Source organism: Salvelinus fontinalis, chromosome 14 (assembly GCF_029448725.1).
Source record: "Salvelinus fontinalis isolate EN_2023a chromosome 14, ASM2944872v1, whole genome shotgun sequence".
NCBI lineage: Eukaryota > Metazoa > Chordata > Actinopteri > Salmoniformes > Salmonidae > Salvelinus > Salvelinus fontinalis.
This window is the reverse complement of record NC_074678.1, coordinates 34,682,483-34,734,449: the sequence shown is the minus strand read 5'-3', so window position 1 is coordinate 34,734,449 and position 51,967 is coordinate 34,682,483. Positions and strand designations below refer to the sequence as shown.

Below are 51,967 nucleotides of genomic sequence, written 5' to 3'. Positions count from 1 at the left end.
GAACCAAAACATACACAGCCTCTACTCAACAAACTCCAACTCGAGAGCAAATCGTTTGGGGGCTGCAGTTTACGAATGATATTGAGCTTATCACCCTCACAGCAGTCAAGCAATGCATTCCTCCATGAGTCGTTCACAATCCTGTCCTGTTGCGGCCACAACTTCACTTCAAATGGAACAAAACATGATCTTATTTGTATGCCTAGCAATCAACAAATGTAACAAGTTTCAGTCGCAAATGACAGCTCCAATAAGCCCCCTATGGTGAACGAATGTAGAATCATGACTCTTGAGTTTTTAGTTCATCGTTCACCAGTAGGGGGTCCTGGTGCTCTGGGCATTACTGACTCAAATAAAATGAGTTGAAAGATTTGTTATTTTGACTGAACGAGTCAAAAAGATTAGAGTCAGTAAAATAAGCTGAACTTCCCATTGCTATTGTATACTGTCTGTCCTGGGATTGATCTATTTTCCTCTGGATGTAAGCCTGACAATACATTTAGTTATTTCTTCTCTGAAACACTTTTGGTTGGACATTGTTAGTACTAAGTTAATAGTCTTACCTGTCTTACCTTTATTTATATTTAACCCTTACTTTACCAGGTAAGTTGACTGAGAACACATTGTCATTTACAGCAATGACCTGGGGAATAGTTAGTAGGGGAGAGGAGGGGGGATGAAGTAGCCAATTGGAAGCTGGGGATGATTAGGTGGCCATGATGGTATGAGGGCCAGATTGGGAATTTACCCAGGATACCGGGGTTAACACCCCTACTCTTATGATAAGTGGCATGGGATCTTTAGTGACCACAGACAGTCAGGACACCCGTTTAACATCCCATCTGAAAGTCGACACCCTACACGGGGCAATGTCCCCAATTACTGCCCTGGGGAAAGAGTGCCTCCTACTGGCCCTCCAACACCTCTCCCAGCAGCATCTCTCTTACTGCTAACCATCACAACAATCACATATGGATGAGGTGTTTGTATTTGGGTGGGTTAGCCACTGATGCTTCTCTGCTGTCGCTCCCAGACTGTGCAAGTAAGAAGTGGGGTGCCGACTGTGACAAGGACTGTCCAGAGTGTCTCAATGGAGGGGTGTGTCACGACAGGGACGGGGACTGTATCTGTCCACCAGGGTTCATGGGGATGCGCTGTGAGACAGGTGAGTGTGGGTGTGTCTGGGTGTGAGTGTGGGTGTGTGTGTGTGTGTGTGTGTGTGTGTGTGGGGGGGGGGGGTTACAGGCAATATGTTAAAGAATAACATTGTTCATACACACAATTGCTAATTTGTAGTGTGTGTGTGTGTGTGTGTGTGTGTGTGTGTGTGTGTGTGTGTGTGTGTGTGTGTGTGTGTGTGTGTGTGTGTGTGTGTGTGTGTGTGTGTGAAATACAGTATATTCTATTGACAAACTGTCTGAAATAACTGTGCCTGTCCTGTACTAAATCTAGGACTAATGTCTTCCCTTCCAGCCTGCAGAGAGGGGATGTTTGGCCGTAACTGCCAGGAGGGGTGCAGGTCAGAGCTGGACTGTGTAGGGCTGAGGTTCTGCCTGGCCGACCCTTACGGATGCTCCTGTGCCAGCGGATGGTTTGGGAACCACTGTAACAAATGTGAGTTAATTTGTTATAAATAGGGTTATGGCGTATTTTCAGCCTTTGATTGACAAATAAATATTGATTGTACTGTACAACCAACCAATCGACATTACTGCATGTGTTAAAATAGATACGTACATAACATGCATAGCCAGATTAGGTAGCAATTCATGACACACTTATTAGAACCTCAACACCTTGGCATTCCCATCCTAATGTCTTCCCTCCCCCAGCCTGCCACAGGGACATGTACGGGGCAGACTGCAGCCTGAGCTGTAGGTGTAAGAACGGGGGAGTGTGTAACCGTTTCAGTGGATGTCAGTGTCCCACTGGCTGGAGAGGACAGCACTGTGAGAAATCAGGTAGGTAAACATGACTTCCTCTTCCTCATCTTCCTCCTCATCATCACCACTGGTGCCTCTACCAAGCATCTTCTTCCTCATCTTCATCTGTTTCTCCCCCATCAGACCGCGCCCCTCAGATCTTGGACATGGCCAGTAGCCTGGAGTGGAACCTTGACTCCAGCCCTGAGATCCTGTGTTCTGCCACAGGCAACCCCCTGCCCAGCCACACCAGCATCGAGCTGCGCAAACTGGACAGTTCTGTGCTCAAGGTAGAGGCAATGGAGGGATGGCCAGGGTGTTTATTTTATATTGGATTATTCCGTTACTGGGAATCAAACGGTGATGGTGTAGTCAGTGAGATTTGGGAAATTCTGTGTTTTTGTAACAGTGAAAATAGGTGAATATTTTTTATGCTAATGTCAGTTGGCTCAACATACAGACTTACCCATATCTATTTGGACCTCTCTCAGGCATCTCGCACCACCATGGACTCCCATAAGAGCACAGCCCAGTTTGAGATCCCCCGTCTGTCCTTCGAGCATGCTGGATTATGGGAGTGCAGGGTCTCCACCAATGGGGGACAAGACTCCCGCAAGTTCAACCTCACTGTCAAAGGTCAGAAGAGAAAAGTCTTTAACTGGTCCAGATCAGTCAGTGTGAGGTGCTTAACATCGAGGGCAGCATTCCTAGACACAGAGGAACCCTAGTCCTGGTCTTGGACATACGTCTTAGTGCAGGACTTGATTTGAGTGGGAAACCTGTCCTAAATACACACTGAGAAAAAGGGTAGATAAAAAGGTTTTAATGTTCTGGTTGAAACTTGTCATATCACCCATCTCACCCACACCCTCACCCCCACCCGCTCTCTCGCCAGAGCCGCCGTGCCCCAGCACCCCTCCCAAGCTGTTGGAGAAGAGGAGTAAGCAGCTGGTGGTGATGCCTGTGGACTCCTACAGAGGAGACGGACCCATCGACTCCACCAAGCTCCTCTACAAGCCCATGGAGACTGGAGACTCCTGGTCCTCCATCATAGGTATGTCAGGTGGAGTTTGATCTCATGTAAAGTCATGGGAGTTACAACTACACATCTTGGCAAGTGGCAACATGCGTTATTATCCATTTGACAGGAAAGATCGCTGTGGTATATCAGAGCGTATACCACGGGTATGACAAAACATGTATTTTTACTGCTCTAATTACATTGGTAACCAGTTTCTAATAGCAATAAGGCACCTCGGGGTTTGTGGTATATGGCCAATATACCACGGCTAAGGGCTGTGTCCAGGCACTCCGTGTTGCCCGGCTCGGCCCTCGTTGCTTAATTATACAGTATACACTTTAGATCCCTATGCTACATTGATAATGGTCTCTGATGCTCTCTCTCTCTGTTCATGTTCTTCAGTATACAGTAGAGAGCCTATAACTCTGATGAATCTGAAGCCGTCTACACGCTACCACGTCCGTGTCCAGCTGACCCGTCCTGGGGAGGGAGGGGAGGGAACTCTGGGGCCTGAGGCCATCATGGAGACTGACTGTCCAGGTGAGAAACAACATAGCGGCCATTTTAGTTTTGTAGTATCGTAATGGAAGAAAGTCAGAGCAGAGGTTTGATGAAGCTGCAGAGGGGGAGTGTGTGTGTGTGTGTGTGTGTGTGTGTGTGTGTGTGTGTGTGTGTGTGTGTGTGTGTGTGTGTGTGTGTGTGAGAGAGAGAGAGTTGAAGTTAGTCGTAGTTTGTCCTAGTGGACAGCTAGTGCTGGTTCTGAATCTGGGAATGGTTCTTTAATTCTGAGGTCTATAAGTGACCAGATCAGAATGTTCTTTGTCCGTCTGTAAGCCCGAGGCTAAGTAAACAGTAGAATGAGAAAGTATCCCAGGCTGGTGGACCTCTCCCTGACTGCGTGTTCTGTGTCGCTACTGTAGAGCCAACGGTTCGACCGGAGATTGACTTCAGTTCGCTGGAGGGCCGCAACGCCACCGTACGCTGGCTGTTGCCTGGCAACGCGGGCGGGGCCGTGGGTGCGGCCAGCGGGTTCTTAGTGCAGCTCTTTGGGCCCTCCCCCTCAGGAGAGAAGCTGAGAGAGGAGACCACCCTGCTCAATGTGCTCTCCACCAAGTTCTACAACCTGCAGTACCACCAAGACTACACAGTGGTCGTCAGGCTACTCAACTGTGGCAGTCTGGGGCCTGCCTCTAAGCCTTACCACTTCCGCATCAACAGCCAGGGTAACTAACAAAATCTCTTTCTATTGGCTTAGCGGTGAGTGTTGACGAGCGTGATTGGTGGATGTATGGTGTATGGTGCCTGGCTCCCCCCTGCCCTCGTAGTGTGTCATGATTAAAGAAAGGAAATCAGAATGAAAGCATTGTGCAGCATTGGGCAATAGCCATGTAGCCATGTAGCATAAGATAACACCTTCTGACCAATACTAACCCTGATGTATCCTCTCTTTTCCCCTCTCTCCCCCTCTCCCTCAGGTCCCTCCTCTCCTCGTAATGTCCAGGCCCTGCCCCTGTCTGTGTCTGCGGTGCAGGTGAAGTGGCAGCCCCCTGAGGACCCTAACGGGGGCATAGTGAAGTACATCATAGAGTACCAGCCAGTGGGTCAGGGCAGCCTGCACCCCTGGGTAGATACTGACGATGGCAACAAGACGGTTAAAGACGTGACTGCACTTAACGGGAGTACTCTCTACCAGTTCAGAGTGAGAGCCTTCTCTAAAGTACCGGGAGAGTGGAGCAAGATGGTCCATGCCAGGACCCAGGGAGATGGTGAGAGATCGATTACACCACTCTGCCAAATGAATGAGAGAGAGAGAGAGAGAGAGAGAGAGAGAGAGAGAGAGAGAGAGAGAGAGAGAGAGAGAGAGAGAGAGAGAGAGAGAGAGAGAGAGAGAGAGAGAGAGAGAGAGAGAGAGAGAGAGAGAGAGAGAGAGAGAGAGAGAGAGAGAGAGAGAGAGAGAGAGAGAGAGAGAGAGAGAGATACTTAGCCTAATACTAAGGATACTTAGCCTAATACTAAGGATACTTAGCCTATTGTACATAAGAAATAGGAGATGCCCAGGTGATTCTCACTGCACACCTCCTCATCTCCTCCTCGCCTCCTCATCACCTCCTCATCTTCTCCTCACCTCCTCTCCTCATCTCCTCCTCACCTCCTCTCCTCATCTCATCTCTCCTCCTCCTCACCTCCTCATCTCCTCCTCTCCTCCTCCCCTTTCAGGCTTCCAGGACTTCACTCCAACCACCCAGGGTGTGGGCAGGCGTCCAGGCAGCGAGGGCTACCAGCTGGTGGTGGCGGTAGTGGGGTCTGTGACGGTCACCTGTGTCACCATCCTGCTGGCCCTGCTGGCCCTCTTCTGCATCCGCAAGACCCTGCTCAACCGCAGACGCAGCTTCACCTACCAGTCTGGATCGGTGAGAGACAGAGTGAGAGAGAGAGACACGGCACACCACAGTCATTAACTAGTTCACTAAATATACACTGAGTGTACCAAACATTAAGAACACCTTCCTAATATTGAGTTGCACCCCCTCTTGCCCTCAGAACAGACTCCATTCATTGGGGTATGGATTCTTCAAAGTGTCAAAAGCGTTTCACAGGGATGCTGGACAATGTTGGCATTGCTTCCCACAGTTGTGTCAAGTTTGCTGGAAGTCCTTTGGGTGGTGGACCATTCTTGATACACAGGAAACTGTTGAGTGTGAAAACCCAGCAGTGTTGCAGTTCTTGACACACTCAAACCAGTGCGCCTGGCACCTACTAACATATCCCGTTCAAAAGCACTTAAATCTTTTGTCTTGCCCATTCACCCTCTGAATGCCACACATACACCAACCATGTCTCAATTGTTTCAAGGCTTGAAAATCCTTCTTTTTAACCTGTCTCCTCCCCTTCATATACACTGATTGAAGTGGATTTAACAGGTGACATCAATAAGGGATCATATAGTTCACCTGGACTCACCCGGCCATTATACTGTGGAAAGCAGGTGTTCTTAATGTTTTGTACAGTTTATATATCCACTTTTTACACTATATTATACATCGCAACATATTATTAGAAACCTCTCTATATATACAATTTTTATACTTTGACTGGTTAAAAATGAATGAAATGAATCATTGCAACCCGTAGGGAGAGGAGACCATCCTGCAGTTTAACTCTGGGACCCTGACCCTGACGAGGAGACCAAAGCCTGCCGCCGAGTCCCTCACCTACCCCATCCTGGAGTGGGATGACATCAAGTTCGAGGACGTCATCGGAGAGGGCAACTTCGGCCAGGTCATCAAGGCCATGATCAAGAAGGATGGGGCCAAGATGAGCGCTGCTATCAAGATGCTGAAAGGTAGTAGGTACCACACAAACACACACAGGCACACACACCAAAACAGACACACACAAACACACACAGGCACACACACCAAAACAGACACACACAAACACACACAGGCACACACACCAAAACAGACACACACAGACACACACAGGCACACACACCAAAACAGACACACACAGACACACACAGGCACACACACCAAAACAGACACACACAAACACACACAGGCACACACACTAAAACAGACACACACAGACACACAAAGACACACACACACTAAAACCTCTGACAACAAGCCAGGGGTCAAATTGAACAAGCTTCTTTCTCTGTACCTGTTTGTAACTTGCTATGTTTGCTGTGTTTCGTTTTGAGCAGAGTTTGCCTCTGAGAATGACCACCGGGACTTTGCAGGAGAGCTGGAGGTATTGTGTAAACTGGGCCAGCATCCCAACATCATCAACCTCATAGGAGCCTGTGAAAACAGGGGTGAGTCTCCCACCTACTGGTCAGGGTGGGGGAATTACATGCTTTTAATTGACGCTATAATAATACTGCTGGCCGTAATATAACACGTCCCTCTTCAAGTAAATACTTTTAAATATGAGTTTTGAAGAAAGTTGAAAGAAATAAGTCTGTATTATTTTATGTTTTGCTATAGCATGTGTATAGGGATTTTAAGATGTCAAGCTGTGTAAACTGTAAATGGTTTACAGGTCAACTTTGTATTTGTTCAGTACTGATTGCATACTGCTTAGTTGCCTGAGCCCAACATGCAGGGCATGAAGTGGTTTTAATATCCTGAGTTATCCGGATGCATACAGATCCTCTGATGTGCACCTGGACATGACTGTGTGTCGTCCAACCCAAAGAAACCCTGTCTATCTGCAAGAAGCATTTGCACTATCAGATTTGTTTTGCTTGTCCATATGCCACATCAGCAAACGGTTCCGCTGCTGCATATCTATCTGTGTGATACAGAATCTTGGGACCAAGCTCTGAGCATGACATTTCAATTTCCATACCACATCTGATGGTTTTGGGACATAATTGAATTGCCTGTTACTCTTTGTACTTTAGAGGGAGATTACAAAAACAACTCAACCACGAGAAAAATACATCCTACCAAACCACTGTGTTTCACAATCCTACTGGTTCTCAAGTAGCCCTGAGAGAGAAACCAGAATGGCTGGTTAATGCTGGTTCTCTTTCTCTCTCTCTCTCTCTCTCTCTCTCTGACTCTCACTCTCTGACTCTCACTCTCTCTCTCTTGATATAATGATGATTACAACACAGAACTAGAATTAAATTTATATGGCTACATTATGATACTCAGTTAATGCCTTCCTACCTTTCCATGGCTAACTTTTATGCATATGGTATCTCCCTTAGCAACCTTCTCCATAAAGTGTACAAGTAAATCATAAAATTCCTTCACTTTCCCCTAACTGCCTCTCTCTACCTGTGTAGGGTACCTGTACATTGCCATTGAGTACGCCCCCTATGGTAACCTGCTTGACTTTCTGCGTAAGAGCAGAGTCCTGGAGACAGACCCTGCCTTTGCCAAGGAGCATGGCACCGCATCCACCCTCACCTCACAACAACTGCTGCAGTTCGCCGTCGACGTGGCAACTGGCATGCACTACCTTAGTGACAAACAGGTATGGTATATACACAGATGTCTCTGTGAACTCTAAAGATGTGTCCCTGTGTTGGGAGGGGAGTTGCCAGTTCTATGTGGTTCGTATCCAAGTTTGACAGCATACTTTTAGTTCATTGTTTTACAGCTGTGCTTCAATACACAAATGATGATTGATAAATGTGACAGAGAATCTTCGTTTATGTAGTTTTCCTCTCAACATACATTTTCAATTATATAATTCCCAGATGTTATCTTCATCCTCTCTCTCTCGCTCTCGCTCTCTCTCTCTCTCTCTCTCTCTCTCTCTCTCTCTCTCTCTCTCTCTCTCTCTCTCTCTCTCTCTCTCGCTCTCGCTCTCGCTCTCGCTCTCGCTCTCTCTAGTTCATCCACAGAGATCTGGCAGCGAGGAACGTTCTAGTGGGAGACAACCTGGTCGCTAAGATAGCAGACTTCGGTCTGTCCAGAGGAGAGGAGGTCTATGTCAAGAAGACCATGGTGGGTGCTCAGTCGCAAACAGCAATGTGCATTATCAAACAATAGCCAGTGTACTAGTCTGTAATGATTCCCCAAAATGAGTACAGATGATAAATAAGACTGTGAAATTAGTGGAAGGAACTGAAGAGGGAAGTAACTGCATAGGAGGACTGAACTGTACGATGTCTTGACCTTTTCTCTTTGCATTACAGGGGAGGTTGCCTGTGCGTTGGATGGCGATAGAGTCCCTAAACTACAGTGTGTACACCACCAAGAGTGACGTGTGAGTATCTGTCTGGGAAATTCATAGTTCAACTAGAACAAATCGTGGCTTTATTTAGACAATTATACCATGTCTTCCAGTAACGGGTGGAAGATAATACGATGCCAGCAGTCACATGATCCCGGTCTATCTCTCTACCCTGCTGTCCAAAACAACAAATCATGTTCGCCCCCCACCGCCCCAGTCAATGGTGAACTGATAACTTAGGGCAGAGGAACTGATAACAACCCAGGAAGCCCTAGGGAACATAGAGCCAGTGGATGGTCTCACTACCACACAGAGCCTGTCAAACACACACTATTTATACCCACCTCAGAACTGACTGGAAGGCCCTAGGACAGCTACAGGAAGGGAAACGAAAAAGAGTTGGTTAGGTTAGCAGAGAAGAGAGACGTTTCTGTAGTAAACAAGTTGTAAATGAGCTGTGTGTGTGTGCGCGTGCGCGTGTGTGTGAGCTAAGGCACACAGAACATAAGAAAAGATAACCAGACCGTTACTCTGTCTTTACGAGAGAGAGAGAGAGAATATATAGACATAACATGACATTTGAAATTTCTTTATTCTTTTGGAACTTGTGTGAATGTAATATTTACTGTCCACTTTTATTGTTTATTTCACTTTTGTTTATCAATTTCACTTGCTTTGGCAATGTAAACATTTGTTTCCCATACCAATAAAGCCCTTTGAATTGAATTGAATTGAGAGAGAGAAAGAGAGAGAGAGATAACCTGAAGCAGAGTCATATTGTATTTCTACAGAATGACTGACAGTTAACTGTTCAACTTGCAGTGGGTAGGCTACATTATCTTGTTAGTTCACATTGGCAAGTCAAAATAAAACCTCTAATTACCCTGTTTAATGGATGGAATTATAATGTCCCTCTAACTGTTCAATGGCCTTTACTTCTCCACCTTTCCTCATCGTCCTTCTCTCTCTCTCTTTCTCAGATGGTCTTTCGGTGTACTTCTATGGGAGATAGTGAGTTTAGGTAAGTTGACGTCAAGTGAATGTAAAGTGTGAACTCTATTCATATTTTCAGGTGAGAAATACTATTGGCATATATTCCCAGCCATGTGGGCACCCAAAATAAAATAGTCAAAACCCCTCCGGTTATCCTGAGAGAGTATTTCCACCACAGCTTTCACATCATACTGTAAATGTACCACAGAGAGAATGGGGGAGGGGCTGAATAAACAACTTAAGAATACACAGAAAGAACATCGTCCATCACTCTAGGAAATATTATGTCATAAAAGTCTGAGCAAAACAACCCCTCTTGTGAGGAATGATGATGGTGATGATGATGATGGTGGTGATGATGATGATGAAGATGGTGGTGATGATGATGGTGATGGCTGGGTGATGATGGTGATGATGGTGATGATGATGATGATGATGGTGATGATGATGATGATGATGATGAAGATGGTGGGGATGATGATGATGATGATGATGATGGAATGATGATGGGGATGGTTGGGTGATGATGGTGATGATGGTGATGATGATGATGGTGATGATGATGATGATGATGAAGATGGTGGTGATGATGATGATGATGGAATGATGATGATGATGAAGATGGTGGTGATGATGATGATGATGATGATGATGATGATGATGATGATGATGATGATGATGATGATGATGATGGTGGTGGTGGTGGTGGTGGTGATGATGATGATGAGGATTTTGACCAAGACTATGACTGACAGACATCAGTCCATGCCCAGTGTCAGTGCCCTGTGTCAGTGCCCCGTGTCAGTGTATGGTTGTAAAAGTTAATCCGTCCCCCTGTTCTCTCTCTTTGTCTACCAGGTGGTACTCCTTACTGTGGGATGACCTGTGCCGAGCTTTACGAGAAGCTCCCTCAGGGCTACAGGATGGAACAGCCCAGGAATTGTGACGACGAAGTGTAAGCAATGACCTGGGCTTGGAACTGTGTGTGCGTGCATACATGTGTGTGTGAGAGTGAGTGAGTGAGTGAGTGAGTGAGTGAGTGAGTGAGTGAGTGAGTGAGTGAGTGAGTGAGAAGTGAGTGAGTGAGTGAGTGAGTGAGACACAGACAGAGAGAGACACCGACACAGACAGAGAGAGACACAGACAGAGAGAGACACCGACACAGACAGAGAGAGACACAACACAGACAGAGAGAGACACAGACACATACAGACACAGACACCGACAGAGAGAGACACAGACAGAGAGAGACACAGATGCAGACAGAGAGAGACACAGACACAGACAGAGAGAGACACAGACAAAGACAGAGAGACACAGACAGATAGAGACACAGACACAGACAGAGAGAGACACAGACAAAGACAGAGAGACACAGACAGATAGAGACACAGACACAGACAGAGAGAGACACAGACAAAGACAGAGAGAGACACAGACAGAGATAGTCACAGACACAGACAGAGAGAGACACAGACAAAGACATAGAGAGACACAGACAAAGACAGAGAGACAGAGACACAGACAGAGAGAGACACAGACACAGACAGAGAGACACAGACAGAGGCACAGGCACAGACAAAGAGAGACACAGACAGAGAGAGACACAAACATAGAGAGACACAGACATAGAGAGACACAGACACAGGCAGAGAGAGACACAGACACAGACAGAGACAGAGATGGACACAGCCATAGACAGAGACACAGACAGAGAGAGATACAGACACAGACAGAGAGAGACACAGACAGAGAAGAGACCCAGACACAGACAGAGAGAGACACCGACACAGAAAGAGAGAGACACAGAAAGAGACACAGACACGGACAGAGAGAGACACAGACAGAGACAGAGAGAGACACAGACACAGACAGAGAGAGACACAGACAGAGAGAGACACAGACACAGACAGAGAGAGACACCGACACAGACAGAGAGAGACACCGACACAGACAGAGAGAGACACAGACACAGACCGAGAGAGACACAGACAGAGAGAGACACCAACACAGACAGAGAGAGACACAGACACAGACAGACAGAGACACAGACACAGACAGAGAGAGACACAGACACAGACAGAGAGAGACACAGACACAGACAGAGAGAGACACAGACAGAGACACAGACACAGACAGAGAGAGACACAGTCACAGACAGAGAGAGACACAGACACAGACAGACACAGACACAGACAGAGATAGTCACAGACACAGAGAGACACAGACAAAGACATAGAGAGACACAGACAAAGACAGAGAGACAGAGACACAGACAGAGAGAGACACAGACACAGACAGAGAGAGAGAGACACAGACACAGACAGACACAGACACAGACAGAGAGAGACACAGACAGAGAGAGACACCAACACAGACAGAGAGAGACACAGAGACAGACACAGACAGAGAGAGACACAGACACAGACAGAGAGAGACACAGTCACAGACAGAGAGAGACACAGACACAGACAGAGACTGTGTGCACCATTATAGCTGGTTATTATAGTTTGTTGTAGGTTTTATAATTGGTTAATAGTTTTTTTTAAATCCAGGTATGAGTTGATGAGACAGTGCTGGAGAGACCGGCCCTATGAGAGACCTCCGTTCTCCCAGATCTCTGTACAGCTCAACAGAATGCAGGAGGCCAGGAAGGTAAGGAGACTGTAACTTACAGTTTCACTTAGGACTCATATTTTCAATCTGCTAGCAACCTGACCTATCCCATAAGGTACAGAGGTAGCCTGGTCCCAGACTTGTTTGTGTTGTCTTGCAGGAGTTGGCACAGAAGATCCTGGTTAGGGTTGCAAAATTCCAGGAACTTTCAATAAATTCCCTGGTTTTTCCAAATCCTGGTTGGAGGATTCAGTATTTCCTGCTTATTAACTCCTGATTTGGAGATCCCTAGTCCTGGTTACATACAATTCCTCCTCTTTACTGAATTAATTCCTCACCTGTAATTTTCTAAATCACTCTACTATCTAACTACTCCTCTCCTTACATGCCATCCCAGGCCTACGTGAACATGGCGCTCTTCGAGAACTTCACCTATGCTGGGATAGACGCCACGGCCGAGGAGGCCTGACTTCCAGCCCCCCCAGACCCCGACAGGTCTCGTAGCCCACAGGAGAGGCCCCGAGGCTGGGCACCGCGTTACTGCCGCCCCCCTGCTGCGGCCCAACGTGGGGACCGGTGGAACAACAGACGATCCACCCGGACCACTAGGCTATAGAGGGAGGACTGTGAAAGGACACTGTCGAGGTCTGATGGGGGGACTGGTTGGGATTGGTTTGGAAGTTGTAACACTGGACTTGGGACACACCTCTGTGCTTGTTTGAAGGAAAGTTTGGAAGAGGAAGGTGCTATATCACATGATACTACACTACCAGAATCACATGATACTACACTGACAGTCACATGATACTACACTGACAGTTACATGATACTACACTACCAGAATCACATGATACTACACTGACAGTCACATGATACTACACTGACAGTTACATGATACTACACTGACAGTCACATGATACTACACTGACAGTCACATGATACTACACTGACAGTCACATGATACTACACTGACAGTCACATGATACTACACTGACAGTTACATGATACTACACTGACAGAGTCACATGATACTACACTGACAGTCACATGATACTACACTGCCAGTCACATGATACTACACTGACAGTTACATGATACTACACTGACAGTTACATGATACTACACTGCCAGAGTCACATGATACTACACTGACAGTTACATGATACTACACTGCCAGAGTCACATGATACTACACTGACAGTTACATGATACTACACTGCCAGAGTCACATGATACTACACTGACAGAGTCACATGATACTACACTGCCAGAGTCACATGATACTACACTGACAGTCACATGATACTACACTGACAGTCACATGACACTACAGTGCCAGAGTCACATGATACTACAGTGACAGAGTCACATGATACTACAGTGACAGAGTCACATGATACTACACTGACAGTCACATGATACTACACTGCCAGAGTCACATGATACTACACTGCCAGAGTCACATGATACTACACTGACAGTCACATGATACTACACTGACACAGTCACATGATACTACACTGACATAGTCACATGATACTACACTGACAGAGTCACATGATACTAAACTGACAGTCACATGATACTACACTGAGAGTCACATGATACTACACTGACAGAGTCACATGATACTACACTGACAGTCACATGATACTACACTGACAGAGTCACATGATACTACACTGCCAGTCACATGATACTACACTGCCAGTCACATGATACTACACTTCCAGTCACATGATACTACACTGACAGTGTATGTGGGGTGCCCTATGACCTTTCCTCCGTCCAAATGGAGAGAATACTTTTTTATGGACACATGGACACACGTGGAGTCTGCTGTTCATTCTGAGATGGATTAAGATGGATCCGGCTGGGGAGAAAACATACAATGTAGCACTTGAACCAGAAACATGTATATTCATGTGTATATTCACTTATTTCCCGTCTTTCGGATGGGACGTTAAACGGGTGTCCTGACTCTCTGTGGTCACTAAAGATCCCATGGCACTTTTTGTAAGAGTAGGGGTGTTAACCCCGGTGTTCTGGCTAAATTCCCAATCAGGCCCTCAAACCATCATGGCCTCCTAATCATCCCCAGCTTCCAATTGGCTCATTCATCTCCTCTCCCCTGTAGCTATTCCCCAGGTCGTTGCTGTAAATGAGAATGTGTTCAGTCAACGTACCTGGTAAAATAACGGTAAATAAAATGGTAGTACAGTATATCATGAGAATGTAACCGCTGTGCTTTTTACTGTCTTTCCTTCCTCTTAAAGTGTACTTACAGAATATATCCTCCTTTTGTAAAAGTTTAGTATAAATCATATACACAGACCACCTGTTTACCTTTGTGACATACTGTATGCTACCTGCATCTCTTTGAATTGTGTATCCATCTACTCTGAGAAAATAGGTTTTGTTTTCTTGATCACACAGAGGCACGTAATAAGTAACTTGAGCTGTGAATCTAAAGTAGCAAATTTTACTTTTTTCCCGTGTTATATCTAACCCAGCGATACTGCACTGCTCTGTTGCCACTGTTTTGCCACTGAGTCCTGGGAGGTGTGAGGTCAAATGAAGTGATGTTTTTTTACTCATGGTGACCTACTTTTATCCCTCTGGATGTCAGCGTGTTGGGGTGTTAGGGATTAACCGCAGCCTAGGCTCAGTGGGGCCTGAGGTTGACAGGGACCTGGCCTCTTCCCTGCTTCAGAGAGCTGCTCTGTCAACACACACGCACACGCACACGCACACGCACACACACACACACACACACACACACACACACACACACACACACACACACACACACACACACACACCCACCCTGTGGCCTGGCCTCTTCCCTGCTGCAGAAAGCTGATCTGTCAGAGGATTTCCTCCTGCTGCTGACACCAGGACACCAGCCACAGGCTAGGACTGAGGACTGGCACGCAGAGCCCTGCTGAGCTCAGCTTCCTGACACCCGAACACACACACACACACACACACACACACACACACACACACACACACACACACACACACACTACTTGTACACATCTATGTATAAACATAAAGGCATGAACCTACACGATAACAAACTGGTCCTGTCTGAACCTAAATTATAACAAACTGGTCCTGTCTGAATCTACATTATAACAAACTGGTCCTGTCTGAATCTACATTATAACAAACTGGTCCTGTCTGAACCTAAATTATAACAAACTGGTCCTGTCTGAACCTAAATTATAACAAACTGGTCCTGTCTGAACCCACAATATAACAAACTGGTCCTGTCTGAATCTACATTATAACAAACTGGTCCTGTCTGAACCTACATTATAACGAACTGGTCCTGTCTGAACCTACATTATAACAAACTGGTCCTGTCTGAACCTACAATATAACAAACTGGTCCTGTCTGAACCTACATTATAACAAACTGGTCCTGTCTGAGCCTACAATATAACACACTGGTCCTGTCTGAACCTACATTATAACGAACTGATCCTGTCTGAACCTAAATTATAACACACTGGTCCTGTCTGAATCTACAATATAACAAACTGGTCCTGTCTGAACCTACAATATAACAAACTGGTCCTGTCTGAACCTACAATATAACAAACTGGTCCTGTCTGAATCTACAATATAACAAACTGGTCCTGTCTGAACCTACAATATAACAAACTGGTCCTGTCTGAATCTACATTATAACAAACTGGCGCTGTCTGAATCTACATTATAACAAACTGGTCCTGTCTGAACCGACAATATAACACACTGGTCCTGTCTGAACCTACATTATAACAAACTGGTCCTGTCTGAATCGGCATTATAACAAACTGGTCCTGTCTGAACCTGCATTATAACAAACTGGTCCTGTCTGAACCTGCATTATAACAAACTGGTCCTGTCTGAACCTAAATTATAACACACTGGTCCTGTCTGAACCTAAATTATAACACACTGGTCCTGTCTGAACCTACAATATAACAAACTGGTCCTGTCTGAACCTAAATTATAACACACTGGTCCTGTCTGAACCGACAATATAACACACTGGTCCTGTCTGAACCTACATTATAACAAACTGGTCCTGTCTGAACCTACAATATAACAAACTGGTCCTGTCTGAACCTACAATATAACAAACTGGTCCTGTATGAACCTACATTATAACAGACTGGTCCTGTCTGAACCTACAATATAACAAACTGGTCCTGTCTGAACCTACATTATAACAAACTGGTCCTGTCTGAACCTACAATATAACAAACTGGCCATGTCTGAACCTACATTATAACAAACTGGTCCTGTCTGAACCTACAATATAACAAACTGGTCCTGTCTGAACCTACAATATAACAAACTGGTCCTGTCTGAACCTACAATATAACAAACTGGTCCTGTCTGAACCTACATTATAACAAACTGGCCATGTCGGAACCTACATTATAACAAACTGGTCCTGTATGGCTCAGTTGACAGAGCATATCGATTGCAACAGTAGAATTGTGGGTTCGATTCCCAGGTCCACCCATACGTAGAAATGTATGTTGCTTTGGAAAAGTGTCTGCTAAATGTCATACACATAATATGTTAAAACATACAGTGTGCCAAGCTGTATTCTACTATCTACCCAGATGCCCCTTTGAATTACTACACATTAGATCCCTGATAAGGGAAAGGGGGAAACCTAGTCAGTTGCACAACTGAAAGCATTCAACCGAAATGTGTCTTCTGCATTTAACCCAACCCCTCTGAATCAGAGAGGTGTGGAGGGCTGCCTTAATTGACGTCCACGGGGGCTCGGAGAGCAGTTGTTGTTGGGGGTTAACTGCCTTGCTCAAGGGAAAAACTGAAGATTTTTCCACCTTGACAGCTCGGGAATTCGGTTACTAGGCCCAATGCTCTTAACCGTTAGGCTACCTGCTCTTAACCGTTAGGCTACCTGCGCTTAACCGTTAGGCTACCTGCTCTTAACCGTTATGATACCTGCTCTTAACCGTTAGGCTACCTGCTCTTAACCGTTAGGCTACCTGCGCTTAACCGTTAGGCTACCTGCGCTTAACCGTTAGGCTACCTGCGCTTAACCGTTAGGCTACCTGCTCTTAACCGTTAGGCTACCTGCTCTTAACCGTTAGGCTACCTGCTCTTAACCGTTAGGCTACCTGCGCTTAACCGTTAGGCTACCTGCGCTTAACTGTTAGGCTACCTGCGCTTAACCGTTAGGCTACCTGCTCTTAACCGTTAGGCTACCTGCTCTTAACCGTTAGGCTACCTGCTCTTAACCGTTAGGCTACCTGCGCTTAACCGTTAGGCTACCTGCGCTTAACCGTTAGGCTACCTGCTCTTAACCGTTAGGCTACCTGCTCTTAACCGTTAGGCTACCTGCTCTTAACCGTTAGGCTACCTGCCGCCCAAGTTAAAGAGGAACTGATGAAGGATGCTTCTGTAGAAGCACCTCTATCTACAGTATCTCTGTGAGGCAATGCTCTGTCTGGCCCCAAGGGCCTGGCTGTCTCCGATCTACTGACTAGTAGATTAGTTGGAAGAGATAGTTGCTGAATTGTGGTCATAATGTGTTGCTATATGCTTCATATAACTGACTGTTACTGCAGACCCTGAATAAAGAATGACATGTTCAAAGATTTCAATTTGAACATACATTTGTTTATGTTTTTGAGAGACCAGAGAGTATCTGTGATGGCTTATAGTGTGAAAGAGGTTTGTATTGAATGTATGCACTCTCCCTTGTACCACCATGTGGGTTGGCTCAAACCACACAACACCCACTTCCTGTAGAACGAGGACCTGTCAGATAGAGCCTCCCCTCATCAGGACAATCCCCCTCCACCCCAGACCCCAATGCTATGCTGACAGACACTCACAAACACCTTGCCACTCTCAGACATAGAGCTTGGGGCAGCGATGGGGTAGATCAAACACGCCTGTCTGTGGATGGGACACACCTGCCACCTGTCTGTGGATGTCATGGATCTCCATCTCACCTCGAGGGTTCTCTGTGTCTGGCTCTGGATCATAGCAGGCTGGGTGAACGTACTGGGGCATGGGCTTGTAGATGAGGCTGTCCCTCACCTGTCAAAGAAAGGTAGGACATTGGACCACCAGTTTGTTTTTTAACACAATGAATTGACAACAATAGTCATCTGGAATAGTGTTATGCCTAGACAAAACAAGGCAACATTGTTATTCGTCTCTCAGCTGAACTTCTCTCTCGTTGTGCAGTATTGGTGATTTATGCCTGTTTTTACAACAAAAAGTAAGAAAATGTATGCACTCATTACTGTAACTCACTCTGGATTAAAGCATCTACTAAATGGCAAAATAATATTTGTTACAGTATTATAAAACAATAATAAATTACAGAATTCAAAATTTTTATTTCAAAACTGCAATAAATTATATTATTTCCCATACAGATGTGTTGTTGTTGGCTGGTGATGCAGATCCAAAGTGTTTTACCAGGACACAGTATGACTTCACCTGTTTCTGGGAGACACCAGGCAACACAGCTTATGACTTCTTCTACAGGAATGATAAGTATGTTCAATGAATTCTGGTAAATTATAAAATGTCAATATTTTCAGAAGATACACGAACATGTATTACAGTTGAAGTGAACAGTTGACATACACTCTGTACTGCCAGGCACTGACACCAGTCATGTTTCCTCTGCCCCTGATCAGTGAGGAAAAGGAGAAGCGGTGTAAACTGACTCTCCAGAGGACAGAGAAGGGGGAGGAAGAGGAGGAGGGGAAGGTTCTCCACATCTGCTTCTTCCCTTGCTCTGACGTCTTCCTGTTCACGCTCACACACATCAGAGTGGTGGAGAGCAGCTCCAACTACACACTCTTCACACGCACCATCAGCGTTGAGGACCAGGGTGAGAGAGAGAGAGAGAGAGCGAGAGAGAGAGAGAGAGAGAGAGGATTTTAGAAGTTTTAAATCTAAAGCTCATCCTCCCCGTCTCTCTCTCTCTCTCTCTCTCTCTCTCTCTCTCTCTCTCTCTCTCTCTCTCTCTCTCTCTCTCTCTCTCTCTCTCTCTCTCTCTCTCTCTCTCAGGTCTCCTGGAACCCCCTGTGAATGTATCCCTTCACCCGACAGGGCAGGCTGGGCAGTTCCAGGTGGCTTGGCACGCACCAAGAGATTGGGAGAACAACGTGCATTATGGGATGCGTTATTCTTCCCAGGGACTGAGGGAGAGGACAGAACTGGTACTGAAACTCAGAAACACAAAATCAACACTAATTCATCCAGTCAGACTCACTGCAAGGGGAAAAAGACAGATAAAGTGTTTGGTAAAAAATCTACCATGACTGGGACATTCACTATTAGTACCCACCTTGATGGAAGGCTACAGGGCGTCCATTTTGTGCAAGAACGTCGTCACTCAAATTCCATTCACTGTGCTGCTGCTGTAGACTTCCTGTGATATTTCTTCCCTCTCTGTCTCCAGATAAAGTCCATGAGGTCCCCCATTCACAGCCTGGTTTCTCTGCTGCCAGGGGAGGTGGTCAGCGTCCAGCTAAGGGTCAAACCCAATGGCTACAGTGAGACAGAGACCAGCGGTCACTGGAGCGACTGGTCGCTCCCCATCACTGCCATGGTACCTCAGAGCGCAGGTGGGTGAACTACTGAGTATAGGCTAAAGACGTATAAAGACAACAGTGCACATGTGTGGCGGCAGGTAGCCCGGCGGGTAGGAGTGTTGGGCCAGTATCCGAAAGGTTGCTGGATTGAATCCCCGAGCTGACAAGGTAAACATCTGACGTTCTGCCCCTGAGGAAGGCAGTTAGCCCACTATTCGACCGTGCTTCAAAGACGTGGATGTAGATTAAGGCGGCCCCCTGCACCTCTCTGATTCAGAGGGTTGGCTTAAATGCGGAAGACACATTTCAGTTGAATACATTCAGATGATGTTGTTTACTGACAGCACTGTCAGAGTGATGGAGTTTACTACCACTGTCTTCCAGCTGATATCTCATTGTTGTGCCATACCTCTGACCTGCAAAACATCACCTGCCAATGGAATGGGCAGTCCTACAGAGATGCTACCTACACCTTAAACTACAAGCTGCGACCCAGGTAGCTGTTAACATACAAATGACCTCAACAAACACGCTACTCTACATGATTACAGCAAAACGTTGCACAGTGAGACATAAATGAAGGCAAAGCTCATACTGCATTGTAAAACATACTTGATGATTATGTATCATTAAACCTTTGGTTGTGTAATCTCTGCAGTAAACGGGAGGGCTGGAGAAAGTGTCTGCAGAATGAGAAGGCCTCCTACCACTGCCGTTTCCATGGAGCGGAGTCCAGCGAGATACTGGTTAAACTCAGTACTGGTCCTGGTTCTCTCAAACGGACCTTCTACACTGAACCCTTCAGACTCAACAACAGCAGTGAGTCACACTGATAATAGATGCCTTGACAGCTGTGAACGATTCCTTTCAGTCAAAAAAGGAGACTACCGGTATACTACATTGCCATTAAGAGTTAAACAAATGGAAAGAGGTGGAGCCTAGCATGCATTTTTCTTAATCTTTGAAGAATCCTTGTTGACATACACTACCGTTCAAAAGTTTGGGGTCACTTAGAAATGTCCTTGTTTTTGAAAGAAAATCACCCTTTTTCCCCCATTAAAATAACATCAAATTGATCAGAAATATAGTGTAGACATTGTTAATGTTGTAAATGACTATTGTAGCTGGAAACGGCTGCATTTTAGTGGAATATCTACATAGGCGTACAGCCCATTGTCAGCAACCATCACTCCTGTGTTCCAATGGCACGTTGTGTTATCTAATCGAAGTTTATAATTTTAAAAGGCTAATCAATCATTAGAAAACCCTTTTGTAATTATGTTAGCACAGCTGAAAACTGTTGTCCTGATTAAAGAAGCAATAAAACGGGCCTTCTTTAGACTAGTTGAGTATCTGGATCATCAGCATTTGCGGGTTCGATTACAGGCTCAAAATGGCCAGAAACAAAGAACTTTCTTCTGAAACTCGTCAGTCTATTCTTGTTCGGAAAAATGAAGTCTATTCCATGCGAGAAATTGCCAAGAAACGGAAGATCTCATACAATGCTGTGTACTACTCCCTTCACAGAACAGCTCAAACTGGTTCTAACAAGAATAGAAAGAGGAGTGGGAGGACCCGGTGCACAACTGAGCAAGAGGACAAGTACATTAGAGTGTCTAGTTTGAGAAACAGATGCCTCACAAGTCCTCAACTGGCAGCTTCTTTAAATAGTACCCACAAACACCAGTCTCAACGTCAACAGTGAAGAGGCGACTCCGGGATGCTGGCCTTCTAGGCAGAGTTCCTCTGTCCAGTGTCTGTTTTCTTTTGCCCATCTAAATCTTTTCTTTTGATTGGCCCGTCTGAGATATGGCTTTTTCTTTGTAACTCTGCAACTCGTTTCCAGCTACAATAGTCATTTACAACATTAACAATGTCTACACTGTATTTCTGATCAATTTGATGTTATTTCAACAGACAAAAAAAAAAGCTTTTCTTTCAAAAACAAGGACATTTGTAAGTGACACCAAACTTTTGAACGGTTGTGTAAATCTGTAACAATACAATCTGTATTATGTACATCAAATAAATCAAATCAAACTTTATTTGTCACATGCACCGAATACAACTTGTACAACTACAACTACAACCGTGAAATGCTTACTTACAAGCCCTTAACCAACAGTGCAGTTCAAGAAGAGTTTAAATAATATTGACCAAATGAACTAAAGTAAAAAAATAAATAAAAAGTAACACAATAAAATATCAATAACGCTATATACAGGGGTTACCGGTACCGAGTCAATGTGCGGGGGTACAGGTTAGTTGAGGTAATTTGTACACACACCTAGTATATAGGTCCTGGATGTCAGGAAGCTTGGCCCCAGTGACGTACTGGCCTGTACGCACTACCCTCTGTAGTGCCTTACGGTCAGATGCTGAACAGTTACCATACCAGGTGGTGATGCAACCGGTCAGGATGCTCTCGATGGTACACTAATCATCTCTGTAAAACTCATGTTATGTCTCTCTCTCCTCTCTCTATGTTGCGGTCAGTTCAAACAGGCCCTCCAGGGAGGCTGAGGGGGCAGTGGGAGGGGGGCAGGCTGCGTCTGAGATGGGGCACACCCCTACTAGCTCTGTCTCTCCACCTGATGTACCAGCTCCGCTACCAGCCTCAAGGGGAGGCCGTCTGGAAGGTACAGTACAGAGCCTACCTACAGAGCCTACCTGTTCTGTGGTAAAACCATAAGCCTGGCTCTGTCCTTATTGCATATGTAAACAGGGAACTACATGTTTTGTCATGAGTTTGTATTTTGCAGTACAAACCAATAACTGGGTGCAATTCAGTGGAGGCTGAACTGAGCCGTCCTCCACAAAGCAGCCTCCACTGGTGTTATTGTTTGTTGTCCTCTCTCTTCAGCTGGTGACCTTGCAGGTCCCTGAGAACAGTACTTGTCTAGACGTTCAGACTGGCAGTCAGTACTTTATCCAGGTCAGAGCCAGGCCCAACGGGTCAGTCTACGCTGGCTACTGGAGCGACTGGTCACCCCCACTCACTGTGGACACACCTTCAGATATAGGTAAAGTAACACTAGTATGGAGATAATTTTCCATATCTGATTACATAAAATGTCTGCTGTATATGGGAAGGTGGATACTGGTTGATAGTTCAAACCTTTTTGTATTCTGTGACCTTCAGGTAGGCCCAGAGAGGTGCAACCCATGAATAGTAGATATTAGTCACTGCGCTTCTAATCAGGCAGGCTATTGTCATTCTCAAACTCTGGTTCTTTATTTGAACTCAACAGGGGCCCTCTTCATCCTCTGCATTCCTCTCATGATGCTCATCCTATCAGTTGTGTTCCTCTCAATGTTCTCCAGGTATCTCAGGTAAGATGCTTTTTCAGTCTGCTTCACACTGCTGCAGTGGGTACCACCTACCGTAAACACACATATCTTTTACACCCTATTCATGGACATGTTGTGTACTGAATGCTTTTTCCACCAGTAAGCTCAAACGGTATCTGTGGCCACCAGTCCCAAATCTTGACAAAGTATTGCACGGCTTCCTGACAGACATCAGCGGCCAGACTTGGGTAAAAACGTAATTGATTGCAGTACACAGTAGATTAACATTATGGAACTATAATTAACAAAAATATAAACGCAGCATGTTTCATGGGCTGAAATAAAAGATCTCAGAAATGTTCCTTATGCACAAAAAGCTTATTTCTCTCAAATGTTGTGGACAAATTTGTTTACATCCCTGTTAGTGAGCATTTCTATGCCCTCCCATGGCTGCGCCCCTGCCCACCCATTGCTGCGCCTCTGCCCCTTCATGTCAAATCCATAGATTAGGCCCTAATTTATTTATTTCTATTGACTGATTTCCTTAAATGAACTGTAACTCAGTAAAATCTTTGAAATTGTTGCATGTTGCGTTCATATTTTTGTGTAGGGTAGATCAATTGAAGGGGTCACATTTTAACTGTGTGTTCAATGTGGTTTATCTTTATGTGTATGTGTTGGAAACCATTGGATCTGAGTCTCTGTATGTACATGCATTACCTCCATAGGACCCTCCCTTCATTATCAAGCAATATTCTGCGGAGACCCCAGCCTGTGTGGTGGAGATTATGTCTGAGAGGGAGGCTCCAGATGGAGGGAAGCTTCCCAGTGAGTCCTCCTTACTACTCTCCCCAGAGCGAGGCTCCGCTGGTGGGGAGGAGGAAAGGCTCCCCACCCTGGCCCTGGAGCTCAGCCAGGACTACGTGACCCTGGCCACGGATGACGTCATCCCCTGTCTCCGAGGGAACAAGTATGTGTATGACGGGGAGGTGGGGGCAGAGTCTCGAAGCCTGGGGGAAGATGAGGTTCTCCAGATGAGGTGTCACTGCTCCTCCAACTTCCCATCATCCTCCAGTACCACAGACATCCTCAACCGCTCCTACATGCTGCTGGCCGAGCAGCCTATAGAGAGACTGGACTGTCAGGACAGCAGCAGGGCCGGCAAGCTCTATGCCAACCTGGAGGGAACAAACTCAGCTAATGTAAACACCTGATTGGGACAGCTCAACAAGGGCACACAAACTGGACAGTTACAAAACAATATCCATTACATCACTACTAAAACAGGTCCTTGCATACAGCTTATTAAAGATGTATTTTATGATTAATTGGATAATATATCAAGTGCAGCCAAATCTGGATGAACAGATATGGATTGATATGTTGCACAGTTATACTATATACTGTAAATATATATATTTAACTTGTCACATATCTGTCTGTAAGGTATATACTGTATTGTGCATTCGGAAAGTATTTAGACCCCTTGATTTTCCCACATTTTGTTACGTTTCAGACTTATTCTAAAATGGATTACAACTTCTTCAGAATCGGTGTTGAGCTAACGTAGGCTAATGTGATTAGCATGAGGTTGTAAGAAACAAAAAAAAATCCCAGGACATAGACATGTCTGATATGGGCGAAGTTTAAAATGTTGTTAATCTAACAGCACTGTCCAATTTACAGTAGTTATTAGAGTGAAAAAATAACATAACTATTGTTTGAGGATAGTGCACAATTATGAACTTGAAAATGTATGAATAAAACAATTAGGCACATTTGGGCAGTCTTGATACATTTTGAATAGATATGCAATATTTCACTGGATCACTCTAAAACCTTGTAAATACCGTGCTTCCATCTAGTGGCCAGAGTCTAAATAACACCTGGGCTGGAATAATACATTATGCCCTTTCTCTTGCATTTCAAAGACAGTACAAAAAAAATAAAAAAAATATGTATTATCTTTTACCAGATCTAATGTGTTATATTCTCCTACATTCATTTCACATTTCCACAAACTTCAAAGTGTTTCCTTTCAAATGGTATCACGAATGTGCACATCCTTGCTTCAGGGCCTGAGCTACAGGCAGTTAGATTTTGGTATGTAATTTTAGGTTTTGTTTTTTAAATAAAAAATATCCTCAATTTACAATCCGTACCCCATAATGACAAAGCAAAAACAGGTTTTTAGAAATGTTTGCAAATGTATTAAAATAAAAAAATGGAAATATCACATTTACATAAGTATTCAGATCCTTTACTCAGTACTTTGTTGAAGCAACTTTGGCAGTGATTACAGCCTCGAGTCTTCTTGGGTATGACGCTACAAGCTTGGCACACCTGTATTTGGGGAGGTCCTCCCATTCTTCTCTGCAGATCCTCTCAAGCTCTAAGGTTGGATGGGGAGCGTCACTGCACAGCTATTCTCAGGTCTCTCCAGAGATGTTCGATCAGGTTCAAGTCCGGGCTCTGGCTGGGCAACTCAAAGATATTGAGACATGTCCCGAAGCTCCTCCTGCATTGTCTTGGCCGTGTGCTTAGGGTCGTTGTCCTGTTGTTAGGTGAACCTTCGACCCAGTCTGAGGTCCTCAGCGCTCTGGAGCAGGTTTTCATCAAGGATCTCGCTGTACTTTGTCCATTCATCTTTCCCTTGATCCTGACTAGTCTCCCAGTCCCTGCCGCTGAAAAACATCCCCACAGCATGATGCCGACAACACCATGCTTCACCGTAGGGTTGGTATTGGCCAGGTGATGAGCGGTGCCTGGTTTTCTCCAGACGTGACGCTTGACAGAGGTGGAAGAGTTCACTCTTGGTTTCATCAGACCAGAGAATATTTTTGAGTCCTTTAGGTGCCTTTTGGCAAACTCCAAGCGGGCTGTCATGTGCCTTTTACTGAAGTGTGGCTTCGTCTGGCCACTCTACCACAAAGGCCTGATTGGTGGAGTGCTGCAGAGATGGTTAGCCTTCTGGAAGGTTCTCCCATCTCCACAGAGAAACTCTGGAGCTCTGTCAGTGACCATCGGGTTCTTGGTCACCTCCCTGACCCCGATTGCTCAGTTTGGTCAGGCAGCCAGCTCTAGGAAGAGCCTTGGTGGATCCAAACTTCCATTTAAGAATGATGGGAGGCCACTGTGTCGGTAGGCCACTTGGAGTTGATGGGAGGCCACTTGGAGACCTTCAAAGCTGCAGACATGTTTTGGTACCCTTCCCCAGATCATTACCTCAAAACACAATCCTGTCTCGGAGCTCTACGGACAATTCCTTCGACCTCATGGCTTGGTTTTTGCTCTGGCATGCACTGTCAACTGTGGGACATAAACTGTGGGACCTAGACAGGTGTGTGCCTTTCCAAATCATGTTTAATCTATTGAATTTACCACAGGTGGCCTCCAATCCAGTTGTAGAAACATCAAGGAGGATCAATGAAAATAGAAGACCCCCGAGCTCAATTTACAGTCATAGCAAATGGTCTAAATAAGACATTTCAGTTTTAATAAATTAGCAAACATTTCTAAAAACCTGATTTACTTTTTCATTATGGGGTCTGAATACTTTCCAAATGTCCATCATTAGCTTATCCCTACAAAATATGCTTTCTTCATTCTAACCTCTGGAAAACAATACCGGTGCAGGTAATTTGTTCAAGTAATGTAATCAGGACTACATGAAGAATGGAAAACTAGGCCTTCATATACAAGCATTGTTATTAAATATCTTTATTACTTTTGTAGATACAATAATCACATAATAATGAAGAACATCCTAAAACCAACAAGAGCAACATTAAAATGCTTGAATAAGGATAAAGAGGAAAGTCAAATTGCTAACTGATGGGAGGTTAGCTCTCCTCCCATCAACACAATGAGTTAAAACCAGATCTAAATATCCTTACAAAAGTTTGTAACAAGGGCAATTTTCAGTAAACAAACATAAAACCAATATAATAGAAATCATGATTTGTGTTCTTGAATTATGACAGAACTCCATCAAATGTTCATGTGCACTGCAGTTTCCCCTTCAAGAGCTTCCAAAAATGCTGTGCTGACAACAATGACAATGAAAAGCATTTGTAAAAGAATACTAAAACAGAAGAATTCCTAAAACCTCTCAGAAGATGGCATCAAACCAAACTGAGCCTCTAAAAAGACCCACCGTGGACACAGACAAGGTGTCAGTGGGATTCCCATTCCCAGTCCTGAGTGGTACAGTAGTATTGGCTGTGGTTGAGGCGTGGGACTGAGTGGTCCAACGGTGGTCCTGATGAGTTGTAGTTAGAGAGGGATCTTGGTTGTTGAAATTCAAACTGACCAAGTTGACTGGTAGTGATGGAGCAGGTTCTCTTCTGGGCCACAATAAGACCCTCATCCTCCCCCTTGTACCCTAAGACCCCCGGTGGTCCTCAGTCTCTGACAGCTTTGAGTGCGTAGAGCACGTCATCCTGGCTGACGTTGAGTCTGACCCGCTGTAGCACGTCTAGACGGCTGGCCTCCAGCAGCAGCAGACGACACGCACCCAGACGCTGACACACGGCCAGACCCTCGGACACACTGATGGGCTGCAGGCCCTCCACACGACTCAGAGCCTGGTGCTGCACAAAGACCTGGGAGGAGGGGACAGTGGACTTTAGATAAGGGAACTCCACAACACAGGTAAAAGAGGGAAAGATGTGTTGAGAAAGAGCTGTAGTAAGTCAATGTTGTACTCATTAGGTCCTATACCTGTTGGAAGATGGCCTCCTCCAGTCCCAGCCGCCGGAACTCAGCAATGACCGCCCTCAGGAAGAGCTGCTCCTGCAACGATGCACACCTAACAGAGATTTCACATAGATTGACAGCGCTCTGGGCCATTGGGAATAGACTGACAGGTCTGTGGAGCAATGGTGTGTCTCTTACCTGATGGCCGTGATGTAGGAGGAGGAGAACATCTCATCCAGCGCCTCCATCACATGACTCATTCTCACCAATCCCGCGGAGGACGGGTGCGAGGCGGAGTGTTCGCAAATCTCAGTGGCGCGGCGACAGATGTCCAGACAGCGCCGGGCGTCTCCTGACAACGCTGCCACCTAGAGGACAAAGGGAGGACAGCGCTCAGAATCCACTGACCAAAAGGTAGTCACAGAACACTTCACAGTATCATTCCAATAGATGGCATTAACTGATCAATTAAGAGGCAGGGAGAAAAGAAAACAGCAGGACTGTGGAAGACCTGAGTCGTGCACCCCTGGGCTGAATAATAGAGGGACAATATGGCCTACCTTTCTGGAGACCAGCTGCATAGCGTCCTCCTCGAAGGCCTTGACCTTGTTCAGTCTGGACGTGAGGATCTGCTGCAGCTGCTTGAAGCTGTACGGCTGGAACGACATCCTGGTCAGGCCCTGGACAGAGAGACGCACAGGGAGTTAGTTCAAAACAAACACTTCCATATGGACACTGGTTTGATCTGCACTTCAAGAGGCCCGCAAACATGCTGAAGGAATTTCACAGCAATTCAGACTATATAGAGTAAAAGCCAGCCTGGCCCAACAATCTAACAGCTCCATCGTGTGGTGGGGAGTGGACTTCAATAGAACACTGATGCAGTGGTCCTCAAACCGCTCGTCTGGGAACCCCAGCAGGCCGTTCCATACATGGGTTGGTTGTTTAACAACAAAATCGACACGAACGCAACTATGGGGCAAAACAGACGGGTTGGCTTAGACTGTTGACAACATATAAACTATGTTTTGTCTAAATCTTTATTGAAAACAAACACATTTACACAAATGAGCAGCTTTACAGTTGTTAGTTAGCGAGCACATTTTTTCCGTATTAGCATTGACATTAGTCAAAACAAGACATGGTATGAAGAACAAGATGAAACTAGCCACCTATGATGCCCACATGGCAGCTTCTTGTCATTGCTGCCAGCGATCCGACTGTTCAGAATCAGAAAGCTTGGCTTCCGGCCACATCCATGTTCGTACATCATTTTCCTAACGTTGCCAGCCAACCCGTCTGTGTGTTTGATCCATTCCAGAGCTAACAAACCGGATTCAACTGGTCATCAAGCCCTTGACTAGGAGAATCAGGTGAGCTAGTTCAGGGCTAGAACTAAATTGTGAAACGTCTGGGTCCAAGGAGATGTTTGAGTAAGGACCAGTGCACCGAAGTATCTCCACGGTCCTTACCAGTCTGCTGGCCACCCTGTTGATCATGATCCGCTCAGGCAGGTCCATGGTGTTGGCGATGGTCAGCACCACCAGGCGGGCGTGGCGCCTTGTCGGCCAATCAAACAGGTTGTACATGACATTCTGCTTCCTGGTCCATAGAAGGTCCAGCTGGGGTGCGAGTGTGAAACACAGGGTCAGTCATAGAAACAGAATGACTAGACTGGGCATCTACATTCAAGTCAATAAATATGTACCGTAATTGCTGGACTATTAAGCGCACCTGAATATAAGCCGCACCCACTGAATAAAAAAAAAAAAAATGTATTTTGTACATAAATAAGCCGCACGTGTCTATAAGCCGCAGGTGCCTACCGGTACATTGAAACAAATGAACTTTACACAGCCTTTAAACGAAACACGGCTTGTAACAAAAATAAATAGGCTTTAACGAAACAGGCTTGTAACATTTTTTATTTTTTTTAATAGCAGTAAACAGTAGCCTACCAAGAAAGTCCTTGGTCACTATCTTCCTCCTGTGCACTGAAACCACTGAAGTCATCTCCTTTGGTGTCGGAGTTGAATAGCCTCAGAATTGCTTCATCCGATGTTGGATCGTTTTCATTGTTGCTCTCCTCACTTTCATCCGGAGGCAAATTCCCCGCTGAGCTCATGCTGCCCTCTTCAATACGCAGCAGCTCCACGCTGTCAGGACCCACTGGCAGACTTGACCATAAGTCGCTCTTCGCATGCGGCCCGTTTTAGTGAAGGATTTCTCCCCACTTGTCATCCAAGCCTCATTTTCTAGTTCGGGCCATCTGCTTTTCTTTCCTCTGAAAGCTTTTGTTGTCTTTTTGCACTAAGTCAGTTTCTCACGCTGCTGTTTCCAACGTCTTATCATCGACTCATTAAGGCTCCCGTGCAGCAGCTCTATTTCCTTTTTCAACAGCCAGATCGATCGCCTTCAAATTGAAAGCTGCATCATATGCATTTCTCCGTGTCTTTGCCATGATGAGGGTGACAAAATGACTACCGTAATCAGAATGATGGAAAGTTTGAGCGCGCTCGATTTACGTCACATTATGTGACGGTGCTCAGTTTTTTGGCGGCATGAATTTGTGAAAGCGAGAAAAATCCATAAATTAGCCGCGTCATTGTATAAAGCGCAAGGTTCATAGCGTGGGAAAAAAGTAGCGGCTTATAGTCCGGAAATTACGGTAGAATAGAGCGATTGAGTATAGAACATAGACGATTCTGTCTTCAAATCCATTATCAGCATTTCCCAGTTGGCGTCAACAATGGTTACGTATTCTTCTATCCTTAGAGTCGAGACAGAGTGGATAAACATCGACCTTACCTCGTCCACCAGTAGCACGGTGGTCTCCTTCTTGGGGGCGGGGTTACTGAACCTCTTCTCCAATAGGGCTGCGGCGTGGTCAGCGGTCACCTTCTGGTTGGTCAGTTTCTGGAGGAGAACAGAGTCAGGAGTTACACTGATACTTGGAGAGTGAGTGTGTGTGTGTGTGTGTGTGTGTTTGTGTATATACACACACACCTGTAGAATCTGGACGTAGGCTTGGTGAGGGTCGGTCATTTTCATGCCGTTGATCTCGATGAATCGGAACGTGGGGATTTCATCCATATCAGAGGCGTGCTGTAGACACCGGATAACCTCGTGGATGGTGGCGGTTTTCCCAGTTCCCGGAACACCAGAGATGTACATACACCTAGACAGACAGCTACTGTAACCCTTTTTCCATAACGCTATACCAGCAAGTTAAGGAGTGTCGACATTACTTGCATCAACATAAGAAACAAAAGTCAATTTTCCATCAAAACAATCCTTCCTGCGAGCTACCGTGACGGTGTTGATATTTTTGTGATTTATGTAAACTCTACTGTTACTGACCATCACATAGAACAGCTAATCCAGGGTCTTGTTCAGAAGGGGTGAAACTAGAGAAAAACTGAGGAAGCACTACTGAACATGTCCAATGAGAAGCCAACACTCATTGTAGTGGCATTTCACAGTACTTTCTCCCCTTGGTTCCAACTGAACATGACCCAGAGTTTCCCTGACAATATCTGCCAACATTTCATGACTAAGACCAAATATATTTATTCAAAATAGCTTCAGAAGTCTTTTTTAGGGGTAAATATGGCATTTCTCAAGTTCCTGAAAATTCTGGTTTTGGTGAGACAGTTCCACAGTAACAATATTTCCTGAAACGTAGTGAGGTGTCTGTCAATCTTACCCTCCGGTTCCATCCATAACCTTGCTCTCCACAAAGTTATAGATATCCTGGAACTCCTGCTCCCTACAGGGAAGAGACTCTGGTACTGACGACACATGCAGCCTGAGGACAGGGACACACACGTTAAGAAAACAACAAAGATCACATCTAATAAAAGAACTCCTGCTCCCTACAGGGAAGAGACAGCTGCAGTCCATCATGATGAGTTACGATTTTTTTGTGGCCCCCACCCCCATTAAAGTTGCCCATCCTTGACTTAAACACAAAAGTAAATCATTGGCTGAAATCTATCGTCTGGATACGATGCCAGTTTGTTCTCACCTAGCCCTGGCCTCCTCCAGGATGTTCCCAGGCTGCCTGGCTGGAACAGTCCGGCTGGGAATACTGGGAGTGGCATGACGGGGGGTCCGGGGGGTACTTGGGTTGGCATGACGGGGGGTGGCCTGGATGAGAAAACATGGAAAACCCATAGAATTCCTCAATCCCTTCCTCAGCTCAGGTCAGAATGAAAAAAAAAAAAAAAATTACACAGGCACCTCAGCCATACATACCTTCTTGCTGGGCATTTTGCGTGGGGTCATGGCGGGGGTCTTGCAATTTCTTCCTCTGGTCTTCCTCACCACTGCCTCTTCTTCACTCTCTGTCTTCTCTTCATCGCTGCTGCTCTGTAGGACCTTCTTGTAGGGAACGAAACAGTCATCATCGCCATCAGAGATCAGCTCTTGGGTATTGTCCAACAGATTCCTATAAAAACAAATTACACAGGCACCACAGAAGCCTACCACAGCCATACATACCTTCTTGCTGGCCGTTTTGCGTGGGGTCATGGCGGAGGTCTTGCAATTTCTTCTTCTGGTCTTCATCACCACTGCCTCTTCCTCACTCTCTGTCTTCTCTTCATCGCTGCTGCTCTGTAGGACCTTCTTGTAGGGAACGAAACTCTCATCATCGCCATCAGAGATCAGCTCTTGGGTATTGTCCAACAGATTCCTATAAAAACAAATGACACATTTTAGTAAATAATACTTCAAAACGGCATTCCAAAAATACTTTGTAGAATAGGCAGATAAAAAAAAAATGCATTTCTTGAGATACAAATTGAACTGAGTTGATTACATCAATTGGTGGCAACCACCACATAGAGGTATCATTAAACAACCTTTCAATCTTGTTACATTTCTTCAAACTAATTTAAAATCACTCAGATTTAAATTACATTTAAATTACTCCTTAGATGGTCACAGTTCCTTTCAGCCAGTAGGGGCATACCAGAGATAGAATTTAGAGGACTTTTCTGTGTGTCTGTGTTTGAGCACATGGGCAGAGCCATAGTGAAAAAAGTGAAGCATGAAGGTTTACTCGCGTGTCTAATTTAGTCAACAACAAAAAAGGAATTGCTAATTTGCTACGTGAGGCTTCTTTGATCCAATAGAAGTTTCATACTGGTTAGGTTGTTCTGAATGCACTGATATGTAAGATTTCAGCAAATTCAGAAAAATAACTACATTATACCGGAGTTGTGTCTGTTGTTCATTGGCTAGAATGGTCCCACCTGGTCTCGCCTCATCCCGCCAGCCTTCCATCGGATGGGGCCACAGTGTCTCCTGACCCCTCCTGTCTCAGCCTACAGTATTTATGCTGCAGTAGTTTATGTGTCGGGGGGCTAGGGTCTGTTATAGTCTGTTATATCTGGAGTACTTCTGTCTTATCCGGTGTCCTGTGTGAATTTAAGTATGCTCTCTAATTCTCTCTCTCTGAGGACCTGAGGCCTAGGACCATGCCTCAGGACTACCTGGCATGATGACACCTTGCTGTCCCCAGTCCACCTGGCCGTGCTGCTGCTCCAGTTTCAACTGTCTGCGGCTATGGAACCCTGACCTGTTCACCGGACGTGCTACCTGTCCCAGACATGCTGTTTTCAACTCTCTAGACAGCAGGAGCGGTAGAGATACTCTTAATGATCGGCTATGAAAAGCCAACTGACATTTACTCCTGAGGTGCTGACTTGCTACACCCTCGATAACTACTGTGATTATTATTATTTGACCATGCTGGTCATCTATGAACATTTGAACATCTTGACCATGTTCTGTTATAATCTCGACCCAGCACAGCCAGAAGAGGACTGGCCACCCCTCATAGCCTGGTTCCTCTAGGTTTCTTCCTAGGTTTTGGCCTTTCTAGGGAGTTTTTCCTAGCCACCGTGCTTCTACACCTGCATTGCTTGCTGTTTGGGGTTTTAGGCTGGGTTTCTGTACAGCACTTCGAGATATTAGCTGATTTAAGAAGGGCTATATAAATACATTTGATTCCATCAAAGACAGTACTGCGCTTTCATCTTTGAGGACATGCATTTCCATTGTTAGAGTGGTCACTCGACTATCTTGTCAATATAATAAATCATCTTTGGCAGCGCCATTGAGGACATCTCCATTTTGAAGTAGTCCATTTTCTTCTAGTACTTCTATGAGTTGGTATACACACTGCAAGGGTGCATACTGCCACTTGGAGTGTGTTTGAACAGGTATAAAGCCACAGTTGGTGATTTACTGCAACTTGCAGTTATGGAATGCTTGCTCTCAAGTAGAATTCATTGGCTGATTCCTCCCAATGACCTGGATGGAATCCCGATGACCTGAATGATCCTTCCTTAACCCATAGTTGCCTACTTTAAAATGGTGGAAGCCCTCAATGGTAATGTCCAAAAACAGGTTTTATCCATCTGGAGACCTCCATCATTCTCTATGGGGCATACCTATAAGTCACATGACAGCCAGCACTTACAACTGCTTCCTGATGCGTAACGACACCAGCTGGGCTGACTTCCTCTTGGAGCGAGGAGTCATGGCAATCGGCTGCATGGGAGAGTCCTCAGAGTCCTCCTCCGCCCTGAGACACACAGACGATAATAAGAAATATAAATAACTGAATGGGATCATAAGAACAGAGTAATCAATAATGTGACTGATCAATCAGACTGTTAGATACTAACAGCACCCCCAGAGCAGGCTCTCTAATGGCCATGGCAGACTCTTTCCTCCTGGAGGGGGTGGTAGCTCTTTGGGAAGACAGAAAAGTATATGAGTCAAGACACTCAATTTGCAATGTACTATTACTACAAATATGTGACTTGTCTATTGGTTAAGGTGATTTAGCTGCCCGTAGTAAACACACTGCTTATCAACATCGGCTAAGTGACGTCTCTCATTAGCTGTGGATTTTTAACCCATCTCAAATGAAGCCAGTGGAAGTATGTACCATCTGCTGCGAAGCCATGTCTGAAGACAGACAGGCAAGCTCCCACCAAGTGCTCTAATCTGACCGCTATACCCCGCCTACACCACCACACCCGTGCTCCTGTCACCGGACCTGGGGTGGCACACTCACTTCTGTCCCCTAACATAGTTCCTCCTGGGGGTGGCCTGTCTCTTCTTGGGGGTCTTGGCAGAGCCAGAGTCTGTAGGTAACCCTGCCTCAAATACCTCATCCTCTAGTGCCAGCAACAGAACACTGTAGAGGGAAGGAAGGAGGGGACACACTGGCTTACTGATACTACTCACAGTACATTAGAGGACCCTGGGATGATGTTGGTAAAGCTTCCACAACCAGGACATTGTGCTTGGAGGACCCTGGGAAGATGTTAAAGCTTCCACAACCAGGACATTGAGCTTGGAGGACCCTGGGAAGATGTTGGTAAAGCTTCCACAACCAGGACATTGAGCTTGGAGAACCCTGGGAAGAAGTTAAAGCTTCCACAACCAGGACATTGAGCTTGGAGGACCCTGGGAAGATGTTGGTAAAGCTTCCACAACCAGGACATTGAGCTTGGAGGACCCTGGGAAGATGGTAAAGCTTCCACAACCAGGACATTGGACTTGAATATAGTGTTAAGAATTATGTTTAGAGGCTGACAAGTAGCTATTTTGCAAAGCACACGCAACGAAAATGTGAAAAATAGCTAAGATCTAACCCAAATGGCACCAGCTGATCTGTGTAATGTTGTACAGCTGATCTCTGTAGCGTTGTACAACTCCTGTAAGCCCTGTAGAAACAGCATCACACATAACTCTGTATATTCCTGTGGTACCAGAGTCAAGGATACTCTGAGTCTAACCCTAACCCTACCTGGAGAAGTCCTGTTCTCCCAGGGCAGTAGGCGACAGTCTGTCCAGGCTGATCGAGGCGAGCTTCCAGGGGAACTCCCTCTGGCCGTTAGGGGTCTTGCAGCCACTTCTCATGGGAGAGAGGCTGCAGCCATGCTGGAGGGAGTGTGAAACTGAGGAGCTCAGTTTGAGGGACATCCCTTTCTCTGACACCACCTCCTCATCCAAGAGCTCACAGAGGACATCTGCTCTGGTCATTCTCTTCCCTGGACCTTGTAGGAGTAGACACACACACACAAACGTTACACCACCAGGACCTGCTCTCCCAGGCGCTCCACCATCTCCTCTTGACCAACATACTGTTAAAAATGGATTCATTTTAGATGATCACATTCTGAGATAGACACTCACTGGCCCCGATGCTGAGCTGTAGTTTCTTGCGTACACCTGGTGTGTCTGCAGCGCTGCCCCTCCTCTTGGCGCTCAGGATTTTAGAGGCAGAGAGCTTGGAGGCAGAGTGGATCGACTCTGCCTCAAGGGTACCCATCTTCCCGGCGCTCATGGTGGCTCTAGTGTCAGACACAGACCCTGCTCTCCTCATCACTGTGGGATCTGGTGCGGGCAGGGCACAACGCACTGGGCCCCGAGACACAGGGGTTACCGCGGGGGAAGCACGGGGGGGGAACAGAGAGAGAGCAGGTTTGGGAAGGGTTGAGGCAGGGGTATCCTGCATCAGGACAGGGTCTAAGACATTGAAGGCCTTGGTGTCCCAGGACAGCTTTACATAGAGGGTGTCCTTGGTTCCAGGCTCTGGAAAAGGAGCATCTTCAGGGACGTGCTGGACCTGGAGAGCAGAGGAAAGACGTTCAAATGGCATCAAAATCCATATAATAAATGTTGTTGTTCGATTTTTAAGTGCTTTAATGATGTCAACAGTCACAAAAGACTGAGCAAATGACCCAGAACCAAACAACTACGAAAGCAATCCTAAGTGAATAGGGACAAGGAAAAACACATCTAATACTTAAGAGGGCCAACTCTCAAGTCAACAAGAGAGAGCAAAGGCGCTAACACTACGCTTCTACTGGTGAATTATGCTGCCTCACATGTACAGTGCCAAGGATGGATTCTACGTTGATCTCATCGTCACAGGCACGTCCCAGGTAGTAGAAGATCTCCTGGGGATGGGGGCTCCTGCCCAGCAACAACTTCTTATTTTGGGGCACCTCAGACATGCGCAAGAACCACTGCACCAGCGCCTTCTTCTGCTTGTGGTACTCTGAGGACCAAAGACACGTATACAAGGTCATTGCAGGACATGATCCACTTTCCTACTTACGCCTTGGTGCTTGAAATAAGGATGAAAATGTTTCCCCAACTAACAGAGCATTTTCAACATATTTCTGCCAAATTCATCTGAGCAAAAATAACAGTTCATACCGATAGGCTAGCCAGCCTAGTAGAACTTACCTAGTTAAATAAAGGTTAATCATTATTTATTTTAAATAAGTTGCAAGCCATTATGCACATTGCATAACATTAAACAATGACTCACCATCGCTAAAGAACTTGAGAAGCTTGGCAACGAAGGGGTTGTCATCATCATTTCCCTCAATGAGGATGTACTGGCCAGGTGTTACAGTGGTGACTGCCTCCTGACCCTCCACGCTCATGGTCAAGTACCTAGAGAGAAAAATACCAACAAACATTGTTTCCATTGGAAATCAAGTGGAACAAAAATATGAATGAACAGCGTTGTTGACGAGGCTCAAAGCAAATGTATGTTATGACACTATGCTAGAACTAAGTTGAAACTTACTCAAAGCCGTAATTCTTTAATTTTCTGTCGAAGATATGAGGTCTTCCGCCCCATTTGTAGATACGTCTCACTCTCAATCTTGTAAAGTAGCGGACCATAATTGCAGACCTTTACAAAAGGCACATTTTGGCACAGTGAGCAAATCAATACTTGGTTAGACAACTTGGGACAAAGACAACTCACGTTAGATAGTTGCCATAATTGCACTCGGTAACCCAAAAAGCAAGGTGGCCTTAGTTTGCTAGCTAGCTAACCTCTATGAATGGGCTAGCTGCAATACTCACAGAAAAGAGACAGCCACTCGTCTGATAAAAGTCGAACGGGCAAGTTGATCAAATTTCAAGCAGTTTAATATAAACGAAGATGCGCTATAGTGTAGTAATACAGCTAGTTATATTTTACACGTAGCTAGCTAACAAACAAAACAAATGTTGTCTAGTACAACGGATTATGTGGCTGCACTTTCTACCTTTCGCGCGAAAAATTGCGTGCTTGGCATGTGACTGAAGTATCGACCAATGAACGCCTTCACATTCTGCCCCGGAAGTGTACGTTGTTACACGGGAAGAGATACAGCAACTTCTAATGCGAGTTCGTTTCCCACAGCAACTAATTTTTCATTCCGGTTTGAGCAGTAAAAATGGCAAATAGGACTGTTAAAGATGCAAACAGTATACATGGAACAAATCCACAATACTTGGTAGAGAAAATTATTCGTACTCGAATTTATGAATCAAAATATTGGAAAGAAGAATGCTTTGGTCTGACTGGTGAGTTGGAGTTAGCTAACGCTAGGTAGCTTGAAGTACAAATACCACACATGTAAACAAAGTAACTATTAGGAAGTGTGCTTACGTCTAGTACATTTTACCCTGTTAGTTACTTACACTCACTTAGACTCGCTCACACACTAATAGGAGGTTTATGTACACCAAAGGCATTGGCTTGGCTAGCCTTACTTGATGCCATGCATGTAGAAGGGTTTTGGAATGCTTTTGGAGAGTCTGTGTATTAGTTGGACTCCTTAAGTTTTGCATCATTCTGGTGGGTGGCGACGGAAAAGAGCCACAATATGTATAGTCTCTAGAAACCCTCGCTGTCAAATAAACATCTGAATCCAACTTTTGTCCAAACCGCACCGTGTTTGATCATCTTTCTTATCACTATTTTCTCCTTGATCTACAGCCGAACTTGTCGTTGACAAAGCCATGGCGTTGAAGTTTGTCGGAGGAGTCTATGGAGGAAATATCAAACCTACACCGTTTCTGTGTCTCACTCTGAAGATGCTACAGATTCAGCCAGAAAAAGACATCATTGTAGAATTCATCAAGAACGAGGATTTCAAGTAAGTCTGGGCTTTTGGGCTAGTTATTATATGTCTTTATGTATTTAATCATACATTTAAAAGTTAGATCAACTGTCTTCTAACTCCTAGCTTGACAAATGTGACATAAACAAATTGGTACGTTCATGCATTACACACCTCACTGTGATGTTTTTCTTCACCTTAGGTATGTCCGCTTGCTAGGAGCAATGTACATGAGGTTGACTGGGACATCAGTGGATTGCTACAAATACCTGGAACCACTGTACAACGACTACCGAAAAATCAAGAGCCAGAACAGAAATGGAGGTGAGTCCTTTCGTTTATGTGTATTATGGAATGATTGTACAATGCAAAATGTCTCCTGGTTTTAAATGGCACCATATCCTTTCACTGTTTGTTTCAGAGTTTGAGCTGCAACATGTAGATGAGTTCATTGATGAACTGCTACACTCTGAGAGAATGTGTGACATCATCCTTCCCAGGCTTCAGGTAACTCTACCCCCCTTGTATGTGCTCAGACCCCTTTTCACTGACCTAGACCGCTGACATTCTTTTGTGTGTGTTGACTACAGAAAAGGCAGGTCCTTGAGGAGGCAGAGTTGTTAGACACACGCATCAGCGCCCTAGAAGAGGACCTAGATGAAGTGGAGACCAGTGATGAGGAAGACGAGGAAGAGGAGAAGGTTGTCGTCTTATCTTTATCCACCTAGAGCCTGCATAGACTAACTGTAAAGTTGAGTAAACTTAGGCTAGTAGTCAGAGGAGTGTTAATGTTTCACTCTGTCCATGTCTGTCTCTTATCTCCTGTCTGTCTGTTCAAATGTCTACAGCCAGAGAGAGTTCAGACCCCGGAGCCCCACAGACGGAGTTACCGGGACAACGACCGCCCTCGCCGTTCGCCCTCTCCACGCTACAGACGCAGCCGTTCACCCAGACGGTAACTAGTAATTGATCTAATCTAAAGTCCAGAATCACCTTTATTCGCCATTTACACATACTCAGAATTAATTTATTTTCACATCCTGAAGACACTAAACGTCTTTTACCCTTTTTATTCTGTCCAGGAGGAGCAGATCACCCAAGAGACGAAGGTATGTAGAGTCTCTACCTTGGTTGTTTTCTGCTGGATTTTCCTTGTGTTTTCCATTGTACCGTCAGATGGTAAACTCAGATATTGAAATATAATGTTAAAGAATTTAGTGTTTGATTTATAAAGGGACTAAAGCTCAGATTTAATTGAGTATGGTCTTGGTTACTTATAAGCAGTGCTGTATTAATGTTGGCTGTATTGTTTCTGTTTTAACTCACAGCACATCCCCCAGACGAGAGCGCCACCGTAGCAAAAGTCCCCGTCGCCACCGCAGCCGCTCCCGAGAGAGACGTCACCGCTCAAAGTCCCCAGGTATCATAGCAACGCCAACCTGCATCGCACTACATCAAAAGTCGCATATTTGTTTATGCTTGTGACTGATAGTCAGCTGTAATCATTTGACTTTAACATGTTTGTAACAATAGTCCCAGTCTGACCTAGAGCTGCTCTGTTTTGTCCCAGGCCATCACAGAAGCCACAGGCATCGCAGTCGCTCCAAATCCCCAGAGAGGTAAGTCATGGAGCAAGAGAAAGACCCTCGCCACTATACTAGTTTAAAATGCCCCTTTCAATGTGTGATTGAAGTAATGGTGTAATTGAATTGTCTGTGAATACCAGCATATGAAAGATGGAGATGTTTTTTGTGTGAGAGTAGCTAGGTTTCCATCTAATTGGCGACAGATTTTCATGTGAATATTCTAAAATCTGCATGAAACAATAAGCGCATTTTCCCACAAATGGATTTATTGCAGATAAAAGGCTGTGCGTGATGATGTAGTGCACATAAAAAAATATTTTGCTATTAAATTCCCATGTACAGTCGCATTTTTAACTCTACTGATGGTTTTGACAAACAAACTGGCATTATATAGCAAATGTGCCCTCTCTGGTCTTGGCACATGCTCTCTAGCTAACAGCTGGCAGACACATTGTGGGTAGGCTACCTACATGATGAGATTGTTGTGGTCCCTCGATATTTATTGGAAAAGAGCATCATACTCATCACCTTCCCGTTCACCACCCTGTGAAGTTCATCATAACCGAATAAGCTGCATGCTTTTCCATATGATTGTTATGCCAATATTTGCGCATAAAGGCGTTTCCACTGCCATTTCTCGCATAATTAATGTTACCGACCCAAAAAGATCCCACCATGTTGAACAAACATTGTCTGTTGAAATGTATAGAATTGTACCGGCATTTCCTGTATCCATCAGCCCGGTCATTATTTTTTTAATGCGTCATGTAATTCATGCGCATTAAATGGTTGGATGGAAACCTGGTTTATGTCACCTACTGTTGTTGATTTCTTCATCTCTGTTCCAGGAGTTCAAAAAAGAGCCACAAGAAGAGTCGAAGAGGGAACGAGTGACCCATTTTTGTATTTTGTTCTCTTGGACATTTCCTCTTTTTGACTTGGAAGTTAATGTGGCAAAATGTTTACGTCTGTGTATAGAATCACTGTTTTTTTATATTTAATTTTGGAAACTGATTGCATTTTTCTTATATTTTCAGACCATGTTGCAGTAAAAATCTATCTCCAATGTATTTCTAAAATCTGCAGCTCGTATGGAGCTGTCCACAACCCTATAGATCAGTGGAAAAAGTTTCTCAATGTTTTAAACATAAGGACCTTTTGTTGCGTGATCCGGTGTGATTGTTGCAACACTGGCTAATCAGTAAGGGTATGTCTAGAAAATAGAACTCAACTCGTAGACCGGGCAAAACTGACTCGACATCAGAAGGGAAATAAGCTGTGGGACGTCAATAAGGGTTTCCACTTCTCTAGGCCAACTGCTTTCTTTCAGGAAGTTCCCAGAAGGCATCCAACATATTTATCCACTCTGATAGTATGTCATCTGTTTAGACCATGTGTCAAACTCATTCCCCTGAGAGCAGAATGTCCCTAGGTTTTCGCTCCTCCCTTGTACTTGATTGATTAATTAAGGTTACTGATTAGTAAGGAAGTCCCCTCTCCTGGTTATCTAGGTCTTAATTGAAAGGAAAAACCTGCGGACTCCAGGCTGTCCGTGGAATGAGTTTGAAACCCCTGGTTTAAACTCGGCTTCCTGATGTAAACCCTACTCTTTGTCAATGGTAGAATTCAATTAAACTACAATCTATTGAATATGGGATATTTTTTTAATTGGATGTTAAATGTGTTCAAAGGTTTTAAGTCTGTATGGAACCCCTGGTGTTTGTATTTCATTTTAGAAACTGATTGCATTTCTTGATATTTTCAGACTATGTTACAGAAAGAATCAATCTGAATTGTATTTCTTAAATCTGCAGCTCATAGGCAGCTGTCAACAACCCAATGCACCAGCAGAGACCTTTGCTCAATGTTTTGAACATGAAGACTGTGGATGTCATGTCTGCACAGTCTCCTTGTTGTATGGATTGTCAGTCCAAGCAGGTCTGGGACCATGGTAATAATGGTTGTTAATCCCAATTTGGTATGTTTTAACAAGACCCTTGAGAGCTGTTGTAAAAACAATGGGTAATGTGATGTGCCTCATCTTTACAGAATAAGTGTGAAAATAGTTGCATTTGATTTGGATGTCTCTCAATGCGTAGGTTGTGCTCGTCTGAATGTGGAAATGCTATGATTTACACACTGAAAGTTTTGCCCCTATTGGAAATAACTTATTTTGCCCCCATTGGAAATATTACGAAAATAAGTGTTATGGGCATGAGGAATTCTTTTAGTCTAAAAACAGGAAAATAATTAAAACAATAGTTTTATTTGCATGGCGCTTTCAACAACAACAAAAAACATTTGGCACAATTTGTTTAGCACCAACCTGGTCTAAAGAGTCCAAAGAGCATAAAAAGAAAATACATTGTATGTACAATATGGGACCCTCAATTTGGTTAACCTCTTGATTGGTTAATTCTCCTCCTTGCTCTTATTCATTGTGAGAAGAAAGGTTTTTGAGAAATTCCCAGATTTCTGCACATCTTTGATTTCTTCCCCGTTGTTCAATCTTCCTCAATATGTTGAAACTCTTTTTACCGTATTTGTTAGGATTTGGTATTTCTGCTGCCTTCTTGTGATAATCAATTGATGCATTGCGATCCTGGATGTGGAAGTTGTTGTATGTAGCGTAATGGAAGTAGAGCATCTGCAACTCGTATGGATCCTGCTCGCTGGAGAATAAATTCTCATAGATCTGATTGGCCATTTCTGTCCTGTCAATGTCTGATTCTGCGTAGATGCTTGCAAGGTCCAGTTGGACCTTTAGTGATGTCTCTGGATAGAGTGAGATCAGATCTGAATAGAGACTGATGGCTCTGTCGCACATGCTCTGCCTCCTCGGACTGTCCTCCTTTGAAAATATTTTCCATTTGTAGGAAGTCGCTAGCTGTTTTTTCAGGTAGCGCACATTTGGATGTCTTTCCAGAGCCTCGCCTGCTAGGTCAATAGCTTCATTGTGTGATAAATATGTTCTGTAAAACTGAAGTAAGGGTCTAAGACCACTGTAGCAACTGACAGGCTTCTTTAAAATTTGCTGCGCTAGCTGTTGAGCTTCCTCCCTTCTCACCTGGCCACTCCGGCCAAGTCTTAACAGATAGATACTTGCTACATACAAGTTGTCTGGATCGTGTTCCTTGGCAAGTCTCAGCTCCTCTAGAACCTCAGACTCCTTCTGTTGGGTGTTTGGATGAAAATAGACTGATTCTAAGGCCAAGGCATGGCTCGATTGCCACTCCTTTCTCTCAGGTTCCATCCCAATAGCCATTTGAAAGTAATCTATTGCTTTCAGTCTTTTGTCCTGGTCAAACTTCATAAGGGTCCAGGCTTTTTCAACACACACCTCAGGGTGCAGTTCTCCCTGGGAAGGTGAGGGGTAATCTCGTAGCAGTCCCTCAACCTTTGTCAAGCACCGCTGGCTCTCCGCCTGGTTATCCAGGTGATAGTGCACCCAGGCTAGGTTCCCATAGTGGACCAGCTGCCAAGGACCCATCGTGTCTGAAGGACTGTTTAGGTGAACGGCCTCCTCTGCCTTACTGAGGCACTGCAGGGCTGCGTCAGTGGAGTCCAGGGTGTGGTGTATGTAAGCCCACAAGTTGTACATCTGACCCAGCCATGGAAAGCCCTCGTCACTGCCAATGTCCTCAAGGTGATCTCTGTGAATGAGCAGCTTGGACCTGCTGACTTCCAGTCCCCAGGTGAAGTGACACTCCAGCTCTTCCAGTTTAGTCTTCAGGGCGGTCTGAGCAGGGCTGGTTAAGACAAGGGTTGGAACAGGAAACTGGTTTAAAACTATTAAGCATCAAGATCAAGAGTTAATGTGATACAAGTCCATCCCTAATCTAATTTGAGTTAGTTAACATTGAGTTCTATTGAATGCAGTTTTTTGTTGATTTTCTTTATTTAAGGAGTACTTACTTCATAGTTGAGCAGGAGTATGATTTATTGTGTCTGTCTTGAGTTTCCTGGACAAGTGAGTAAACACGCTGGCTTTATATCCATGTCCTTACCGTTATCTTGCAGCGCAGTGGGTTGGGTGCCATAAAACCAATGTTCACCTCCACGTAATGCTTGGACTCTGCTTTCCATTTCAGCGAACAGAAACACACACATTGAAGGCTTTTACCTACATGTATAGGTGACTACCCTAGACATCGCTCTCATGTAATTTCCTACAAAGAGAATGAACTGTAGTATATACAGTACCGGGCAAAAGTTTGGACACACCTACTCATTCAAGGGTTTTTCTTATATTTTTTCTATTTTCTACATTGCAGAATAAGAGTGAAGACATTAAAACTATAAAATAACACATGGAATCATGTAGTAACCAAAAATGTCTTAAACAAATCAAAATATATTTTATATTCTTCAAAGTAGCCACCCTTTGCCTTGACGAAAGCTTTGCACATGCTTGGCATTCTCTCAACCAGCTTCACCTGGAATGCATTTCCATTAATAGGTGTGCCTTGTTAAAAGTTCATTTGTGGAATTTCTTTCCTCCTTAATGCGTTTGAGCCGATCGGTTGTGTTGTGACAAGGAAGTGGTAAAACACCAAGTCCATATTATGGCAAGAACAGCTCAAATGAGCAAAGAGAAAGGACAGTCCATCATTACTTTAAGACATGAAGGTCAGTCAATGCGGAAAATTTCAAGAACTTTTAAAAGTTTCTTCAAGTGCAGTCGCAAAAACCATCAAGCTCTAACTGGCTCTCATGAGGACTGCCACAGCAAAGGAAGACCCAGAGTTACCTCTGCTGCAGAGGAAAAGTTCATTAGAGTTAACTGCACCTCAGATTGCAGGCCAAATAAATGCTTCACAGAGTTCAAGTAACAGACACATCTCAACATCAACTGTTCAGAGGAGACTGTGTGAATCAGGCCTTCATGGTTGAATTGCTGCAAAGAAACCACTACTAAAGGACATCAATAACAAGAAGAGACTTGCTTCGTCCAAGAAACACGAGCAATGGACATTAGACCGGTGGAAATCTGTCCTTTGGTCTGATGAGTCCAAATTTGAGATTTTTGGTTCCAACCGCTGTGTCTTTGTGAGATGCAGAGTAGGTGAACGGAGGATTTCCGCCTGTGTGGTTCCCACCGGGAAGCATGGACGAGGTGGTGTGGGGGTGGTTTGCTGGTGACACTCAGTGATTTATTTAGAATTCAAGGCATAGTTAACCAGCATGGCTACCACAGCATTCTGCAGCGATATGCCATCCCATCTGATTTGCGCTTAGTGGGACTATCATTTGTTTTTCAACAGGACAATGACCCAACACACTTCCAGGCTGTGTAAGGGCTATTTGACCAATAAGGAGAGTGATGGAGTGCTACATCAGATGACCTGGCCTCCACAATCACCCGACCTCAACCCAATTGAGAAGGTTTGGCATGAGTTGAACCGCAGAGTGAAGGAAACGCAGCCAACAACTGCTCAGCATATGTGGGAACTCCTTCAAGCATTCCAGGTGAGTACCTCCTGAAGCTGGTTGAGAGAATGCCAAGCGTGTGCAAAGCTGTCATCAAGGAAAAGGGTGGCTACTTTGAAGAATCTAAAATATATTTTGATTTGTCTAACACTTTTTTGGTTACTACATGATTCCATATGTTTTATTTAATAGTTTTGATGTCTAATTCAATAAAAACCCTTGAATGAGTAGGTGTGTCCAAACTTTTGACTGGTACTGTATATTGTTTCAAATGGTAAACTATGCACTTACTTCAGTATACAGTTGTACTTACTGGCCAACATGACATACAGTAATTGCCCTGTTTTAACATTCAGCTTTGATCTTTGATATTAAGTATGTACCTGGACAAAATATACAGTATATTAATAGACTTTTTGTGTATTTGTATTGTATTTGCAAGACATTCTACTGCACTGTTGGAGCTAATAACACAAGAAATTCTACTGCCCTGTTGGAACTAGTAACAAGACATTCTTTAACCAGCTAGGCTAGCTGAGAACAAGTTCTCATTTACAACTGCGACCTGGCCAAGATAAAGCAAAGCACTGTGACACAAACAACAACACAGAGTTACACATGGAATAAACAAACATACAGTCAATAATACAATAGAAAAAGTCTATATACAGTGTGTGTAAATGAGGTAGGATAAGGGAGGTAAGGCAATAAATAGGCCGTAGTGGTGAAATAATTACAATATAGCAATTAAATATTGGAGTGATAGATGTGCAGTAGATGAATGTGCAAGTAGAGATACTGTGGTGCAAAGGAGCAAAATAAATAACAGTATGGGGATGAGGTAGTTGGATGGCTATTGGCTATTTACAGATGGGCTATGTACAGGTGCAGTGATCTGTGAGCGGCTCTGACAGGTGGTGCTTAAAGTTAGTGAGGGAGATATGAATCTCCAGCTTCAGTGATATTTGCAGTTCGTTCCAGTCATTGGCAGCAGAGAACTGTAAGGAAAGGCGGCCAAAGGAGGAATTGGCTTTGGGGGTGACCAGTGAAATATACCTGCTGGAATGCGTGCTACGGTGGGTGCTGCTATGGTGACCAGTGAGCTGAGATAAGGCGGGGCTTTACCTAGCAAAGACATATAGATGACCTTTAGCCAGTAGGTTTGGCGACGAATATGAAGCGAAGGCCGGCCAACGAGGACATACAGGTCGCAGTGGTGGGTAGTATATGGGGCTTTGGTGACAAAACTGATGGCACTGTGATAGACTGCATCCAATTTGCTGAGTAGAGCGCTGGAGGCCATTTTGTAAATGACTGCCGAAGTCAAGGATCGGTAGGATAGTCAGTTTTACAAGGGTATGTTTGGCAGCATGCGCGAAGGATGCCTTGTTGCGAAATAGGAAGCCGACTCTAAATCCAATTTTGGATCGGAGATGCTTAATGTGAGTCTGGAAGGAGAGTTTACAGTCTAACCAGACACCTGGGTATTTGTAGTTGTCCACATATTCTAAGTCAGAACCGTCCAGAGTAGTGATGCTGGACGAACGGACGGGCATTCTACTGCACTGTTGGAGTTAGTAACACAAGCATTTCGCTGCATGTGCTATAACACCTGCAAATCTGTGTACACGACCAATAAAGTTAGATTGATTTGAACCCTGTTACCCATAGATGTAAAGGCTAGAAATTATTTTATGATTTACATTTTTTGTGAAGCTTACATTCAATTGGCCCTCCCTGTTGCACGCAACAAGCTTCCATTCCCCTCAACCTGGACTCAGGGGTAGACGTAACATAGCAAATGTAAACCCGGAACAACCCAACCAACAACCCGGAAGCCAGCCACACCAATGTGTCGGAGGAAACACCGTGCACCCACCCCCCTCGGTTAGCGCGCACTGCGCCCGACCCGCCACAGGAGTCGGTGGAGCGCGATGAGACAAGGATATCCCTACCGGCCAAACCCTCCCTAACCCGGACGACGCTAAGCCAATTGTGCGTCGCCCCACGGGTCACGGCCGGCTGGGCGCGAACCCAGAGCCTGGGCGCGAACCCAGAGACTCTGGTGGCGCAGCTAGCACTGCGATGCAGTGCTCTAGACCACTGCGCCACCCGGGAGGCCAATAACATTTGATTTTGACTTGATGATAAGTGCCCACTTTGCCAAAGACAGGGGCACAAAATGTTTAACTTGTCCATGCCCAGCGAACCTCTCCAGGGTACTGTTGGAGAGACTTAGCGCTGCGGCGCTCCACCAAGACTGTAAAATGTATTTAATATAAATCATGTAGCCTATGGTAGAAAGAGTTCTAGCCTATGTGTCTTTTCTGTATTTTGAGCCTTGTGTTAAAGCCACTGATACAAGTAACCTGTTGGTAGCATGTAGCGTTTGCAGCTCAGTGAAGGGGAAACTGAATGTAACTCCAGTCTCAGTTACTGAGGGAGGGCGCTGAACTGGAGGTTTCTTTATCTGGGAGAAGGGTAGTGAGACTATCGTTGCTAGCCTACAGGATTCTAACCAGCCGCCATACTCTCCTACCACAGCAAGGTGGGACGTAGAATAGTTAATGCAAGAGCTGGACAGATTGCAGCCAGCTATCTGAGGTGCAGCTGAGAGCTGTAAAGGAAATGGTGAGAAGTTATGTGGGTGTGTTTAGCACGGGTGATTTTGACTTGGGCTGCACAAAACTAGTCCAGCATAGGATTGACACATGGGACACCAGGCCTATCAAACAAGCGTTGAGGTGGGTGCCTGTTCGTCTGCAAGCAGAGTTTGACAAGCATTTGCAGGACATGTTAGAAAGGGGAATAGTTAACCCATCCAGCAGTGCATGGGCAGCAGCAGTGGTGTTAGTAAGAAGAAGGATGGCTCAATCAGGTTCTGTGCGGATTACAGAAGGTTAAACAAAAACACTGTTAAAGATGCTGATCCACTGATCCATCGAAGAGACCTGGGTCTCGCTTGCCGGTGCTCAGAGGTTTTCCACTTTAGACTTAGCCAGTGGGTACTGGCATGTCGAGATGCACCCGAGAATTGTTGCAAAACTGCTATTGTGACAAAGAGAGGGCTTTTCAAATTCCAGGTCATGGGGTTTGGTTTGACAAATGCTCCAAGCAGCTTCCAGCGTCTCATGGACCTGGTTCTGGCTGATTTACAGTGGACAACATGTTTGGTGTACTTAGACAACATCATAGTGTTTGGTCGTACATTCCAGGAACATGTGAAGTGTTTAGACTAGGTTTTCAGCAGATTGGAGTAGGCAGGACTTAAGGTGAAGTCATCTACGTGCCATTTGGTCAGGTCACAGGTGAGCTACCTGGGACACATCATCTCGGCTGAGGGAGTGTCCACTGACCCCTTGAAAACAGAGACAGTCAGGTCATGGTCTACCCTCAAGTCACTGACAGAGGCAATAAGCTTTATAGGCCTGTCGTCATACTTGAGGTTCATACCAGATTTTATAGCTATGGCGGAGCCTTTGTACAGATTGACAGATAAGGGGAAAATGTTTGAGTGGAACGCAGTGTGTGAAGTGGCCTTTAATGAATTAAAGTCCGAGCTTATCACATGCCCCATACTTATCACATGCCCCATACTGGCTTTCCCAGACCCAAATCTAGATTTCATAATGGATACTGACACATGTGACACAGGCAGAGGGGCAGTCCTCTCCCAGAAACACGAGGGTAGAGAGAGTAGTAGCGTATGCCAGTCAGTCACTGTCAAAACAGGAGAGGAAGTATTCAACTAACAAGAAGGAGCTTCTTGCTGTGGTAGTGTTTCATAAACATCTCCGACACTTTTTGCTGGGGAGGACATTTCTGAAATCTGATCACAGTTCACTGAGGTGGCTGAGGATCTTCAAACAACCTGAGGGACAGTAAGCAAACCAGACGGGACTATTTTCTTGTTTTTTAATTTACGGATAGCCAGGGGCACATTCCAACACTTACAAACAAAGCATGTGTGTTTAGTGAGTCAGTAGGGATGACCAGGAATTAGTGTGTGAATTGGACCATTTTCCTGTCCTGCTAAGTATTAAAAATGTAACGAGTACTTTTGGATGTCAGGGAAAATGTATGGAGTAAAAAGTAAATTATCTTCTTTAGGAATGTAGTGAAGTAAAAGTAGTCAAAAATATAATTAGTAAAGTACAGATACCCAAAAAACTACTTAAGTAGTACTTTAAAGTATTCTTACTTAAGTACTTTACATCACTGGCAGAGAGCCATAAAACAGTGGTGTAAGGGCTGTGTGGCGTGTGCTGCATACAAGTTACAGGGTCCAGCGCCCAGAGCGCCCATGACAAGGTCTGTCACAGGCCGCCCTTTTGAGAGGATAGCTGTAGACTTATTGGGTCCGTTTACAGAGACAGGACGAGGTAACAAACACATTATGGTAGTGTCAGATGACTTTACTAGGTGGTCAGAGGCATATGCCATGCCCAATCAGGAAGCAGTAATAGTGGCCAGGAAACCGGTAGAAGAATTTGTGTTGAAGCTAGGCGTTCCTCGCTCTATCCAAAGCGACCAGGGGTGACATTTTTTATCTTCTCTTTTTAGAGAGATGTGCCATCTTTTACAAATGAACAAAACACGAACCACTCCGTACCACCCACAAGCAGATAGTTTATTGGAAAGATGGAACAGAACTCTGATCAACATGCTGTCACTTTTTGTTGATGACAATCAAAGAAATTGGGATGAGATACTCCCATATGAGATGATGTCATACAGGAGTAGTGTTCAATCTTCCATGGGGTTCACACCATGCAGGGTGCTGTTCGGTGCTGAAATGACTTTACCGGTTGATGTGGTTATGGGATCACAACAAAATTAAGGGGAAAAGTATGTTTCTCACTATGTGCAAAACGTGCAAGGATATTTAAGCACTGTAAGGGAAGCTGTAAAGAGAAATCACTTAAAAGCCACAGGTAAACAAAAGCAATACTGTGATCTAACGGTGACACCCCATAGGTATGAGGAAAATTAATACGTATGGCTTAGAGACTACCAGAGGAAATAGGGGTTGTCACCCAAACTGAGAAAGAAATTCAAGGGTTCTTTCAAAATTGCAAAAGAAACTGTCAGAGGTGTTTGTCACGATCGTGTGGAGGATTGACGGACCAAGGCGCAACATGCTTTGAATACATCTTCTTTTTAATAACAACGACGAAGATGAACACGACACACTTATACAACACTAACGAAAACAACAAACGATCGTGAAAACTTCAAACGTAAGTGCACACACAAACTACTTACGTCGAACTATACATATACACAAACAATGACCCACAAACAGCTAAAGCCTATGGCAGCCTTAAATATGGCTCCCAATTAGAGACAACCGAAATCAGCTGTCTCTAATTGAGAACCCATTCCGGCCAACATAGACTTTCCTAGAACTACACCCAACATAGACACAGCTAGACACATACACTCAACACAAAACCATAAACTACAACAAACACCCCCTCTACCATATAATACCCCAAAATACACACATACCCCATGTCACACCCTGACCTAACTAAAATAATAAATAAAACAAATAATACTAAGGCCAGGGCGTGACATAACCCCCCCCTTAAGGTGCGAACTCCGGACGCACCAGCACATAGTCTAGGGGAGGGTCTGGGTGGGCTTCCTTCCACGGCGGCGGCTCCGGCACTGGTCGTGGTCCCCACCATAGTCATAAGAGGCAGCACCGGGATAAGGGGCAGCACCGGGACAAGGGGCAGCACCAGGACAAGGGGCAACACCAGGATAATGGGCAGATCCTGGCTGGATGACGGCTCCGGCGGATCCTGGTTGGACGGCTCATGGCTGGCTGACAGATCTGGCTGCTCATGGCTAGCAGACGGATCCGGACGCTCATGGCTGGCAGACGGATCCGGACGCTCATGGCTGGCTGACGGCTCTGGCAGATCCTGTCTGGCTGGCGGCTCTGGCAGATCCTGTCTGGCTGGCGGCTCTGGCAGATCCTGTCTGGTTGGCGGCTCTGGCAGATCCTGTCTGGTTGGCGGCTCTGGCAGATCCTGTCTGGTTGGCGGCTCTGGCAGATCCTGTCTGGTTGGCGGCTCTGGCAGATCCTGTCTGGTTGGCGGCTCTGGCAGATCCTGTCTGGTTGGCGGCTCTGGCAGATCCTGTCTGGTTGGCGGCTCTGGCAGATCCT

At 45.1% G+C, this 51,967-nt stretch overlaps 5 protein-coding genes across 11 annotated transcripts in view; 3 read left to right on the top strand and 2 right to left on the bottom strand.

Annotated features, from left to right (window-relative positions):
* The window catches only part of LOC129810724 (tyrosine-protein kinase receptor Tie-1-like), a 19,211-nt gene extending 4,627 nt beyond the window's left edge, over window positions 1-14,584 (top strand). Inside the window, exons 5-23 of one of the 4 annotated variants that reach the window (XM_055861517.1) lie at window positions 1,034-1,165; window positions 1,474-1,614; window positions 1,833-1,961; window positions 2,067-2,212; window positions 2,414-2,558; window positions 2,818-2,976; window positions 3,346-3,483; window positions 3,864-4,166; window positions 4,419-4,709; window positions 5,161-5,354; window positions 6,076-6,286; window positions 6,653-6,763; window positions 7,745-7,935; window positions 8,298-8,411; window positions 8,603-8,673; window positions 9,621-9,661; window positions 10,492-10,588; window positions 12,189-12,288; window positions 12,647-14,584. In XM_055861517.1, coding sequence (XP_055717492.1) covers window positions 1,034-1,165; window positions 1,474-1,614; window positions 1,833-1,961; window positions 2,067-2,212; window positions 2,414-2,558; window positions 2,818-2,976; window positions 3,346-3,483; window positions 3,864-4,166; window positions 4,419-4,709; window positions 5,161-5,354; window positions 6,076-6,286; window positions 6,653-6,763; window positions 7,745-7,935; window positions 8,298-8,411; window positions 8,603-8,673; window positions 9,621-9,661; window positions 10,492-10,588; window positions 12,189-12,288; window positions 12,647-12,718 — 2,786 coding nt within the window. In that variant the 3' untranslated portion in view covers window positions 12,719-14,584. Of the gene's footprint in view, window positions 1-1,033; window positions 1,166-1,473; window positions 1,615-1,832; window positions 1,962-2,066; window positions 2,213-2,413; window positions 2,559-2,817; window positions 2,977-3,345; window positions 3,484-3,863; window positions 4,167-4,418; window positions 4,710-5,160; window positions 5,367-6,075; window positions 6,287-6,649; window positions 6,764-7,744; window positions 7,936-8,297; window positions 8,412-8,602; window positions 8,674-9,620; window positions 9,662-10,491; window positions 10,589-12,188; window positions 12,289-12,646 lie in introns of all 4 variants that reach the window. The other 3 variants (XM_055861516.1, XM_055861515.1, XM_055861514.1) reach the window with 3 other exon arrangements.
* Window positions 14,585-18,072: 3,488 nt separating this feature from the next.
* LOC129810727 (thrombopoietin receptor-like) lies at window positions 18,073-25,109 on the top strand. The gene is made up of 12 exons (XM_055861523.1): window positions 18,073-18,346; window positions 18,678-18,798; window positions 18,945-19,141; window positions 19,321-19,472; window positions 19,715-19,880; window positions 20,232-20,343; window positions 20,506-20,666; window positions 22,344-22,486; window positions 22,711-22,870; window positions 23,099-23,180; window positions 23,299-23,386; window positions 23,867-25,109. The coding sequence occupies exons 1-12, from the start codon at window positions 18,196-18,198 to the stop codon at window positions 24,350-24,352; spliced, it is 2,019 nt and encodes a 672-aa protein (XP_055717498.1). The 5' UTR covers window positions 18,073-18,195; the 3' UTR covers window positions 24,353-25,109.
* A 1,725-nt stretch (window positions 25,110-26,834) lies between these two features.
* orc1 (origin recognition complex, subunit 1) lies at window positions 26,835-37,967 on the bottom strand. 4 transcript variants are annotated; one of them, XM_055861519.1, is made up of 20 exons: window positions 37,749-37,967; window positions 37,465-37,572; window positions 37,201-37,328; window positions 36,752-36,924; window positions 36,057-36,489; window positions 35,668-35,917; window positions 34,930-35,052; window positions 34,535-34,600; window positions 34,327-34,431; window positions 32,340-32,532; window positions 32,094-32,219; window positions 31,864-31,985; window positions 31,543-31,644; window positions 30,843-31,014; window positions 30,645-30,752; window positions 29,309-29,458; window positions 28,397-28,516; window positions 28,035-28,204; window positions 27,861-27,948; window positions 26,835-27,742 (listed from the first exon to the last, which is right to left on the bottom strand). In XM_055861519.1, the coding sequence occupies exons 2-20, from the start codon at window positions 37,560-37,562 to the stop codon at window positions 27,542-27,544; spliced, it is 2,928 nt and encodes a 975-aa protein (XP_055717494.1). In that variant the 5' UTR covers window positions 37,563-37,572; window positions 37,749-37,967; the 3' UTR covers window positions 26,835-27,541. The 4 variants fall into 4 exon arrangements, with proteins under 4 accessions (XP_055717494.1, XP_055717495.1, XP_055717496.1 ...); XM_055861520.1 differs by having other exon boundaries at window positions 32,094-32,216; XM_055861521.1 differs by lacking the exon at window positions 34,930-35,052.
* A 62-nt stretch (window positions 37,968-38,029) lies between these two features.
* LOC129810723 (pre-mRNA-splicing factor 38A) lies at window positions 38,030-42,009 on the top strand. The gene is made up of 10 exons (XM_055861513.1): window positions 38,030-38,234; window positions 38,650-38,809; window positions 38,976-39,097; window positions 39,195-39,280; window positions 39,364-39,474; window positions 39,622-39,728; window positions 39,856-39,882; window positions 40,102-40,193; window positions 40,344-40,392; window positions 41,208-42,009. Exons 1-10 carry the CDS (start codon window positions 38,105-38,107, stop codon window positions 41,251-41,253), a joined length of 930 nt encoding a protein of 309 aa, XP_055717488.1. The 5' UTR covers window positions 38,030-38,104; the 3' UTR covers window positions 41,254-42,009.
* Window positions 42,010-42,790: 781 nt separating this feature from the next.
* Window positions 42,791-44,331, bottom strand: LOC129810722 (interferon-induced protein with tetratricopeptide repeats 2-like). Its single transcript, XM_055861512.1, has 2 exons — window positions 44,275-44,331; window positions 42,791-44,108 (listed from the first exon to the last, which is right to left on the bottom strand). Exons 1-2 carry the CDS (start codon window positions 44,277-44,279, stop codon window positions 42,791-42,793), a joined length of 1,323 nt encoding a protein of 440 aa, XP_055717487.1. The 5' UTR covers window positions 44,280-44,331.
* Window positions 44,332-51,967: the final 7,636 nt, after the last annotated feature.

What these genes read in the sequence shown, in the direction of transcription:
- orc1 (XM_055861519.1), bottom strand. Translation starts at nt 37,562, where the DNA reads ATGGTCCGCTACTTTACAAGATTGAGAGTGAGACGTATCTACAAATGG. An exon ending in GTTATGGATGGAACCGGAGG is followed by an intron (nt 31,015 to 31,542) that starts GTAAGATTGACA and finishes CTGTCTGTCTAG; the next exon opens with GTGTATGTACATCTCTGGTG. An exon ending in ACAGGGTGGCCAGCAGACTG is followed by an intron (nt 28,517 to 29,308) that starts GTAAGGACCGTG and finishes CTCTCTGTCCAG; the next exon opens with GGCCTGACCAGGATGTCGTT.
- LOC129810727 (XM_055861523.1), top strand. Translation starts at nt 18,196, where the DNA reads ATGGGACACACCTGCCACCTGTCTGTGGATGTCATGGATCTCCATCTC. An exon ending in AAGGGGAGGCCGTCTGGAAG is followed by an intron (nt 22,487 to 22,710) that starts GTACAGTACAGA and finishes CTCTCTCTTCAG; the next exon opens with CTGGTGACCTTGCAGGTCCC. An exon ending in ATGTTCTCCAGGTATCTCAG is followed by an intron (nt 23,181 to 23,298) that starts GTAAGATGCTTT and finishes TTTTTCCACCAG; the next exon opens with TAAGCTCAAACGGTATCTGT.
- LOC129810723 (XM_055861513.1), top strand. Translation starts at nt 38,105, where the DNA reads ATGGCAAATAGGACTGTTAAAGATGCAAACAGTATACATGGAACAAAT. An exon ending in AGAATGCTTTGGTCTGACTG is followed by an intron (nt 38,235 to 38,649) that starts GTGAGTTGGAGT and finishes CTTGATCTACAG; the next exon opens with CCGAACTTGTCGTTGACAAA. An exon ending in TCATCCTTCCCAGGCTTCAG is followed by an intron (nt 39,281 to 39,363) that starts GTAACTCTACCC and finishes TGTTGACTACAG; the next exon opens with AAAAGGCAGGTCCTTGAGGA.